Below are 72,089 nucleotides of genomic sequence, written 5' to 3' on the forward strand. Positions count from 1 at the left end.
AAAATATTTATTTCAGTCTAATTTAAAAACATGTGATAGTGAGAAGAATAGACGGGACGAGAACATGTAACCTTTCAGATTGCTCTGGTTTTCCTCTTTCTTTGATGATCGTTTCCCATTATGTAATTATTTTTGTAACAACGTACATAAATATATATATAGAATTTTCATAATTATCGGATTAAATTTAGAAGAAATATTTATTTGAAGACATAATAAAGGAACCAGTATATATATATATATGACATAATAAAGGAACCAGTATATATATATGACATAATAAAGGAATCAGTATATATATGACATAATAAAGGAACCAGTATATATATGACATAATAAACGAACCAGTATATATATATATGACATAATAAAGGAACCAGTATATATATGACATAATAAAGGAACCAGTATATATATGTCATAATAAAGGAACCAGTATATATATATATGACATAATAAAGGAACCAGTATATATACATATGACATAATAAAGGAACCAGTATATATATGACATAATAAAGGAACCAGTATATATATATATGTGAGACAGCTCTCCAATCATTTCTCAGATGTCCACTTAATGAGAGTTTGGTCTCATTAAAGTCAGAGATAACTCTGAAGGCTTATAATTATAAAAACCGGGTTTCGATACACATGGTGGGCAGAGCAAGCATACTGTGCTTAAAAACAAACAAAGAAATTGATCTTATAACTTAATATTTAATACTTTACAGCCACGCACGTTTGTAATTGGAGTTAACAAAGTCAGCAACTGGATTTTGTTGATAAAAATGATTTTTTTTTTTTTTAATTTTGATCTAAAGGAGGAAAGCAAATTCCAGTGCTTATTTTTTGACGAGTTCTTCAAGAGTGAAGAGATAAAGAGAGTCTGCCGAACATGAAACCAATCTGACTAAACAGATGTCTGAGCCGTGCCTCATTCTTTGACTGGTTACCTCTGGAATCACAACGATCGTAGTTTGTAAAAATAAAGCCAGTTTCAGAAATAGGATTTTCCTTTTTTCATAGTTGATAAAAGCGAATCGATAAAATCCGCTTCAAGGATAGTAATACATCGTTGTCAGGAAGCGAAAGTTACTGAAAGGGTCTGCGAATAAAATTATTTTGTTTTTTGAAACACAGATAAAACTTTGAAAATCTTAATCTAATATCCTTTAATAAATTATTTAAGCTGGAAAAACAAAACTTTAGTTTCTCATTACTTGTTTGTCCATACTTAAGTAATGAGAAACTGAACAATTCTGAGGATTCAAGGAATGTCTCTGTTGGTTAGATAAATAAAACGTACCATTAATACTAACAACATAAATAAAATCATCGTATTAATAGTAACAATACCAATAAAGACATATTACTAATCGTAACAATATAAATAAAGACATATTACTAATCGTAACAGTATAAATAGAAGCATACCTCTATTAGTTTGTTTTAGATTTAAGCATTTGTATTTGGATTTATGGTGAATGTACACTCAGCTGATTCACTGATGAGTGTACATCTAGTTGGTTCATTGGTGAATTTACATCCAGTTGGTTCTGCTGTGAGTGTATATCTGGTTCGTTGATTGGTGGATGTAGATCCAGTTAGTTCATTGGTGAATTTACATCCAGTTGGTTCATAGGTGATTGTACATCCAGTTGGTTCATAGGTGATTGTACATCCAGTTGGTTCATAGGTGATTGTACATCCAGTTGGTTCATAGGTGATTGTACATCTAGTTGGTTCAGTGGTAAATGTACATTCAGTTGGTTCTGTGGTGATAAGTTTTTAATCTTTGAGAATCAACTATTCCATATTGTTTTTAAGTTTCTCAGTTGATACCACTTTATTATCTTATTATTATTATTTATTACTTTATTCAAATACATATACATCTGATATAACATCACGACTGTTGAATCTTATTTGTTTTTAATTGTGCATTTGCTGAACTGTATGAGCGATAATTCTACATGTTCACAAAGCTAAAATCGGGTTTCGATACCCGTGGTGGGCACAGCACAGAGAGCCCATTGTGGAGTTTTGGGCTTAATAACAACCAAACAAAACTTCCTCAATACACAGGACCAAAATATCACTTTTTTCAACCTTTTATCTATTTCACTTATCAACCACTAGAAGTCACTTCAGTTCAACTGAAGAAAGTTAATCAGCTAGATACTAACTGAAAACATATTTAATGTGAGTTAAAAACACAGAGATATGCAATCATGCGTTTCCGATAAAATTAACAGAATAACATTTTTGAAATTCTTACAACAAATAAGATATTACAACAGTTGTGCTAAAATACTCGTTGTAGCAGAAAAGAATACATTCATTAGCCACGACTTTAAATATAACATAAAGTTCGCCATCTATTGCATTTTAGGGAAACATCCCATACGTATGATTGGCCTGCGCATGAAACTTGGTTCGATTTCGTTTAAACTTTTAATAGTTAGTTTTTCAAGCGTGATTTTGGTAACCACAAGGGTGGGGGTGAGGGACTTTATTGTCTCCAAACACGTTTCGATTCGTTCTGGATGAATATTATTTGTAATTTTATTCAATTAGTTTACACAATATGGGGTGCACACTTGTGTTACTAAGATAACATGTACCCCCAAAAAAAACAGCACAACAACAATAACAACAGTAACTCATTAAGAGTTTCGATGTTTGTAAATAAAATGAGTAGAATACATCTCCCATATTCAACGGTAGATTGTTTAAAATGGTTTCCAAGAAACAACGACGTTTTGTATTATATTATGGTACAAACAACAGTGTAGTTGTATTATCTTATAGTAGAAACAACAGTGTAGTTGTATTATGTTATGGTACAAACAACAGTGTAGTTGTATTATGTTATGGTACAAACAATAGTGTAGTCGTATTATGTTATGGTACAAACAATAGTGTAGTCGTATTATCTTATGGTAGAAACAACAGTGTAGTTGTATTATCTTATAGTAGAAACAACAGTGTAGTTGTATTATGTTATGGTACAAACAACAGTGTAGTCGTATTATCTCATGGTAAAAACTACAGTATAATTGTATTATCTTATGGTAAAAACTACAGTATAATTGTATTATCTTATGGTAAAAACTACAGTATAATTGTATTATCTTATGGTAAAAACTACAGTATAATTGTATTATCTTAAGGTAGAAACAACAGTGTAGTTGTATTATCTTAAGGTAGAAACAACAGTGTAGTTGTATTATCTCATGGTAAAAACTACAGTATAATTGCATTATCTTATGGTAAAAACTACAGTATAATTGTATTATCTTATGGTAAAAACTACAGTATAATTGTATTATCTTAAGGTAGAAACAACAGTGTAGTTGTATTATCTCATGGTAAAAACTACAGTATAATTGTATTATCTTATGATAAAAACTACAGTATAATTGTATTATCTTATGGTAAAAACTACAGTATAGTTGTATAATCTTATGGTAGACATAACAGTGTAGTTATATTATCTGATGGTAAATACAACTGTGTAGTTGAATTATTTTATCTTATGGAAAAAATAACAGTGTAGTTGTATTATATTATGATAAAAACAACAGTGTAGTTGTATTATCTTATGATAAAAACAGTGTAGTTGTATTATCTTATGATAAAAATAACAGTGTAGTTGTATTATCTTATGATAAAAACAGTGTAGTTGTATTATCTTATGATAAAAACAACAGTGTACTTATACTATTATTAACACCTTGTTAATTTAGTTGAAAAATATCTTTTATTTTTTTAAAATTGAAAATGAAAAAAGACACTTACTTGGAATTATTTCTTAAAGTATAAAATATAACTGATTATTCATTCAATAAATTTAGTAAAACAACTTTATCCTGTAGATAATAAAAATATAATTTTATTAACGTTTAGTCATTGTGGTTTTTATTAGCGTTTTGTTCTTAATGTCGAAACTGGATTTTTAACGTTACGAGTTCTCACGTGATTTCTAATGAGTTTCATTTATGGACCATCATTACTTATGTTAAACCAGACATGTCTATCAACTGTCAGTCAGTTTTCTTTGTAATAATAATGCGAGGGCTGTTAAAAAAAATACGCGGACTGACGTCATAAAACAAAATGTACTTTATTTAGAAGTTACAGGTCTGGGTCCCCTTCAAAGTACTCTCCTCCCCAACGCACACACTTATCCCAACGGTGTTTCCACTTGTTGAAACGGTCCTGGTACGCTTCTTTTGTAATGTCCTCCAGCTCCTTCGTCGCATTTGCCTTAATCTCGGGAATCGTCTCAAATCTTCTTCCTTTCAAGGGTCTTTTGAGTTTGGGGAACAAGAAAAAATCGCAAGGAGCAAGGTCAGGTGAGTAGGGGGGTGGGGAAGAACAGTGATCGAGTGTTTGGCCAAAAACTCACGAGTTCTGAGGCACAAATTTCGCAGCAACGTGGTGCATCTTCAATTTTTCGGTCAAAATCTCGTAACAAGATCCAACTGATATCCCACACTCTTCAGCAAGCTCCCTGACAGTCAGACGTCGATTTGCCCGCACCAGGGTGTTGATTTTGTCGACGTGTGGGTCGTCAGTTGACGTGGAAGGACGTCCAGGACGCTCATCATCTTCAATGGACTGTCGACCATCCTTAAAACGTTCATACCACTTGAAACATGCCGTACGCTTCATAGCAACATCACCGTAAGCCGTGTTAAGCATAGCAAAAGTTTTAGTCGCAGAGTTTCCAAGTTTAACACAAAATTTTACGGCAAGTCGTTGCTCCTTCAGGTCATTCATTCTGAAATCCGCCAAACGAAAAAAATCGCACTTCACTTAAAACCGCGTAGCTATTACACAAATGAAGATATCTGCAATCGGGAAATGGCGTCGTAATCAGCTGATCTGTGCGAACCTAGCGACACCAAGCGGATTCCCCTGGAACCAACTGGAGCCGCGCAATTCAAACAATCCGTGTATTTTTTTAACAGACCTCGTAAGTTTACTTACAAAGTGGCTGAGGTTTTAGTTGCTGAATCAGGTGTTTTAATAACTCACTGTCTTTGACTGGAAAACTGAATGTAACCCTCTTTCTATGGAGAACTGCTTCGTCATGTAATTAGAAACTTGATTTAATATTTTCAGTGTGTTTATAACTTATTCAGAAATTCCACAACTAGTAAAATGATTACAAGTCAAAGCGTTAGCTTCTATATTTTTTGTACTATATTTCATTATAAATTTCGAGATAATTCTATTCACAGATGTTCATGGGCAAGAAAACTTAGAAAATATATCGATAATTTCCTAATTTTTATTTTTATACTTTCTTACAAATACTCCATTAATTCAATACAATACAATACAATTCAATTCAATACAATACAATACAATTCAATACAATACAATACAATACAATATAATTCAATACAATACAATACAATTCAATTCAATACAATACAATACAATGCGATACAATACAATACAATACAATAGTTTTATGTACAAATACACCGTTCTCAGCGATCGAAATAAATCATTCAAATTACAAGATTTGATGGAATTTGCAAGAAACCTTTGGTTGTTTGTTTGTTTTGAAATTAAGCACAGAGCTACACAATGTGTTATCTGTGTTCCACTAACCGCGGATATTGAAAGCCAGCTTCTCTCGGTGTGAGTCCGCAGACATATCACTGTGCTTCGGGGAAGTAAGGAGATACGACAGTTTCAGAAAGACTCGCGCGCGTATTAGTTCGGTTTATTTTGAATTTCGTGTAAAGCTACACGAACGCTATCTGCCCTAGCCGTTCTTACTTTACGAGTGAGATCTAAGGAAAAGGCAGCCAGTCATCACCACCCACCGCCAACATTTGGGTTACTTGTTTATCAGGGAGTAGTAGGATTGTCTGTAACTTTATAACGGCTCTACAGCCGAAAGGACGAGCATATCTGGGTGAATGGGGATTCGAGCCTGCGGCTCTCAGAGTGAGGAGTTAAGAGACGTAGCCACAGCAATTAGATATATTAAATAGTTCATCAGTTACAGTATCAGTTAGGTGATATATTAAATAGTTGATCAGTTACAGTATCAGTTAGGTGATATATACAGTTGATCATTTACAGTATCAGTCAGGTGATACATTAAACAGTTGATCAGTTACAGTATCAATTAGGTGATATATTAAATAGTTGATCAGTTACAGTATCAATTAGGTGATATATTAAATAGTTGATCAGTTACAGTATCATTCAGGTGATATATTAAACAGTTGATCAGTTACAGTATCAGTCAGGTGATATATTAAACAGTTGATCAGTTACAGTATCATTAAGGTGATATATTAAACAGTTGATCAGTTACAGTATCATTCAGGTGATATATTAAATAGTTGATCAGTTACAGTATCAGTCAGGTGATATATTAAACAGTTGATCAGTTACAGTATCAGTCAGGTGATATATTAAACAGTTGATCAGTTACAGTATCAGTCAGGTGATATATTAAACAGTTGATCAGTTACAGTATCAGTCAGGTGATATATTAAACAGTTGATCAGTTACAGTATCAGTCAGGTGATATATTAAACAGATGATCAGTGACAGTATCAGTCAGGTGATATATTAAATAGTTGATCAGTTACACTATCAGTCAGGTGATATATTAAACAGATGATCAGTTACAGTATTAGTCAGGTGATATATTAAATAGTTGATCAGTTACAGTATCAGTCAGGTGATATATTAAACAGTTGATCCCTTACAGTATCAGTCAGGTGATATATTAAATAGTTGATCAGTTACAGTATCAGTCAGGTGATATATTAAACAGTTGATCACTTACAGTATCAGTCAGGTGATATATTAAGTTTGACCAATGTTCTTCATTTACACAGAAGACTAAACGACCAGATCATATATTCTTAAGGTTCGGACATAGTCATTCAAAATTTTAAACACTAGGCGAGAATAAAAGTAATTTGAAAAGTATGGATTGACTGTCACAGTTATAACTAACCCACGGCAGAAGATGTTCGTTAACATGACATCCCGAACACGGAACGTTCGGATCTCCAAATAAAGTTTATTTTACGTTTTATTCACAACCAAGTTGTTCTTGATTTATATGTATCATATCCTTTTTATTTGAGATACACACACACCCCTCACACAGCAAATAATACTGGAATAGAATCAGTTTCTATGGCTATATAGCTAGCAAGTGAGCACGTGTATATAGGTTTACGTGTGTGGAAAATGAAGTTAAGAGTCACACTTTGGTTATCAAACATAAAGTTCACAAGTCTCTCCTGTTTACACCGGAAGTTATTATAAATTCACTCACTGATTCAGAAGACCCAAAATTTACAAGGAAAATGCTCTTCCTAACTTCACGAAATGTTTGCTAATTGTATTGTTTGTCTCTGTTAAGTTTAAAGGAAATCTGAGTTATAGATTATTGTTTAAGATAAAACCAGCTCTGTAGGCCACAAAACTTATTGTTTCGAGTCACTATTGGTAATAGGAAGGAAGTAGACATTTTAATAGCAAACCAGTCTGACAAAGATCGGGGGTGGCTGAAGTTTGAAAATTAAGAAAACATCTGGCGTGAGAATCACGAATAATATGGTCCGATTCGATTAGGGTCTCGACATGGGTTTAAGAATTCCTTTTATTTTGTACGTGCCAACTACCAATGTCTTGACGGCTGACAGTCTCTGTTATCTAAAGTGTATCTTTGGCAATGCAGGAGTTTGAGAGGGGCCAATTTTGTGTATGATCAAGTTGTGTAAAAATACTCCGTACTGGACGCGGGTTTGGTGTGCGCGTGCTTCTTGTTTGACCCGCAACTCACTAACCTGATTCTTGACATTTAACCTCTTGAAAATTAACTTAACCCTTCAGTTTCAAAAGTCTTACTAAAAAGAGGTAAAATGATACATATTGTAAGAAAATATTTGTGAAATGAATCACAGTTTCATGTGGAGTATATATGTGTTATCAGAGCGAAGGGCAAACCACTTAATTATCCAAACCAGAAAAATGATGAAAAAGAACAAAACCCGTAAGAGTGTCGACGAGAATTTCCTTAAGTCACATGTGGGTGAACCTTAGGGAATGTCGACGTGTGTTTCCTTAAGTCACATGTGGGTGAACCTCAGGGAATGTCGACGAGAGTTTCCTTAAGTCACATGTGGGTGTACCTAAGGGAATGTCGACGTGTGTTTCCTTAAGTCACATGTGGGTGAACCTCAGGGAATGTCGACGAGAGTTTCATTAAGTCACATGTGGGTGAACCTCAGGGAAAGTCGACGTGTGTTTCCTAAAGTCACATGTGGGTGTACCTTAGGGAATGTCGACGTGTGTTTCCTTAAGTCACATGTGGGTCAACCTTAGGGAATGTCGACGTGTGTTTCCTTAAGTCACATGTGGGTGAACCTCAGGGAATGTCGACGAGAGTTTCCTTAAGTCACATGTGGGTGAACCTCAGGGAAAGTCGACGTGTGTTTCCTTAAGTCACATGTGGGTCAACCTTAGGGAATGTCGACGTGTGTTTCCTTAAGTCACATGTGGGTCAACCTTAGGGAATGTCGACGTGTGTTTCCTTAAGTCACAGGTGGGGGAACCTTAGAGAGTGTCGACGTGTGTTTCCTTAAGTCACATGTGGGTGAACCTTAGGGAATGTCGACGTGTGTTTCCTTAAGTCACATGTGGGTGAACCTTAGGGAATGTCGACGTGTGTTTCCTTAAGTCACATGTGGGTGAACCTTAGGGAATGTCGACGTGTGTTTCCTTAAGTCACATGTGGGTGAACCTTAGAGAGTGTCGACGTGTGTTTCCTTAAGTCACATGTGGGTGAACCTTAGAGAGTGTCGACGTGTGTTTCCTTAAATCACAAGTGGGTGAACCTTAGGGAATGTCGACGTGTTTTTCAATAAGGCACATGTGGGTGAACCTTAGAGAGTGTCGACGTGTGTTTCCTTAAGTCACATGTGGGTGTACCTAAGAGTATGTCGACGTGTGTTTCCTTAAGTCACATGTGGGTGAACCTTAGAAAGCGTAGACGTGTGTTTCCTTAAGTCACATGTGGGTGTACCTTAGGGAATGTCGACGTGTGTTTCCTTAAGTCACATGTGGGTGAACCTTAGGGAATGTCGACGTGTGTTTCCTTATGTCACAAGTGGGTGAACCTTAGGGAATGTCGACGTGTGTTTCCTTAAGTCACATGTGGGTGAACCTTAGGGAATGTCGACGTGTGTTTCCTTAAGGCACATGTGGGTGTACCTTAGAGTATGTCGACGTGTGTTTCCTTAAGTCACACGTGGGTTTACCTTAGGATATATCGACGTGTGTTTCCTTAAGTCACATGTGGGTGAACCTTAGAGAGTGTCGACGTGTGTTTCCTTAAGTCACATGTGGGTGAACCTCAGGGAATGTCGACGAGAGTTTCCTTAAGTCACATGTGGGTGAACCTCAGGGAAAGTCGACGTGTTTCCTTAAGTCACATGTGGGTGAACCTTAGGGAATGTCGACGTGTGTTTCCTTAAGTCACATGTGGGTGAACCTTAGGGAATGTCGACGTGTGTTTCCTTAAGTCACATGTGGGTGAACCTCAGGGAATGTCGACGAGAGTTTCCTTAAGTCACATGTGGGTGAACCTCAGGGAAAGTCGACGTGTGTTTCCTTAAGTCACATGTGGGTCAACCTTAGGGAATGTCGACGTGTGTTTCCTTAAGTCACATGTGGGTGAACCTTAGGGAATGTCGACGTGTGTTTCCTTAAGTCACAGGTGGGGGAACCTTAGAGAGTGTCGACGTGTGTTTCCTTAAGTCACATGTGGGTGAACCTTAGGGAATGTCGACGTGTGTTTCCTTAAGTCACATGTGGGTGTACCTTAGGGAATGTCGACGTGTGTTTCCTTAAGTCACATGTGGGTGAACCTTAGGGAATGTCGACGTGTGTTTCCTTAAGTCACATGTGGGTGAACCTTAGAGAGTGTCGACGTGTGTTTCCTTAAGTCACATGTGGGTGAACCTTAGAGAGTGTCGACGTGTTTCCTTAAATCACAAGTGGGTGAACCTTAGGGAATGTCGACGTGTTTTTCAATAAGGCACATGTGGGTGAACCTTAGAGAGTGTCGACGTGTGTTTCCTTAAGTCACATGTGGGTGTACCTAAGAGTATGTCGACGTGTGTTTCCTTAAGTCACATGTGGGTGAACCTTAGAAATGTCGACGTGTTTCCTTAAGTCACATGTGGGTGTACCTTAGGGAATGTCGACGTGTGTTTCCTTAAGTCACATGTGGGTGAACCTTAGGGAATGTCGACGTGTGTTTCCTTATGTCACAAGTGGGTGAACCTTAGGGAATGTCGACGTGTATTTCCTTAAGTCACATGTGGGTGAACCTTAGGGAATGTCGACGTGTGTTTCCTTAAGGCACATGTGGGTGTACCTTAGAGTATGTCGACGTGTGTTTCCTTAAGTCACACGTGGGTTTACCTTAGGATATATCGACGTGTGTTTCCTTAAGTCACATGTGGGTGAACCTTAGAGAGTGTCGACGTGTGTTTCCTTAAGTCACATGTGGGTGAACCTTAGAGAGTGTCGACGTGTGTTTCCTTAAGTCACATGTGGGTGTACCTTAGGGAATGTCGACGTGTGTTTCCTTAAGTCACATGTGGGTGAACCTTATGGAATGTCGACGTGTGTTTTCTTAAGTCACATGTGGGTGAACCTTAGGGAATGTCGACGTGTGTTTCCTTAAGTCACATGTGGGTGAACCTTAGGGAATGTCGACGTGTGTTTCCTTAAGTCACATGTGGGTGAACCTTAGGGAATGTCGACGTGTTTCCTTAAGTCACATGTGGGTGAACCTTAGAGAGTGTCGACGTGTGTTTCCTTAAGTCACATGTGGGTGAACCTTAGGGAATGTCGACGTGTGTTTCCTTAAGTCACATGTGGGTGAACCTTAGGGAATGTCGACGTGTGTTTCCTTAAGTCACATGTGGGTCAACCTTAGGGAATGTCGACGTGTGTTTCCTTAAGTCACATGAGGGTGAACCTTAGAGTGTCGACGTGTATTTCTTTAAGTCACATGTGGGTGAACTTAGAGAGTGTCGACGTGTGTTTCCTTAAGTCACATGTGGGTGAACCTTAGAGAGTGTCGACGTGTGTTTCCTTAAGTCACATGTGGGTGTACCTTAGGGAATGTCGACGTGTGTTTCCTTAAGTCACATGTGGGTGAACCTTATGGAATGTCGACGTGTGTTTCCTCAAGTCACATGTGGGTGAACCTACTTGTCAGGGCACCTGTTAAGTTGTAGTACTAAGTAACAAACAGTAATTCACACTTCTATTAAATCATTAACAACCAATTAACAGTAAAACGTGATTTGATCTTATGAATATCTTTTGTTTCTGGGAGTCAGTCGAATTCTTGGCAAATTACAATTGCGGAAACGATATATAAAAGTTGTACATAAACGTTGCTCCGAATTGGCTTAAGATGCAGTTGCGAAGTACGTTTGCCTATTCTTATGAGGGTATAGATTCAATATGGTTTAGTAATCTCTGTCTTGAAACATTTATTTTCGTTTTTACATGTCTTCGCTATACTTTTATTTTATACTATCGTTCTCTCTGCTTTGCCAATCGCGAGTATCTAGTTTGTTTGTTTGTTTTGAATTTCGCGCAAAGCTACACGAGGGCTATTTGCGCTAGTCGTCCCTAATTTAGCAGTGTAAGACTAGAGGGAAGCCAGCTTTGACTACTCTTTTACCAACGAATAGTGGGATTTGCAGTAGCATAATGACGCCACCATGGCTGAAAGGGCGAGCTTGTTTGGAGTTAGTGGGATTCGAACCCGCGAGTATCTAAAAACTATTATTAACGTTTTAAACCTTCAGTCTTACGTCTACCCAGAAACAGTATAGAAATGATGACTGGCCGATAATTCGCCGAGAACAAAACGTGATAACCAGTTATCTGTAAGACAAATTACTGTAAGACTTAGAATACCGGTAAATTTCTATTATATTTATGATTAACACGTTTACGTTTAAATTATGCTTTATTAACTGTTTGCACAGATGGCTAGCTGTTTAATTAACCCAACACACACACCTTTATTTACGTTTACACAAAGTTTATATTGTTACGTATTATGATTTATTTTGGGCGGGTCTTTGTTTGTTTGTTTTTGAATTTCGTGTAAAGGTACACAAGGGCTGTCTGCGCTAGTCGCCCTTAATTTAGCAATGTAAGACTAGAGTGAAGGTAGCTGATCATCACCACCCACCACCAACTCTTAAGTTACTCTATTACAAACAAATAGCGGGATTGTCCGATACTTATAACACCCCCTATGGCTCAAAGGGCAAGCATATTTGGTGTGACGGAAATTCAAACCCGCGACCTTCAGATTCGAACGCCTCAAGCCACCTGTCCCTGTCAGGCCCTATTTTATGGGTATGATTCTATTTCCAAACTGTATACCAACTTCTTGTGATGTACTTAATTTAATGACCTATTCGTGTCGATATATATTTGATAGAATGTCAGATATCTAATAGAATAAATTCTGTTAAAAAACAAATGTATTTTAAATAATCTTTCTTATACGTGAAACAAAGTTTATTCTGAGAAAAATCAAGATATTTCTTCAAAATGTTATGTTCAATAACCTTTCCAAACGTGATTACATCAAAGCAAAATAGAAACTTGCGTGTTTTAAGGAAAAAAAACTTTAGTTTTTGTAGGGGAACTTCAGAAAGTGTCTTACGTGAGAAAACTGTCAGTAAGGGTGAATCTTTTCCAAACAAATAGATTTATTGTTGTTGTTTATTTTAGCAGATAATGTATTGTTTGTTGAAGGTAAGAAATGGTTTTAAATTAGGAGTTTATTATAAGAAGTCAGCTACATTAACGAGGTAAGGCATGAGAGAACACAATAAATATCCCATTAATTTATCAAGATCGAATTATTAACACCTGTTCATTCCCACCATGTGATTCATTTCTACGGTCCGAAGCATATGTTAGTTTAGCTAAACTATTAAGAAAACCCTTCAAGATTATGCGTTTTCCGTGGTGAGAAATCGATTCTATTTCACGACAAAAACTGAATGACCGAATTCAGTGGAAATCAAATCTTAGAGGTTTTCATGATTTCTATGGTTACGGAGACAATTGATATCAAGTTGTATTTGTATTTGTCCTTAAGTAATTATATGAAGGAAAACTCTTGCGTGGATGTTACTACCAAATTATAGCTAAAAATCTTATTAAAAACATGACAAGTTTAATAATGTAACTTATTACAAATCATACAGGTTTCAAGAGCATAGAAACCATGAGAAGTTTCATAATGTAACTAACTACTCATCATACAGGTTTCAAGAGTACAGAAACCATTAAAAGTTTCATAATGTAACTTATTACTCATCATACACGTTTAAAGAATACAGAAACCATGAGAAGTTTAATAATTTATCTTATTACTCATCATACAGGTTTAAAGAATACAGAAACCATGAGAAGTTTCATAATGTAACTTATTACTCATCATACAGTTTTAAAGAGTACAAAAACCATGAGAAGTTTAATAATTTATCTTATTAGTCATCATACAGGTTTAAGGAATACAGAAACAATGAGAAGTTTAATAATGTAACTTATTACGCATCATACAGGTTTCAAGAATACAGAAACCATGAGAAGTTTCATAATGTAACCTATTACTCATCATTCAGGTTTAAAGAATACAAAAACCATGAGAAGTTTCATAATGTAACTTATTACTCATCATACAGGTTTCAAGAGCATAGAAACCATGAGAAGTTTCATAATGTAACTTACTACTCATCATACAGGTTTCAAGAGCATAGAAACCATTAGAAGTTCATAATGTAACTTACTACTCATCATACGGGTTTCAAGAGTATAGAAACCATGAGAAGTTTCATAAAGTAACTTATTACTCATCATACAGGTTTCAAGAGTATAGAAACCATGAGAAGTTTCATAATGTAACTTATTACTCATCATACAGGTTTCAAGAGTACAGAAACCATGAGAAGTTTCATAATGTAACTTATTACTCATCATACAGGTTTAAGGAATACAGAAACCATGAGAATTTTCATAATGTAACTTACTACTCATCATACAGGTTTCAAGAATACAGAAACCATGAGAAGTTTCATAATGTAACTTATTACTCATCATACAGGTTTAAATAGTACAGAAACCATAAGAAGTTTCATAATGTAACTTATTACTCATCATACAAGTTTAAAGAATACAGAAACCATGAGAAGTTTCATAATGTAACTTATTACTCATCATACAGGTTTAAATAGTACAGAAACCATGAGAAGTTTCATAATGTAACTTATTACTCATCATACAGTTTTAAAGAGTACAAAAACCATGAGAAGTTTAATAATTTATCTTATTAGTCATCATACAGGTTTAAGGAATACAGAAACCATGAGAATTTTCATAATGTAACTTATTACTCATCATACAGGTTTAGAGAGTACAGAAACCACGAGAAGTTTCATAATGTAACTTATTACTCATCATACAGGTTTCAAGAGCATAGAAACCATGAGAAGTTTCATAATGTAACTTACTACTCATCATACAGGTTTCAAGAGCATAGAAACCATTAGAAGTTTCATAATGTAACTTACTACTCATCATACGGGTTTCAAGAGTATAGAAACCATGAGAAGTTTCATAAAGTAACTTATTACTCATCATACAGGTTTCAAGAGTATAGAAACCATGAGAAGTTTCATAATGTAACTTATTACTCATCATACAGGTTTCAAGAGTACAGAAACCATGAGAAGTTTCATAATGTAACTTATTACTCATCATACAGGTTTAAAGAATACAGAAACCATGAGAAGTTTCATAATGTAACTTATTACTCATCATACAGGTTTAGAGAGTACAGAAACCACGAGAAGTTTCATAATGTAACTTATTACTCATCATACAGGTTTCAAGAGTATAGAAACCATGAGAAGTTTCATAATGTAACTTATTACTCATCATACAGGTTTAGAGAGTACAGAAACCATGAGAAGTTTCATAATGTAACTTATTACTCATCATACAGGTTTAAATAGTACAGAAACCATGAGAAGTTTCATAATGTAACTTATTACTCATCATACAGGTTTAAATAGTACAGAAACCATGAGAAGTTTCATAATGTAACTTATTACTCATCATACAGGTTTCAAGAGTACAGAAACCATGAGAAGTTTCATAATGTAACTTATTACTCATCATACAGGTTTAAGGAATACAGAAACCCTTGAATTTTCATAATGTAACTTACTACTCATCATACAGGTTTCAAGAATACAGAAACCATGAGAAGTTTCATAATGTAACTTATTACTCATCATACAGGTTTAAAGAATACAGAAACCATGAGAAGTTTCATAATGTAACTTATTACTCATCATACAGGTTTAAATAGTACAGAAACCATAAGAAGTTTCATAATGTAACTTATTACTCATCATACAGGTTTAAAGAATACAGAAACCATGAGAAGTTTCATAATGTAACTTATTACTCATCATACAGGTTTAAATAGTACAAAAACCATGAGAAGTTTCATAATGTAACTTATTACTCATCATACAGGTTTCAAGAGCATAGAAACCATGAGAAGTTTCATAATGTAACTTACTACTCATCATACAGGTTTCAAGAGTATAGAAATCATGAGAAGTTTCATAATGTAACTTACTACTCATTATACAGGTTTAAAGAATACAGAAACAATGAGAAGTTTCATAATGTAACTTATTACTCATCATACAGGTTTAAGGAATACAGAAACCATGAGAAGTTTCATAATGTAACTTATTACTCATCATACAGGTTTAAAGAATACAGAAACCATGAGAAGTTTCATAATGTAACTTACTACTCATCATACAGGTTTCAAGAGTACAGAAACCATGAGAAGTTTCATAATGTAACTTATTACTCATCATACAGGTTTAAAGATACAGAAGAATTACAAGGTTTTTTTTTTTTTACTCTAACTGCACATTTGTTAAAGATTATCCATTCACACATGTGTGTCATTATTAATATATTTTATTTAGGGGATAATGAATGTATTTAACCTAATCTAGTTTCATCCAGAACTTCCCCTTGTGTCACTGCTGGAAGTAGGGGGACTTATTATTCTAAAATTAAATTTAGATACCTGTTGTAGGCAGAGAGCATGTAGCCCATTTTGTAGATTTCTTCTGAGTTACAATATAGTGGTTGATTATTGTTGCTGAAAGTGCAGTCCATTATTTGAAAGTTTTGACTGGAATATTATTGTAGAATGGAGTAGCATTAATGATGTTACTATGATCCAATATACAATCTGTATATTGTGTTCTAATACAATCTGTATATTGTGTTCTAATACAATCTTTCTCCTTCGTAATAGTGTTTCTCCTATGCCTCGTTATCACGAATTTTGAGCCAGAAAGTGAACATGCCTTCTATCCTAGTTTTAACATACATTTTTCATTGTTCATTATGTATATACGTTGTTTCACTTACGTTTAAACCTTATGAGCTTACAAAATTAATCTAGAGTTATCTGTCATCTAAGTTATTAAAATGAATCAGGATATGCTGTTTATATCCCACGAAGGTTAATTGGAGAAGTAATCAATATCTTTGTTTACGGTTTATGACGCCCGAAACCCAAAGTTAAGATGCTGTTATTTAAGGTTTTGTTTAAGACAAAAGCGAAACGTTGTGAGGCGTTAATAGTACTTGTGTACACACTGTATAGATAATATGTTCATTAGGGACATGGTTTGTTAAACATATTACCATGAAGATTATCGCATGTGTTTATGTTAGCACACATCACCTAGATGAAGGCTGCATCAGTTTGTGAACAATCTCATATGAAAACTGTCCCGAAAGTCTATATGGAATATTTTGTTTCAGGATTTTTATCCGAAACGTTGGATAAAGAAACACGTTTGATTTCAACTCGTGTTTATAGTTTTCAAAGGTGTGTTTAAAGACAACAAATTGTTTAAGGTTAAACTATTTTATTAAATGTAACACCACAGAAAGTGTTTAGAAAGATTCATATTGAAAACGTTAAGACTAAAGGAAAGGACAAACGTCTTTCGGTTATTAATAGTTTCACTACTGTACTATTGTTAGTAATGACGTTAGTATGTTAAAGTTGAAATTAGAATTATAAAGTATCAAGTAGAACTAAGTTATTTTATTGAGGACAAAGCGTAAGTTAAAACTTACTTCGGATAGTTTTATAAAGCTTTCTGACGTTTAGATTAAATCTTTTACACAACAATGCAAAAAAACTCAATACAATAAATGAATTGAAACCTCAATAAATTAGAAAGATAAATCAAATCAGATGAATTATCAACGTGCGCTGTATTTTCGTCAGAGAAACGTTTCGTACTTTTCTTAATAATAACAATAATACATGTATAACATTCTCTTCATGTTTCTTTGTTCTTAAGTACATTAATAGGGTTTATCTGTGTTGTCTAGTAATTAATAATCAAAAACCTCTATTCAGGTTTTCACAAGAAATAAAACAAATCATCTTACTTTGAAAAAAAGAAACGATAGAAACCAATCCAATAACCTCAATGATAAGAAAGAACTGTAGACTTAGATTTATACATGATTTGAAATCGATATAACAGAACGAAAGAAAAATTAAATGGAGTAAACCATGAGCGTAGCAGTAAAGAACAGAATGGAGTAAACCATGAGCGTAGCAGTAAGGAACATAATGTAGTAAACCATGAGCGTAGCAGTAAGGAACAGAATGGATTAAACCATGAGCTTAGCAGGAAGGAACAGAATGGAGTAAACCATGAGCGTAGCAGTAAGGAACAGAATGGAGTAAACCATGAGCGTAGCAGTAAGGAACAGAATGTAGTAAACCATGAGCGTAGCAGTAAGGAACAAAATGGAGTAAACCATGAGCGTAGCAGTAAAGAACAGAATGGAATAAACTATGAGCGTAGCAGTAAGGAACAGAACAGAGTAAACCATGAGCGTAGCAGTAAAGAACAGAATGGAGTAAACCATGAGCGTAGCAGTAAGGAACAGAATGGAGTAAACCATGAGCGTAGCAGTAAGGAACAGAATGGAGTAAACCATGAGCGTAGCAGTAAGGAACAAAATGGAGTAAACCATGAGCGTAGCAGTAAGGAACAAAATGGAGTAAACCATGAGCGTAGCAGTAAAGAACAGAATGGAGTAAACCATGAGCGTAGCAGTAACGAACAGAATGGAGTAAACCATGAGCGTAGCAGTAAAAAACAGAATGGAGTAAACCATGAGCGTAGCAGTAAAGAACAGAATGGAGTAAACCATGAGCGTAGCAGTAAGGAACAAAATGGAGTAAACTATGAGCGTAGCAGTAAGGAACAGAATGGAGTAAACCATGAGCGTAGCAGTAAAAAACAGAATGGAGTAAACCATCAGCGTAGCAGTAAAAAACAGAATGGAGTAAACCATGAGCGTAGCAGTGAGGAACAGAATGGAGTAAACCATGAGCGTAGCAGTAAAAAACAAAATGGAGTAAAACATGAGCGTAGCTGTAAAGTACAGAATGGAGTAAACCAAGACGTAGCAGTAAGGAACAAAATGGAGTAAACCATGAGCGTAGCAGTAAGGAACAGAATGTAGTAAACCATGAGCGTAGCAGTAAAGAACAGAATGGAGTAAACTATGAGCGTAGCAGTAAGGAACATAATGTAGTAAACCATGAGCGTAGCAGTAAGGAACAGAATGGATTAAACCATGAGCTTAGCAGGAAGGAACAGAATGGAGTAAACCATGAGCGTAGCAGTAAGGAACAAAATGGAGTAAACCATGAGCGCAGCATAAGGAACAGAATGGAGTAAACCATGAGCGCAGCAGTAAGGAACAAAATGGAGTAAACCATGAGCGTAGCAGTAAAGAACAGAATGGAGTAAACCATGAGCGTAGCAGTAAGGAACAGAATGGAGTAAACCATGAGCGTAGCAGTAAGGAACAGAATGTAGTAAACCATGAGCGTAGCAGTAAAGAACAGAATGGAGTAAACCATGAGCGTAGCAGTAAGGAACAGAATGGAGTAAACCATGAGCGTAGCAGTAAGGAACAGAATGGAGTAAACCATGAGCGTAGCAGTAAAGAACAGAATGGAGTAAACCATGAGCGTAGCAGTAAGGAACAAAATGGAGTAAACCATGAGCGTAGCAGTAAGGAACAAAATGGAGTAAACCATGAGCGTAGCAGTAAAGAACAGAATGGAGTAAACCATGAGCGTAGCAGTAAGGAACAGAATGGAGTAAACCATGAGCGCAGCAGTAAGGAACAGAATGGAGTAAACCATGAGCGCAGCAGTAAAACAGAATGGAGTGAACCATGAGCGTAGCAGTAAAGAACAGAATGGAGTAAACCATGAGCGTAGCAGTAAGGAACAGAATGGAGTAAACCATGAGCGTAGCAGTAAGGAACAAAATGGAGTAAACCATGAGCGTAGCAGTAAGAAACAGAACGGAGTAAACCATGAGCGTAGCAGCAAAAAAAAACAGAATGGAGTTAACCATGAGCGTAGCAGTGAAAACAGAATGGAGTAAACCATGAGCGTAGCAGTGAGGAACAGAATGGAGTAAACCATGAGCGTAGCAGTAAAACAAAATGGAGTAAAACATGAGCGCAGCAGTAAGGAACAGAATGGAGTAAACCATGAGCGTAGCAGTAAGGAACAAAATGGAGTAAACCATGAGCGTAGCAGTAAAGAACAGAATAGAGTAAACCATGAGCGTAGCAGTATGGAACAGAATGGAGTAAAACATGAGCGTAGCTGTAAAGTACAGAATGGAGTAAACCAAGACGTAGCAGTAAGGAACAAAATGGAGTAAACCATGAGCGTAGCAGTAAAGAACAGAATAGAGTAAACCATGAGCGTAGCAGTATGGAACAGAATGGAGTAAACCATGAGCGTAGCAGTAAGGAACAGAATGTAGTAAACCATGAGCGTAGCAGTAAAGAACAGAATGGAGTAAACTATGAGCGTAGCAGTAAGGAACATAATGTAGTAAACCATGAGCGTAGCAGTAAGGAACAGAATGGATTAAACCATGAGCTTAGCAGGAAGGAACAGAATGGAGTAAACCATGAGCATAGCAGTAAGGAACAAAATGGAGTAAAACATGAGCGTAGCAGTAAGGAACAAAATGGAGTAAACCATGAGCGTAGCAGTAAGGAACAGAATGGAGTAAACCATGAGCGTAGCAGTAAAGAACAGAATGGAGTAAACCATGAGCGTAGCAGTAAGGAACAAAATGGAGTAAACCATGAGCGTAGCAGTAAGGAACAAAATGGAGTATACCATGAGCGTAGCAGTAAAGAACAGAATGGAGTAAACCATGAGCGTAGCAGTAAGGAACAGAATGGAGTAAACCATGAGCGTAGCAGTAAGGAACAGAATGGAGTAAACCATGAGCGTAGCAGTAAAAAACAGAATGGAGTGAACCATGAGCGTAGCAGTAAAGAACAGAATGGAGTAAACCTTGAGCGTAGCAGTAAGGAACAGAATGGAGTAAACCATGAGCGTAGCAGTAAGGAACAAAATGGAGTAAACCATGAGCGTAGCAGTAAGAAACAGAATGGAGTAAACCATGAGCGTAGCAGTAAAAAACAGAATGGAGTAAACCATGAGCGTAGCAGTGAAAAACAGAATGGAGTAAACCATGAGCGTAGCAGTGAGGAACAGAACGGAGTAAACCATGAGCGCAGCAGTAAAAAAAACAAAATGGTGTAAAACATGAGCGCAGCAGTAGGAACAGAATGGAGCAAACCATGAGCGTAGCAGTAAGGAACAAAATGGAGTAAACCATGAGCGTAGCAGTAAGGAACAGAATGGAGTAAACCATGAGCGTAGCAGTAAAGAACAGAATGGAGTAAACCATGAGCGTAGCAGTAAGGAACAAAATGGAGTAAACCATGAGCGTAGCAGTAAGGAACAAAATGGAGTAAACCATGAGCGTAGCAGTAAAGAACAGAATGGAGTAAACCATGAGCGTAGCAGTAAGGAACAGAATGGAGTAAACCATGAGCGTAGCAGTAAGGAACAGAATGGAGTAAACCATGAGCGTAGCAGTAAAAAACAGAATGGAGTGAACCATGAGCGTAGCAGTAAAGAACAGAATGGAGTAAACCATGAGCGTAGCAGTAAGGAACAGAATGGAGTAAACCATGAGCGTAGCAGTAAGGAACAAAATGGAGTAAACTATGAGCGTAGCAGTAAGAAACAGAATGGAGTAAACCATGAGCGTAGCAGTAAAAAACAGAATGGAGTTAACCATGAGCGTAGCAGTGAAAAACAGAATGGAGTAAACCATGAGCGTAGCAGTGAGGAACAGAATGGAGTAAACCATGAGCGTAGCAGTAAAAAACAAAATGGAGTAAAACATGAGCGTAGCAGTAAGGAACAGAATGGAGTAAACCATGAGCGTAGCAGTAAGGAACAAAATGGAGTAAACCATGAGCGTAGCAGTAAAGAACAGAATAGAGTAAACCATGAGCGTAGCAGTATGGAACAGAATGGAGTAAAACATGAGCGTAGCTGTAAAGTACAGAATGGAGTAAACCAAGACGTAGCAGTAAGGAACAAAATGGAGTAAACCATGAGCGTAGCAGTAAAGAACAGAATAGAGTAAACCATGAGCGTAGCAGTATGGAACAGAATGGAGTAAACCATGAGCGTAGCAGTAAGGAACAGAATGTAGTAAACCATGAGCGTAGCAGTAAAGAACAGAATGGAGTAAACTATGAGCGTAGCAGTAAGGAACATAATGTAGTAAACCATGAGCGTAGCAGTAAGGAACAGAATGGATTAAACCATGAGCTTAGCAGGAAGGAACAGAATGGAGTAAACCATGAGCATAGCAGTAAGGAACAAAATGGAGTAAACCATGAGCGTAGCAGTAAGGAACAAAATGGAGTATACCATGAGCGTAGCAGTAAAGAACAGAATGGAGTAAACCATGAGCGTAGCAGTAAGGAACAGAATGGAGTAAACCATGAGCGTAGCAGTAAGGAACAGAATGGAGTAAACCATGAGCGTAGCAGTAAAAAACAGAATGGAGTGAACCATGAGCGTAGCAGTAAAGAACAGAATGGAGTAAACCATGAGCGTAGCAGTAAGGAACAGAATGGAGTAAACCATGAGCGTAGCAGTAAGGAACAAAATGGAGTAAACCATGAGCGTAGCAGTAAGAAACAGAATGGAGTAAACCATGAGCGTAGCAGTAAAAAACAGAATGGAGTAAACCATGAGCGTAGCAGTGAAAAACAGAATGGAGTAAACCATGAGCGTAGCAGTGAGGAACAGAATGGAGTAAACCATGAGCGTAGCAGTAAAAAACAAAATGGAGTAAAACATGAGCGTAGCAGTAAGGAACAGAATGGAGTAAACCATGAGCGTAGCAGTAAGGAACAAAATGGAGTAAACCATGAGCGTAGCAGTAAAGAACAGAATAGAGTAAACCATGAGCGTAGCAGTATGGAACAGAATGGAGTAAAACATGAGCGTAGCTGTAAAGTACAGAATGGAGTAAACCAAGACGTAGCAGTAAGGAACAAAATGGAGTAAACCATGAGCGTAGCAGTAAAGAACAGAATAGAGTAAACCATGAGCGTAGCAGTATGGAACAGAATGGAGTAAACCATGAGCGTAGCAGGAAGGAACAGAATACAGCGATTGGTAACAAATCAACAATCGTGAATGTGCTATCGATATGCACTGTGCTTAACATATAATTAATAAACCTGATATTTCATTGAATAATCATTGTGCTTTCAATACGTTTTGTAATAAGAACTTTTCATCATTGTTTAATACAAATATACACATCATTCATAGTCACATAAGTATAGAGCTTTAATGTAACTTGGTAACAGTAACTTAGAAGGAACAGACTAGAACATCAGGTGTCTTGTTGTCTGTGAACAGTTTTACTGTCTTTAAAATTGGATTAAGAAACAGTAAAAGAACCAGAATGTATGTTCAGTGTTTGTTAGATACATGTATGATCGAACTCCGGACCTAATTTATCTTTCCAATCACATTACACATGAATAATTTAGACAGCAGAATGGCTGGAAAAGTTGGCTTAAAAATCTACAAGGAAATCTATCGAATCGTACAATACGAAGAACAAACTTTATAAATAATCAGATGAGTGAACTAAAAACAAACACAGTGTTCTCTAATTAGTAAAATACATTCAACAGAACGAAAGGGAAAAAGTAAAATTGATTTATTCTTACTAGTGAAGGATTATTGAACTTGGCATGTTTCAAACCGATATAAATACTTGGATTCTTTAACCGGCCACAGTTAAGTCAGTAGTAAAATTAGTTGGAACCGACTATCTCACGAGCAGTTACCACGAATGCTTTTTTTAAGATAACGAAAGGAAACTGAAGTCGTGTTTTTATTGTTTGATTAATATCTTATAAAATGTGAATATCTTATTTTTAGGACCTGAAACCTGTTTACGAAAACTATAGTTTTCACTTTGTCTTTTCAAAACCATTAAATATTTCATTATTGGGAAGAGTGGAGAGCTATTTGCATTGAAACAGACAATAGTGAAACCATCGGAAAACCAAACTCCCCTCAAATCATCTAAACATAGGCCAACAATATATTATTCTTTATAACAATACCAAGCAGGTGAAGAACAGTTACATACAATCACTGTTTCAAATCCATGTATTGGACAAGTACGTTTAAACAGATGAAAACCGACCTTCTTTGAAGGACTTAATAAATGTGGGTTTCGATAGATTTATTGTGATTTTAATCTATATTTTCTATAAAAACAACTATTAACTTTGTGGCGAGACTCGGAGATTATGGAAATTTATTGGTTTCAATTTTGTATTCATTATATTGTTCCCCACATCAACAAATATATTATTCCACAATGAAATGGTTCTTTTGGGTTGGAATATTCCCTATCACAATTATAATTTAAAGAGGGCATTGCTCTGAACTGGTTTGGAGTATGGTGATATATCAATGAATTTTTTTGTGAACCTTTATTTGTTCTGGATTTTGGAGCCATTCTTACACAATTAAATTCAGGATAAAATACAAGTTATCTGAAACGTTTGAAACTCCAGGTGATAGTACCATAGTACCTCAATATCTGAATGTTAGACTCCATTATAAAGAAATAAATTCTTATTCGCCCTCCAGAGGCTCAACCGCAATTCTGTTGACTCGTAACAGTAAAAACAGGGTTTTTATATCTTGAGTGGGCACAGCACAAATAGCCCACGATGTGGCTTTGCGCTTAAAAACAAAGCAACAAATCCCTATTCAACTCTTCTGTGGTAATGTTTCTGAAACACATTTTGAAAATTAAAGATTATCTTAAAGACGTTAATTTAATTGTACCACAACAAATCATACATTTTAAACAAGCATTCACGTGGTCTAAAACTGAAACAAGAAATATTCAAGTGATATTGAAGAACTAAGCCACGCCTAGATATAAAATATAAAATGTAAACGTTTCTGATATTTTGAACCTAAATTATTCTTTCCTTTAACCTTGGTTTTATATATTAACTATTGGCGGGAGTCCATGTATTCAGTAACTTTGCTAGTGTGAAGAAGGGGCTAAGTTTTCATGTTCTACATTAGGGCTCATCAGGAGTTTCTATAACAACAGGATATATTCCTTAACTTTTCTTTTTATCATCAGGATCTCCAGTAACAAACCTGGATCAGTAAGGAAACATTGGGGTAGAAATACTGGGGGGATCATTAATAGTTGTAGTCTAGAACATATTTTAAATACAACATTCAGTGGATAATAAATAATGTAAATGTGTAACAATGAATTTTAACGGAAATGAAAGTATTGATGTTAAAAGTCACTGTCAGAAAATACGATAAGTACATATTAATTGACCTCTAGTAAGAATTAACAAAAAACTGTACATGTTTAAAAAACACCAAACTTCGTTATTTTGTCTTAAAACACAAACAATCCGTTATTAATTTGAGTACCATATATATGTATTTATATATAAAAATGGCCTGGCATGGCCAGGTTTTTAAGGCAATCGACTTGCCCTTTCATCCGTGGAGGCGTTATAATGTGACAGTCAATCATACTATTCGTTGGTAAAAGAGTAGCCTAAGAGTTGGCGGTGGGTGGTGATGACTAGATGTCTCCCTTCTAGTCTTACACTGTTAAATTAGGGACGGCTAGCGCAGATAGCCCTAGTGTAGCTTTGCGCGAAATTAAAAACAAACCAAGTATATAAAATGTTTATTTATTTTATTGTTGTTTAGCGCATAGCTACACGAAGGCTATCTTTACTCTGACCTCTACGGGTATCGATACCTGAGATTTAGTGTTATAAGACTATTAACTTACCGATGAGTCTTTTGGGACAGGGGACATATTATTTCAATCTTTATAGAATGTAAGCTGGTATTTTAAGATGGGATGTTGCTATTGGGATGCTCCTCGCTAGTACAGCGGTAAGTCTACGGATTTACATTATTAAAATCGGGGGTTCGATTCCCCTTGGTGGGCTCAACAGATAGCCCAATGTGGCTTTGCTATAAGAAAACACACACGCGCTATTGGGATATGTTTACTGTCTTCTAATGTGAATTTTAAAACTCACTGAACTGAAATGTAGATCGTTATTCTATGAAAGCCATTCCTTTGATGATACTTTCAACTATGTAGGTTTATAAGAGTGGAATAATAGAATGTGTAATGTAATGTGAGTTTTCAGAATCGGTATTTCTGACCGACTATGTTTTAATTATTATTCGAAAATAAATCGTAAGAGTACGTTTTAATTTCATCTTAAAATCTGAATATCTAGTTATTAATCTAACTATTTCATATTTGAAAGCTTAGTAAAAATATATTTTCGAAAGAAATCAAACGATGTTCGTACATCAACTGATTCTAAGTTGTCATAATGTACATGTATTGTTATGTCATTGTACTGACTGTTCCGTTATGCATCAAGTAAACAAGTATGAAATTACGTATGTTATTATGAAAATAACCTTTCTATAATACACATTCCACACATCTCGTCATGACAAGAAACCCACTTGATTTTGTTTGTTTGTTTGTTTGGAAATTTCGCACAAAGCTACTCGAGGGTTATCTGTGCTAGCCGTCCCTAATTTAGCAGTGTAAGACTAGAGGGAAGGCAGCTAGTCATCACCACCCACCGCCAACTCTTGGGCTACTCTTTACCAACGAATAGTGGGATTGACCGTCACATTATACACCCCCACGGCTGGGAGGGCGAGCATGTTTAGCGCGACGCGGGCGCGAACCCGCGGATTACGAGTCGCACGCCTTACGCGCTAGGCCATGACAAGAAACCCACTTGAAGTAAAAATGTATCTCAGGACGGCTGATGTGGTGGAGAACAACGTTTCGACGTTATAAGTGATAATACCCACCCAGCCGTCCTGATATACATGCTTACTATATACATCTACAGGGAGCCTAATCATATCATGTGGACTTACCCGTGTCCACCGTTAATGATGGCGCTTCACATTCATTTTTAGTTGCGGCATAATGGCTTATAGAACGGTTCTGAATTGTTGTTGTTTTTTTCAGGTACAAACGTTTAGCTCATAGCTTCGCCAACTCTTGACCGATTTAATATATAATTACATTTTTAGACTCAGGAGGTCAAAACCCTTCATGTACTCAAAATTAGCTAACTCTAACGTTGTATAAAGTAAGTTCAATATGAGGGTAGGCTGTTAGAGATAATAATGAGTAATGAAATTCTATTGGGTATACCCGCGCCTCACACTTGGTATTGATGACGCAGAAAACAACAGCTAATAAAAAAAGGAAAGAGGTTCCACAGATTAATTTAATCTTGCTAAATAGTTTCAAGTTCTGCGGCTATTGAGGATTCCCTCTTGTTTAATTATAAACAGCTCTTTCTTATAACGTCTCACTGCAGCTGTTTCAATATGCAGTGATTCAATTTCCTTCAAGTGGTACTTTGAAATGGTTTAAAAGGATTTTTAATACAATAATAAGAAGTTACACTATTTGAGAGCCATAGTAGTGTAATCGATAAGTTCATATGAAGTACTTTGTGAACTGGATTTTATTATACAGTATATATACATATATAGTGAATTAATAAAGAACTAGCATACTGTAGTCTTATGAGTGAAATTCAGAATCTTACATTTCTGCACCAAACACACAGTGTGTATATAATTATCAACTTGCGATAAGAAATACATCGTAGAGATCGAGTTCTTCGATAAACCATTGATTTTCTTAATTAGAAACGAACATTTCACACGAGACATTGACTTCTTTGTAAAATCGATATTTTTTTATTTTTTTAAAATGAATCACCACCATGAAGATAATGTTTCTTTGCCTGTAGTACGAACCACATTGTGAATTTTGTCATATTTGGATGTATGGACGACTCTATTTTTTAAAACTTTCATGCTAGTTAAACAGATATAATTTAATTCACGATGTGATATAAAGTATAACAACACATCTTTACTTATTTAGCAACTAGATAAACATTCATAACCCATTTCTCTTAAACTAAAACAAGGTGGATTCAAAGAATTTTTTCTTCGTTTAAATGCCAAAAATACAGATATTATGAAACTTTGTAGAATGGACCTGAAGACGAAAAGCGGAAGACTTTCGAAACGTCATCCTCTACACTTGTGTCTCCACAACAGGCAGTTGTCGTCCATTCTACAAAGTTTCATCATGAATAATCTGCCTAAACAATCTATCGAAGAATACAGATATATTTATGTGTAGCTACCGAAGTATTTCTTACTTTGTTTGAATGCCAACAATACAGATATATTCATGTGGAGTTACCGAAGTAGTTCTTACTTTGTTTGAATGCCAACAATACAGATATATTTATGTGTAGCTACCGAAGTATTTCTTACTTTGTTTGAATGCCAACAATACAGATATGTTTATGTGTAGCTACCGAAGTATTTCTTACTTTGTTTGAATGCCAACAATACAGATATATTTATGTGTAGCTACCGAAGTATTTCTTACTTTGTTTGAATGCCAACAATACAGATATATTTATGTGTAGCTACCGAAGTATTTCTTACTTTGTTTGAATGCCAACAATACAGATATATTTATGTGTAGCTACCGAAATATTTCTTACTTTGTTTGAATGCCAACAATACAGATATATTCATGTCTAGCTACCGAAGTATTTCTTACTTTGTTTGAATGCCAACAATACAGATATATTCATGTGTAGCTACCGAAGTATTTCTTACTTTGTTTGAATGCCAACAATACAGATATATTTATGTGTAGCTACCGAAGTATTTCTTACTTTGTTTGAATGCCAACAATACAGATATATTCATGTGTAGTTACTGAAGTATTTCTTACTTTGTTTGAATGCCAACAATACAGATATATTCATGTCTAGCTACAGAAGTATTTCTTACTTTGTTTGAATGCCAACAATACAGATATATTTATGTGTAGCTACCGAAGTATTTCTTACTTTGTTTGAATGCCAACAATACAGATATATTAATGTGTAGCTACCGAAGTATTTCTTACTTTGTTTGAATGCCAACAATACAGATATATTTATGTGTAGCTACCGAAGTATTTCTTACTTTGTTTGAATGCCAACAATACAGATATATTTATGTGTAGCTACCGAAGTATTTCTTACTTTGTTTGAATGCCAACAATACAGATATATTTATGTGTAGCTACCGAAGTATTTCTTACTTTGTTTGAATGCCAACAATACAGATATATTTATGTGTAGCTACCGAAGTATTTCTTACTTTGTTTGAATGCCAACAATACAGATATATTTATGTGTAGCTACCGAAGTATTTCTTACTTTGTTTGAATGCCAACAATACAGATATATTTATGTGTAGCTACCGAAGTATTTCTTACTTTGTTTGAATGCCAACAATACAGATATATTTATGTGTAGCTACCGAAGTATTTCTTACTTTGTTTGAATGCCAACAATACAGATATATTTATGTGTAGCTACCGAAATATTTTTTACTTTGTTTGAATGCCAACAATACAGATATATTCATGTGTAGTTACTGAAGTATTTCTTACTTTGTTTGAATGCCAACAATACAGATATATTCATGTGTAGTTACCGAAGTATTTCTTACTTTGTTTGAATGCCAACAATACAGATATATTTATGTGTAGCTACCGAAGTATTTCTTACTTTGTTTGAATGCCAACAATACAGATATATTTATGTGTAGCTACCGAAGTATTTCTTACTTTGTTTGAATGCCAACAATACAGATATATTCATGTGTAGTTACTGAAGTATTTCTTACTTTGTTTGAATGCCAACAATACAGATATATTCATGTGTAGTTACCGAAGGATTTCTTACTTTGTTTGAATGCCAACAATACAGATATATTTATGTGTAGCTACCGAAGTATTTCTTACTTTGTTTGAATGCCAACAATACAGATATATTTATGTGTAGCTACCGAAATATTTTTTACTTTGTTTGAATGCCAACAATACAGATATATTTATGTGTAGCTACCGAAGTATTTCTTACTTTGTTTGAATGCCAACAATACAGATATATTCATGTGTAGTTACTGAAGTATTTCTTACTTTGTTTGAATGCCAACAATACAGATATATTCATGTGTAGTTACGGAAGTATTTCTTACTTTGTTTGAATGCCAACAATACAGATATATTTATGTGTAGCTACCGAAGTATTTCTTACTTTGTTTGAATGCCAACAATACAGATATATTAATGTGTAGCTACCGAAGTATTTCTTACTTTGTTTGAATGCCAACAATACAGATATATTTATGTCTAGCTACAGAAGTATTTCTTACTTTGTTTGAATGCCAACAATACAGATATATTTATGTGTAGCTACCGAAGTATTTCTTACTTTGTTTGAATGCCAACAATACAGATATATTTATGTGTAGCTACCGAAGTATTTCTTACTTTGTTTGAATGCCAACAATACAGATATATTTATGTGTAGCTACCGAAGTATTTCTTACTTTGTTTGAATGCCAACAATACAGATATATTTATGTGTAGCTACCGAAGTATTTCTTACTTTGTTTGAATGCCAACAATACAGATATATTTATGTGTAGCTACCGAAGTATTTCTTACTTTGTTTGAATGCCAACAATACAGATATATTCATGTGTAGTTACTGAAGTATTTCTTACTTTGTTTGAATGCCAACAATACAGATATATTCATGTGTAGTTACCGAAGGATTTCTTACTTTGTTTGAATGCCAACAATACAGATATATTTATGTGTAGCTACCGAAGTATTTCTTACTTTGTTTGAATGCCAACAATACAGATATATTTATGTGTAGCTACCGAAGTATTTCTTACTTTGTTTGAATGCCAACAATACAGATATATTCATGTGTAGTTACTGAAGTATTTCTTACTTTGTTTGAATGCCAACAATACAGATATATTCATGTGTAGTTACCGAAGTATTTCTTACTTTGTTTGAATGCCAACAATACAGATATATTTATGTGTAGCTACCGAAGTATTTCTTACTTTGTTTGAATGCCAACAATACAGATATATTTATGTGTAGCTACCGAAGTATTTCTTACTTTGTTTGAATGCCAACAATACAGATATATTCATGTGTAGTTACTGAAGTATTTCTTACTTTGTTTGAATGCCAACAATACAGATATATTTATGTCTAGCTACAGAAGTATTTCTTACTTTGTTTGAATGCCAACAATACAGATATATTTATGTGTAGCTACCGAAGTATTTCTTACTTTGTTTGAATGCCAACAATACAGATATATTCATGTGTAGTTACCGAAGTATTTCTTACTTTGTTTGAATGCCAACAATACAGGTATATTCATGTGTAGTTACGGAAGTATTTCTTACTTTGTTTGATGCGTGTGGACATATACAAATCATATACGCGATATGATTTTGTTACTCTTCAGGAACTTTACCAGCCAACCCTCAAAATGAAACACACTTCAATAGGATCAGAGTTAACCAATCTATGAGACTTCTTACAAGATCAAACACATTAATCGAAAGTGTTTGATCTTGTAAGATCGAACTGTAAAAGCAGTCAAGATATGAAGGAGCTATGAGCGAAAATTTCGTACTTGAAAGATCAAAAATGAAAAATAGTAACCGTTCTACGAACCGTTATGGGCCTGGCATGGCCAGGTGGTTAAGGCACTTGAGTCGTAATCCGAGGGTCGCGGGTTCGAATCCCCCTTACACCAAAACATTCTCGCCCTTTCAGCCGTAAAGGTGTTATAATGTAATGATCAATCCCATCTTTCGTTGGTAAAAGAGTAGTCCAAGAGTTGGCGATGGGTGGTGATGACTAACTACTTTTCCTCTAGTCTTACACTGCTAAATTAGAGAAGGCTAACACAGACAAAACGAACCATTATACCGCGGCTAAAAGTAATTGTTTAAATAAAACTGAAATCATAACTGAACAAAAGAAGTTAAACATATTCAATTTAATTAAATATTTTAGGCCTAAGGAGTCAGATAAATTCCAGATCAGTAAATAATTAAAAATGTCAATATCAAGTTAGGTGTTACTTAAACTGTTATAAAGTTATTAAGTTTTGTTTGTTTGTTCTTGGAATTTCGCACACGTTACACGAGGGCTATCTGTGCTAGCTGTCCCTAATTTAGCAGTGTAAGACTAGAGAGAAGGCGCCTAGTCATCACCACCCATCGGCAACTCTTGGACTACTCTTTTACCAATGAATAGCGGGATTGACTGCACATTATAACGCCCCCACGGCTGAAAGGGCGAGCATGGTATTAAGGCCAACACTCCCTTTCTCCAATAGCACCTTATTAAAAAAATAGCAATTGTAACCTTTTTTGTCATTCCTTATTCTACTAATAAGCGAAGGTCAATTAAACAAGTTTTATTAGTTACATGGAACTGATTTTAAATTGACACAAATAAAATTATATACTTTTTTTATTGTCACTTTTCTTTAACCTAAATCGTATTTTATGTGATAAACTCAATCTAGGTCACGTGATTTACTGGAACATTTGACACTTCTACATTTTCTGTAGTATGTTTTAATACATTAGACATTTCACTATTGTAAACTACAAAATAGAAGTAATTGATGAATGCGTGGTTGTTATTCACATGGTGTTAAATTAAAATCTGGGTGTTGTCCTCTCCGAACAGAAAGATGTGAAAGAAATGTGAATGAAGTCACATTTATCTTTGAAGTGTTATTTTGTTAACAGTAGAAGAATGGAACATTAAGCCTAAATATTACCCTGCTTTCTGTGTTGAATACATAATACCATAATATGTTTCTTTATTATGCGACAAGCATTTTTGTCAGAAAAGTTTATATTTGTAAATTTGTTACGGCCGTATTTTGAAACTAAAAGATGAAATACATTCCGAGTAATGGATAATGTTTTATTCCATTTTGTAAAGTAAGAAAAATAATTTCTGTATTTTTTACTTTCATTAGCATTCCTACCTGCACAGCCCCCTCTCCTGATTTTTGAAAGGTTTTATGGCTTTGTAAATGCAGAAGATATAATTCAGTTTTTTTATAGAATGTTAATAAAACATCACATAAAGAAGTTTAACACAGTTCCAAAAATGATTACAAAACAGACGAAATATAAACCCTAAGTCACAATGTCTTCATATTAGTTAAATGTTACAACAAATTACTGGCTAGTAAGAATAACAAAGACAGATGGTTTAATGATTTACTGGATGCTAATTTTACCAAATCATATTTCGACTAATTACTCCAGAGACATGTCTTTAATATCGAGTTTCATTAACGGCATCTAACCCACTGCAAACAGTGCAATCATTGAATAGTGTAACAGAAGTGAGAAACTGTAATATGAAACATCAAAAGCTATTCCAAATATTATTATAAATCATCTCTGTATGTGACGATTGTTTTTGTTCTACTCAACTCATTATAAGAGTGATTACTGAAGTTAATTTGTTATATATATGAACATTCCTTCACTAATTAGGCCTTTGTGAAACTAATAAGCTTTGTCTGATTAATCGTTGTACAAATAAGCCTTAAGTTGAATTTACAGTTTATCACTGATCTTGTAGGGTTTACTTGGATACGGAATTCACCTTTTGAAAGAGTTGTTTTGTGAAGTTCAAAACACATTCGACCCTTAACCCTACGACAGAGCGACTTGTTATTTCACATATACCGGGTCAGATCGTGACCTGGTGGTTGACGCTCTGAATGTTGAGTTTGAGAACCACTGGTTAAGTTTTAACAATTTCTTTTGATAACATATTTAGGACACATTTTCAACACCACTGGTAATTTCCAATTTAAAAAAAAAAAGCCCGTTCAGGTAAATGTCCTACTCATCTGTATATAAATAACACACGTATAATATATAACTGTAAACATCACACTCATATATAACTGCAAATAAAGCACGTATATAACTGAAAATAACACACATATATATCTGTAAACAACACACATATATAACTGCAAACAACACACACACATGTAGCTGTAAATAACACACTTATGTATCTGTAACTAACACACATATATAACTAAACAACACACATATATAACTATGAAAATAAGAGAAAGATATCTTTTAACTCTAAACAATCAGTGATGTCGAGAAAACCCACTTATAGAGAAATATTTATGTAAAAACGGCTCGTTTGGGTTGAGAAAATATTTTACATAGAGGAGTGAACAACGTTTCGATCTTCTTCGGTCATCGCCAGGTTCACAAAGAAGAAAGAGGTAACTGACTGGAAGCTGACCATATGTTTGGTAGGGGTTGTGTAACTAAGTGTCGGAATGTAGAGGACGTGCTTAGATGTTTGAATATATAATTTTATTTATTTTATATTAATATAGGTATAAAGGTATTCCTTTATATTGGTTTATTTTGGGTTTAAGTTGTTGTATAAGTAAGGCTTCTTTAATTTTGCGTTTGTTTATTTATTTAGTATTTGGATGTTTTCTATGGTTATGTTGTGTTTATTTGACTTGCAGTGTTCGAAAACGTGTGAAGGTGACTTTTTATGTTCTTTGAATCTGGTTTCCATTTTTCTACTTGTTTCTCCAATATAGAAGTCGTGGCAGTTATCACATTGTATTTTATAAATAATGTTGGTGTGGTGTTTGTCAGTGTAGTGTTTACATAGTATAGACCTCAGTTTTGTATCTGGTTTTTGAATAAATTTGGTATTAACTGGAATGTCATATTTTGTTGTTAGTTTTTGCCAAATGTTAGTTATTTGTCTGCTGATATCAGGAATATATGGTATGTAGCAGTATATGGTTTCGTGATTTTTTGATTCGTGAGATATATTTACTTTTGTTGGTTGATTTTGGTTTCCGTCTAGGTGTGTGCGTATAATGTTTTCTACGGTTTGTGGAGGAAACTTATTGATGTTGATGAAGTATTGTTTTATTTTGTATAATTCATCGTTAATTTTATCTGGTGAGCATAGTTTTATGGCTGTATTTATTTGGTTTCTTAGTATGTTGAGTTTTTGTTTTGTTTCATGTGCTGAGTCCCAAGGAATGTATAGTCCAGTATGGGTGATTTTTCGGTGGATTTCTGTTTTGAATTGTGTGTCAGTTCTTGTAATTTTGAGGTTAAGAAATGATATTTGATTGCTTTCTTCCTGTTCACATGTGAAGTTAATGTTGGGATGTATAGAGTTAATGTGATTGAAAAAATTAAGTATGTGTTCTGTAGATCTGAATATCGCAACCGTGTCATCTACATATCTGTACCAGTATAGTGGTGGATGTAATGCTGTGTTAATTGCTTGTGTTTCAACTTGTGTCATAAAAATATTGGCTAGAACTGGTGATACTGGGTTGCCCATGCTTAGGCCATTTGTTTGTATATAGTTGTGGTTGTTCAACATGAAGTTTGTCTTCATCGTGGTGAATTTATGAGGGTTGCTAATTGGTTGCTGGGAATGTCTATAGTTGAGTTAGGGTCTCGGATATAGAGTTCTAAGGCTATCTTGCAGGCTTCAGTGGTTGGAACTTCTTTAAAGAGGGATATAACATTGAAACTGGCCATTAAGGCTTTATGATTAAGTTGATCTAGATTAGACTTGAAATTAAAAGTCTTTGATGAATGTGCTGGCTGATGTTACATATTTGGAGCTGAAAATCTGTAGATATAATGCCTTGCATAGTAGACTAAAAGTGGGATACATACTAAAAATACTACCAGATAAATAAATATATTTCATTCAAAAGAGTTTAGAAAGTTTTGACGTAGTTTATGACACGTTAATCCTATTGAAGAACTGAGAGAAGAATGTGTCACAGGAAGAACTACGAAAAGAATGTGTCACAGGAAGAACTACGAAATGAATGTGTCACAGGAAGAACTACGAAAAGAATGTGTCACAGGTTCTCCTAAATATGTTTATATTGTTTAAATGTTTCTTCCCCACTTAGTAATAAATTTAAATATTTCTTATACCCGAACCATCGAGGAATTGTTTACCTTTGTCTTTCTGTAGCAAAATTTGTTATTTTAAACAATGGATTTTATAGTAAAAATATTATAAAGATATATGTTTTCACACTTACTCTGTACTGAATAGAGTAACAGTAACCTGGACGGAAGTTATGTAAATTAATGAATAATAAGAGCTATCAAAAGACATCAAAAGGTGCTTCCTTTATATACAATTGTAAGAAACATCCGTAAAAATTGCAAAACTGAAAATGTGAAACCGCAAATTTGTATGTATCTCCATATGTTTCCAACAAACCTTCATGTCAGATTTGGTGACGATCAATTCACACCTTGCGAAGTAAATACATGGTCATAAAATGGACAGTACTGTTATATTTATATAGATAAGTAGTTACATGGTTATAAAATGGACAGTACTGCTATATTTATATAGATAAGTAGTTACATGGTCATAAAATGGACAGTACTGCTATATTTATATAGATAAGTAGTTACATGGTCATAAAACAGACAGTACTGCTATATTTATATAGATAAATAGTTACATGGTCATAAAATGGACAGTACTTCTATATGTATATAGATAGTTACATGGTCATAAAACAGACAGTACTGCTATATGTATATGATAGTTACATGGTCATAAAACAGACAGTACTGTTATATGTATATTGATTAACAAATATAACATTGAACACATTGTTAATTTCCCAAAGGGTCGTTTTATAAAATGTGCCACCATTAGTACCGTTAGATGTGTCTTTAGTGGAGACCCACTAATTAAAGGTTTGATACAATTCACTGTCTTCGGGAATCGATGATTGGTTAGATAAATAAGCTCGTGAAATATCTATTGCACAACACTCTCGTCATCGTTAGCACGTTTAAAATAAACATTATTCTACTCTCGTGCATGTGTTGGTTTTGTGGCAAATACAGTGAAAAGATAGATCGATTGTTGTTGCAAATAAATACAAGAATGGGTCAGTTGGCGTGACAGATATAATACAATGACGGGTCAATTGATGTGACAGATATAATGTAGGATCTGTCAATTGGTGTGACAGATATTATACAAGAATGGGTTAAGTGGTGTGACGGATATAATGTAAGGATCTGTCAGTTGGTGTGACAGATATTATACAAGGATGGGTCAATAGTTCATCCTTACATTATATATATCACACCACTTAGTTCATCCTTACATTATATCTGTCACACCACTTAGTTCATCCTTACATTATATATATCACACCACTTAGTTCATCCTTACATTATATATATCACACCACTTAGTTCATCCTTACATTATATATATCACACCACTTAGTTCATTCTTACATTATATCTGTCACACCACTTAGTTCATCCTTACATTATATCTGTCACACCACTTAGTTCATTCTTACATTATATCTGTCACACCACTTAGTTCATCCTTACATTATATCTGTCACACCACTTAGTTCATTCTTACATTATATCTGTCACACCACTTAGTTCATCCTTACATTATATATATCACACCACTTAGTTCATCCTTACATTATATATATCACACCACTTAGTTCATTCTTACATTATATCTGTCACACCACTTAGTTCATCCTTACATTATATATATCACACCACTTAGTTCATCCTTACATTATATCTGTCACACCACTTAGTTCATTCTTACATTATATCTGTCACACCACTTAGTTCATCCTTACATTATATCTGTCACACCACTTAGTTCATTCTTACATTATATCTGTCACACCACTTAGTTCATCCTTACATTATATCTGTCACACCACTTAGTTCATTCTTACATTATATCTGTCACACCACTTAGTTCATCCTTACATTATATATATCACGCACCACTTAGTTCATCCTTACATTATATATATCACACCACTTAGTTCATTCTTACATTATATCTGTCACACCACTTAGTTCATCCTTACATTATATATATCACACCACTTAGTTCATTCTTACATTATATCTGTCACACCACTTAGTTCATTCTTACATTATATCTGTCACACCACTTAGTTCATCCTTACATTATATATATCACACCACTTAGTTCATCCTTACATTATATATATCACACCACTTAGTTCATCCTTACATTATATCTGTCACACCACTTAGTTCATCCTTACATTATATCTGTCACACCACTTAGTTCATCCTTACATTATATCTGTCACACCACTTAGTTAATCCTTACATTATATCTGTCACACCACTTAGTTCATCCTTACATTATATCTGTCACACCACTAAGTTCATCCTTACATTATATCTGTCACACCACTTAGTTCATCCTTACATTATATATATCACACCACTTAGTTCATTCTTACATTATATCTGTCACACCACTTAGTTCATCCTTACATTATATATATCACACCACTTAGTTCATCCTTACATTATATATATCACACCACTTAGTTCATCCTTACATTATATCTGTCACACCACTTAGTTCATCCTTACATTATATATATCACACCACTTAGTTCATTCTTACATTATATCTGTCACACCACTTAGTTCATCCTTACATTATATCTGTCACACCAATTTACTCATCCTTACATTATATATATCACACCATTTAGTTCATCCTTACATTATATCTGTCACACCACTTAGTTCATCCTTACATTATATCTGTCACACCACTTAGTTCATCCTTACATTATATCTGTCACACCACTTAGTTCATTCTTACATTATATCTGTCACACCACTTAGTTCATCCTTACATTATATATATCACACCACTTAGTTCATCCTTACATTATATCTGTCACACCACTTAGTTCATCCTTACATTATATCTGTCACACCACTTAGTTCATCCTTACATTATATCTGTCACACCACTTAGTTCATTCTTACATTATATCTGTCACACCACTTAGTTCATCCTTACATTATATATATCACACCACTTAGTTCATCCTTACATTATATCTGTCACACCACTTAGTTCATTCTTACATTATATCTGTCACACCACTTAGTTCATTCTTACATTATATCTGTCACACCACTTAGTTCATTCTTACATTATATCTGTCACACCACTTAGTTCATCCTTACATTATATCTGTCACACCACTTAGTTCATCCTTACATTATATATATCACACCACTTAGTTCATCCTTACATTATATCTGTCACACCACTTAGTTCATCCTTACATTATATCTGTCACACCACTTAGTTCATCCTTACATTATATCTGTCACACCACTTAGTTCATCCTTACATTATATATATCACACCACTTAGTTCATCCTTACATTATATCTGTCACACCACTTGGTTCATCCTTACATTATATCTGTCACACCACTTGGTTCATCCTTACATTATATCTGTCACACCACTTAGTTCATCCTTACATTATATCTGTCACACCACTTAGTTCATCCTTACATTATATATATCACACCACTTAGTTCATCCTTACATTATATCTGTCACACCACTTAGTTCATCCTTACATTATATCTGTCACACCACTTAGTTCATCCTTACATTATATCTGTCACACCACTTAGTTCATCCTTACATTATATCTGTCACACCACTTAGTTCATCCTTACATTATATCTGTCACACCACTTAGTTCGTCCTTACATTATATATATCACACCATTTAGTTCATCCTTACATTATATATATCACACCACTTAGTTCATCCTTACATTATATCTGTCACACCACTTAGTTCATTCTTACATTATATCTGTCACACCACTTAGTTCATCCTTACATTATATATATCACACCATTTGGTTCATCCTTACATTATATCTGTCACACCACTTAGTTCATCCTTACATTATATCTGTCACACCACTTAGTTCATTCTTACATTATATCTGTCACACTACTTAGTTTATCCTTACATTATATATATCACACCATTTAGTTCATCCTTACATTATATCTGTCACACCACTTAGTTCATCCTTACATTATATCTGTCACACCACTTAGTTCATCCTTACATTATATCTGTCACACCACTTAGTTCATCCTTACATTATATCTGTCACACCACTTAGTTCATCCTTACATTATATCTGTCACACCACTTAGTTCATCCTTACATTATATCTGTCACACCACTTAGTTCATCCTTACATTATATATATCACACCACTTAGTTCATCCTTACATTATATCTGTCACACCACTTAGTTCATCCTTACATTATATCTGTCACACCACTTAGTTCATCCTTACATTATATCTGTCACACCACTTAGTTCATCCTTACATTATATCTGTCACACCACTTAGTTCATCCTTACATTATATATATCACACCATTTAGTTCATCCTTACATTATATATATCACACCACTTAGTTCATCCTTACATTATATCTGTCACACCACTTAGTTCATTCTTACATTATATCTGTCACACCACTTAGTTCATCCTTACATTATATATATCACACCATTTAGTTCATCCTTACATTATATCTGTCACACCACTTAGTTCATCCTTACATTATATCTGTCACACCACTTAGTTCATTCTTACATTATATCTGTCACACCACTTAGTTCATCCTTACATTATATATATCACACCATTTAGTTCATCCTTACATTATATCTGTCACACCACTTAGTTCATCCTTACATTATATCTGTCACACCACTTAGTTCATCCTTACATTATATATATCACACTACTTAGTTCATCCTTACATTATATCTGTCACACCACTTAGTTCATCCTTACATTATATATATCACTAAGTGGTGTGACAGATATAATGTAAGGATGAATTATTTGATAAATATTAAACTTTTCTTTGGATCAACATTCGAACGATATTTAGATAAACGAAACGTTGCAGCTAACAAGTTTTCTTCCTTTTGATCACGCTGATAACTAAGTCCAGAAACGTTACAACACTTAACACGTTCAATTTATTTTAGATTTGAATATTACGTACATGTTAATTTGTGGGACTACTTTTAACCTTTTATCACCAGAACTTTCTATAAATGTACTTGTCTACGGATCTCTGTCAAATACATATTTACGCGATTATCAAATGGCAAGAAATATCAAAGAAATTCTCGTAACACTATATTAATTATTACCTGCCAAAGATTTTTAAATACATGGATAGTTAGCATATTGTTCTGCAAATTTTGAAAACTAATTAATAATGTTTTGAACCATGAGTTTCTTTTCTCTTAAGTACCTCACATATTAAATTAATTTTACGTTAATAAATTGTTGCTATATTTAATTATAATAAATTATAGTGAGTAGCCAAAGTTATATTAGCATAAAGCAACTTCACCGTATCTTCGTGAGAAAACCGCACGGTACTGTACATATTTAGTACAGCTTCGACTTAAAAGATATCTAAACACCACCGGATTCAATTAATTGTTTATATATTAAGTAATGTATTATTTAATTCACAGTGAGATTGAAGGTTCGATCTGCGATATGCTGTTGGACTCGTTATAAACGTTCTAGTCAGTCTTTATAGGGTTAAGAGTGGACACGTAGTCGTTGGGTGCTACTGACGGATCAACTCTCGGACCACCAGTTATGACTTAGAGTAGACTATGGTTGAACTCAGGACTCTCTGACTTGACCGTTTTATACGTGTGTGGTTTTGGTTGAAATGACCAAATACCAGCAGTTTAAAATATAATGGTTTTATTTTAATGTTACACATAATATTCTGTAATTAGATTAACTTCAGTTGGATAAAAATATTGGTAAATATGTGTTTCATTTGAATAAACAGATTGATAAGTATTTAGAAGATGGCTGGTATTAAAATTTTAATTACAATAAATTACAGAACACGATTTCGACCTTCTTAGATCAGGTTAACAAAAAGTTTCAAACTGCCCGTTGCTGGGCAGGCACCAATGTAATTTTCATAGAACATGTGGTGACATCTGGTGTTATTACGGTTTTTTTACTTGTTAAACACAGTAACGTTAACTTTATAGTCTAAATAAAGAAGCTACTCAGCAGTATATCTCTAACTTACGAAGCTAAAAATTGGGGTTTCGATTCACGTAGTGCGCATAGCGTAAATAGCCCATTGTATAGCTTTGTGTTTAACAGTAAACATTTATAAATAAAGTAGGTGTGATATTGAAAAATATGAGCTAGGTTTCAGATGGAGACGAAACGTGTTGAGAGACACATTACCTTTAGGATCAGGATATTGGAATAAACACATTGTCATGCTATATAGAGAGGTATGACACCACAAAACTAGCTTGTTCAGCCTTCTGAGACTCACGGTAATCTCAAGACTCCGAATCCAAATGTTGTCTGTTTAATGTTTATATATGTTTTAGTTTGAGTCTATAGACTTCTATTTACGGTTTCCACGGAAGAGTGAGAGGACGGTAAGCGTAGAAAGTTACAATGTAAAAAGGAGACACGTGTCTTTGTTCTAAACAAACAAACAAAACTTGTACTTACCAGAAACGAACGAGATATTAGTATGTAACAAGGAGTTGTTATAGGTTTTTAACTGATGGTTTCTTGTAGCAGTTCATGTGGTAGACGAATTTCAAGGAACAGAAGTTAAAGACAATCAGTCATTAGGTGGTTTAGGTGACCAAAACAAACTGAAACTCAACGTTATTATTTCGGTATCTTCTATCCTCAAGTGGTTCTTCCGCAAATACAAATGTTACAGTCATGGAGTATTGATTCTTACTCCACTGTGGTTGGCTAAGCTACGAAAGCTACAATCAAGAATAGTTGATAAGATACAAGACACAACGCCGCATCCTTATCGGATATATTGAATCAGAGTTCTTTTTTTTTTTCTGTAGTAATTTTACACCGAAAAACACCGAGTGATTTATTATGCGTAATTTATTCTTTGTTTTGTTTCTTCAATATGCGGTTTTCCCGCGCTTTCTGTTCTATTTAGTAATACTGAAAGGAACGAAGAATATTTTTTCATGAAGCCTAAAGCTTGAGACTAACGAAAACTAACAGAACAATAAAATAGGTTACTTCTGAGCACAGAAAGAATTAGTTGGGTGCTGGCCCAGCATAGGCAAGTCGTTAAGGCACTCGACTGGTAATCAGAATGTCGAGGGTTCGAAACCCGTCATACTAAACATGCTTGCCCTTTCAGCCGTGGGGTTGTTATAATGTGACGGTCAATCCCACTATTCATTGGTAAAAGAGTAGCCTAAGAGTTGGCGGTGGGTGATGATGACTAGCTGCCTTCCCTCTAGGTTTACACTGCTAAATTAGGGACGGCTAACGCAGATAGCCCTCGTGTAACTTTGCAAGAAAAAATAAAAAAAAACAGAAATCACTTAAGTGCTCAAGGGTTCAGACACAACACAGTAAACGGATAAATTTCTCATATTAGGAAAAATATTGGTTACTTCAGGGCGTGAATGAATATCAGTGTTTAAATTTGCATATTACGTCCAGTCTAGGTCAAATGTTTCAAATAATTCGTTCTCGGCAAAATTAAACAAAAAATCGAACAATGATGTGTTCTGGATATGTTAGCTTTAAGAGGAATCTCCTTGCAAAGGATTCTACGTTGCAGAGCTATTGCTAATATGCACGGTTGTCAGGTTGAGCATGTCAGGACATGATAACATGAACTGCGACGATATGGTAAGGAACAAAATTCGTATTAATATTATATGCTTGTTTTCTCCGTGTCTTTAACCTCCAGTTTATTATTTTTGAAACCCTAGTATTCTATTTTCCAGTGATATATTAAAAAAATATATTAGTTTTTTTTTAAGAGCGTAAGACACAGTAGAGAAATGGTTAATAATACATCTCTGTATATATTCCACACAAACTGAAAATATTTCTTGCGTCATTCTCCAATTCAACCTGCTGTCCAGGATTCATGGTAAACGATTTTTATAAATCACAACTGAAACACCGTTTAACACAAATACATAATTTCTCGCAAGGGCAAAAAACAAAACAAAACAAAAACAACAAAGCATTTATATATATATATAGCAAAATAAATGTTGTTATCCTACCACAACGGTGACTGTACAGACTAGAACCTGATGTTATCCTTCCATAACGGTGACTGTACAGACTAGAACCTTGTTGTTATCATTCCATAACGGTGACTGTACAGACTAGAACCTTGTTGTTATCCTTCCATAACGGTGACTGTACAGACTAGAATCTTGTTGTTATCATACCATAACGGTGACTGTACAGACTAGAACCTTGTTGTTATCATACCATAACGGTGACTGTACAGACGAGAACCTTGTTGTTATCCTACCATAACAGTGACTGTACAGACTAGAACCTGATGTTATCATTCCATAACGGTGACTGTACAGACTAGAACCTGATGTTATCATACCATAACGGTGACTGTACAGACGAGAACCTTGTTGTTATCCTACCATAACAGTGACTGTACAGACTAGAACCTGATGTTATCATTCCATAATGGTGACTGTACAGACTAGAACCTTGTTGTCATCATACCATAACGGTGACTGTACAGACTAGAACCTTGTTGTTATCATACCATAACGGTGACTGTACAGACTAGAACCTTGTTGTTATCATTCCATAACGGTAACTGTTCAGACTGGAACCTTGTTGTTATCATACCATAACGGTGACTGTACAGACGAGAACCTTGATGTTATCCTTCCATAACGGTAACTGTAGAGACTAGAACCTGATGTTATTCTGCAATAACAGTGACTTTACAAACTAGAACCTTGAAGTTATTCTACCATAATGTTGTTTCTACAGACTAGAACCTTGTTATTCTACCATATCAGTGTCTGTACAGACTACTGTATTGTTGTTATCCTACCATAACAGTGTCTCTACTCACTGGAACCTTGTTGTCCTGCCATATCAGTGTCTCTATAAACTAGAACTTGTTGATATCCTATCAGATTTGCTCCTGTATAGAAACATTTCCTCGCCAGTCTGTAGAGTGGCCCCATCAGCTGGCCCCCATGTCTTCTGTACATTACTACTATCGATTATTTTGTGCGGATCTAAAAAAGGGGTTTACTTTACTGCAGTTGTGGGTAAAGATGTGTATCATCATGTCGTGAACCCTTCCTGTAATATCCTAGCAGGATAATAGGAAGAGACTGGAAAATTTGCATGTAATTCACGGTGTTCATTTACTTCGTCATGATAAGTGTGTCGTGACAGAAAAAATAACCATTATTCATGTGCATGCAAGAAGTCGCATGTCTCTGTGTTAAACGGTTTTGTCACTATGATTTTTAAAGTATGTTACCTTTCTTGTATACTGTGTATAACATATTTTTTGTTCATACACGATACGAGAAATCAAGGAGTTTGATTGAAAATATCTTTAACGAACGGAAGATGTTTTACTTTATAATACAGCTGTTGTTAGCTTCTATAGTCACTATGATTTCTTTCACTTCTCATATTTTAAATTATCTTTCTTAAACTGTAATCTATATTTTATGTTTCTTCCTCCCTGTAGTTTTGCCTTTCGCCAACAGGATCACAATTCTAAAATTCTGGTTTCGATATCCGTGTTGCGCAGAGCACAGTTAGCTTCACACTTAACAACAGCCAAATTCCTCTATGTTGGCACTTGAAGACAAATAATTATTATTGTAGTTATTCATCGGAAAAAAATATTTTTCCAATTCCGAACGATGTATTTACATTGTTTGTAATCTGAAAATAATCGCTTTATGTTACATTCTCTGTAAATATAAAATTATATTTATTATTTCCTTTTTAGTTATTTAATATCTTTTTTTTTTAGATTTCTCTTCTATAACTTTCGTGTTCCTCGTCTTTCTAGCTATTTAGGCTTAGAGTGGTCTGGTGCTTAGCATACGTAGACTCTGGAGGTCATAAAAGAATAGTTTAAGAGCTATACTCCCTCTTGTTTATCAGTTAAATATAGGCCTCAATATAACTCTGTATGTTTAAGACCAGTTAACATCAGTCACTTTATTCATCAGTCACCTTATTTTTTGGGCCCGGCAAGGCCAAGTGTGTTAAGGCGTTCGACTCATAATCCGAGGTTCGCGGTTTCGAATCCCGGTCGCACCAAAATATGCTCGCCCATTCAGCCGTGGGGGCGTTATAATGTGTGACTGTCAATCCCACTATTCGTTGGTAAAAGAGTAGCACAAGTGTTGGCGGGGGGTGGTGATGACTAGCTGCCTTCCCTCTAGTCTTACACTGCCAAATTAGCGAGGCTAGCGCAGATAGCCCTCGCGTAGCTTTGCGCGAAATTCAAACAAACACTTTATTTTTATAGGTGAATCCTTACGACCACCAGGTTCGTGTTTTGTACAAGTTATAACACAGTAATTATAGAACTAAAAACTCTGAAATTCCAATCATATTGCTGTTTATAATACCTAAACAAACTTTGTATTCCTCATACAAATATGATGTACAGTCAGCTTTGGTTCCTCTTACACCTGAAATTAATATTTAATATTTATTTTATTTTTTATGTTCTCGAGTTTAACTTCATCCATTTTCTTTTCCATGAACACGAAATCATTTATAGCTTGAAACAAGCATGTTTAAATATTTAATCTGCTAACTTAACTTGAATTCATGTTTCATAACATACGTTTTAATTTCTTATCGTCAGATTATTCTCTTATATTCAGGTTATTCATACTTTAAGAAAACTACTTACAGTTTCTAGTCAAGAAAACTTACTTTGAGACGAAAACGTTTTATCATCTGATGATTTAGAACCTCGTCGAAACGTGTACATTAGTTATTCTATTAAACTTGTAATAGTAGTTTCTTCATTTATCCATTCAATAGTTGAACGTCATTTAGTATTGAACTGAACAAATCTCAGGGTTTTATTTATCCCTTTATTTGCTTTGGAATCTACAGTTATTTCTTTCAAGTAACTTTATCATAAACCTTTGTCTTCGACACTCACCACTGTAAGAGATAACAAAACTACGAGAATAGAAACCTGACGAAGTGATGCAATTTTTAATTAGATTCCAAACAGTTTAACATTTAGTATATCTCAGCCTGTTGGACATTAACTTGGTCTACACAACGTATATCTCAGCCCGTTGGATATCAACTAGGTCTACACAACGTATATCTCAGCCCGTTAGACATGAACTAGGCCTAACCAACATATATCTCAGCCCGTTGGACATGAACTAGGCCTAACCAACATATATCTCAGCCCGTTAGACATGAACTATGCCTAACCAATATATGTCGTAGGTCGTTCGACAACGCGTACCTCAAACCGTTAGACGTAACAGTGATGACATAATTTAATGGTATGGAAATAATTAACCACAAGTTTCAGTGTCATCTATCCCTTTCATAAATATTCTCTGGTAACATCGACTTACCTGACTTGTTTAATCAAACATTACTTTGTATAATGCGGTTAATATATATACGTTATTCGAGCTTATATATAGTTATATACAGCACTTATGTATAGTTGTCCAATAATATCACAGCATTTATATACAGTTGGCCAATCACATTAAAAAAAATCTTTTAAAATAAACTGTCCTTCTGACGAGTTTCCTGACCAATCGAGCTTCTTATGTTCCATTTGTGGAATTTCATTAACAGTATATAATAAGCCAAATATTAACAAGGATAATTTGATATATTTATTTGTGGTGTTTGGCACTTCGCAAATAACCCTTAAAACATATTTGTTTGGTTTAAAATACTAAACAATAAACACTTTAGTTGCTAATCATTAATACAAAACATTTATCATGTTTTTTAATAGATTGTTTAGGCAGATTATTCATGATGAAACTTTGTAGAATGGACGACAACTGCCTGTTGTGGAGACACATGTGTAGAGGATGACGTTTCGAAAGTCTTTCGCCTTTCGTCTTCACACATTTATCATGTAACTCATGTGTTACACATGTTTTCCTGCAAAGCTACTTCTTTGAAATGCAGTTAGCAAATTGAAAACAAATTCACAATTTTTGTTAAGTGAAATTCTAAAACATTTATATATTTTATATAAGTCCGGTGAGTGGACCGGGTGAACTGGTTGGGTTAAAACCACTGCACTGAGTCGAACATCGCATTCAAACTTATTTGAGAAACTGATAAATGTAAACGATTACTTCTTCCTACAAAAAGTAGGAAAGTGTATTATTTCGTTAAGACTGAATCCCTTATCCTCCGTTATACAAAGCCATCAATCATTAGTTTTTTCCTTATGCTGAATTAACTTTCACAAGTAATGGTGGCTCAAAGTGCTGGGAAAGATAACAGTAGTTTCATCTTCTCTCAAGAGATCGAACTGTTAGATTGTATTTTGGCTCAATGTGCTGGGAAACATAACAGTAGTTTGTTCTTCTCTCAAGAGATCGAACTGTTAGATTGTATTTTGGTTCAATGTGCTGGAAAACATAACTGTAGTTTGTTCTTCTCTCAAGAGATCACACTGTTATGCTGTATTTTGGCTCAATGTGCTGGGAAACATAACAGTAGTTTGTTTTTCTCTCAAGAGATCGAACTGTTATGCTGTATTTTGGTTCAATGAGCTGGGAAACATAACAGTAGTTTGTTTTTCTCTCAAGAGATCGAACTGTTAGACTGTATTTTGGTTCAATGTGCTGGAAAACATAACAGTAGTTTGTTTTTCTCTCAAGAGATCGAACTGTTAGACTGTATTTTGGTTCAATGTGCTGGAAAACATAACAGTAGTTTGTTTTTCTCTCAAGAGATCGAACTGTTAGACTGTATTTTGGTTCAATGTGCTGGGAAACATAACAGTAGTTTGTTTTTCTCTCAACAGATCGAACTGTTAGACTGTATTTTGGTTCAATGTGCTGGAAAACATAACAGTAGTTTGTTTTTCTCTCAAGAGATCGAACTGTTAGACTGTATTTTGGTTCAATGTACTGGGAAACATAACAGTAGTTTGTTTTTCTCTCAAGAGATCGAACTGTTAGACTGTATTTTGGTTCAATGTGCTGGAAACATAACAGTAGTTTGTTTTTCTCTCAAGAGATCGAACTGTTAGGCTGTATTTTGGTTCAATGTACTGGGAAACATAACAGTAGTTTGTTTTTCTCTCAAGAGATCGAACTGTTAGACTGTATTTTGGTTAAATGTGCGGGGAAACATAACAGTAGTTTGTTTTTCTCTCAAGAGATCGAACTGTTAGACAGTATTTTGGTTCAATGTACTGGGAAACATAACAGTAGTTTGTTTTTCTCTCAAGAGATCGAACTGTTAGACTGTATTTTGGTTAAATGTGCGGGGAAACATGAGTAGTTTGTTCTTCTCTCAAGAGATTGAACTGTTAAACAATATTTTGGTTCAATGTACTGGGAAACATAACAGTAGTTTGTTTTTCTCTCAAGAGATCGAACTGTTTGACTGTATTTTGGTTCAATGTGCTGGGAAACATAACAGTAGTTTGTTTTTCTCTCAAGAGATCGAACTGTTAGACTGTATTTTGGTTCAATGTGCTGGAAAACATAACAGTAGTTTGTTTTTCTCTCAAGAGATCGAACTGTTAGACTGTATTTTGGTTCAATGAGCTGGAAAACATAACAGTAGTTTGTTTTTCTCTCAAGAGATCGAACTGTTAGGCTGTATTTTGGTTCAATGTACTGGGAAACATAACAGTAGTTTGTTTTTCTCTCAAGAGATCGAACTGTTAGACTGTATTTTGGTTAAATGTGCGGGTAAACATAACAGTAGTTTGTTTTTCTCTCAAGAGATCGAACTGTTAGACAGTATTTTGGTTCAATGTACTGGGAAACATAACAGTAGTTTGTTTTTCTCTCAAGAGATCGAACTGTTAGACTGCATTTTGGTTAAATGTGCGGGGAAACATGAGTATTTTGTTCTTCTCTCAAGAGATCGAACTGTTAGACAGTATTTTGGTTCAATGTACTGGGAAACATAACAGTAGTTTGTTTTTCTCTCAAGAGATCGAACTGTTAGGGTGTATTTTGGTTAAATGTGCGGGGAAACATGAGTAGTTTGTTCTTCTCTCAAGAGATCGAACTGTTAGACAGTATTTTGGTTCAATGTACTGGGAAACATAACAGTAGTTTGTTCTTCTCTCAAGAGATCGAACTGTTAGACTGTATTTTGGTTAAATGTGCGGGAAAACATGAGTAGTTTGTTCTTCTCTCAAGAGATCGAACTGTTAGACAGTATTTTGGTTCAATGTACTGGGAAACATAACAGTAGTTTGTTTTTCTCTCCAGAGATCGAACTGTTATGCTGTATTTTGGTTCAATGAGCTAGGAAACATAACAGTAGTTTGTTTTTCTCTCAAGAGATCGAACTGTTTGACTGTATTTTGGTTCAATGTGCTGGGAAACATAACAGTAGTTTGTTTTTCTCTCAAGAGATCGAACTGTTAGACTGTATTTTGGTTCAATGTGCTGGAAAACATAACAGTAGTTTGTTTTTCTCTCAAGAGATCGAACTGTTAGACTGTATTTTGGTTCAATGAGCTGGAAAACATAACAGTAGTTTGTTTTTCTCTCAAGAGATCGAACTGTTAGGCTGTATTTTGGTTCAATGTACTGGGAAACATAACAGTAGTTTGTTTTTCTCTCAAGAGATCGAACTGTTAGACTGTATTTTGGTTAAATGTGCGGGTAAACATAACAGTAGTTTGTTTTTCTTTCAAGAGATCGAACTGTTAGACAGTATTTTGGTTCAATGTACTGGGAAACATAACAGTAGTTTGTTTTTCTCTCAAGAGATCGAACTGTTAGACTGCATTTTGGTTAAATGTGCGGGGAAACATGAGTATTTTGTTCTTCTCTCAAGAGATCGAACTGTTAGACAGTATTTTGGTTCAATGTACTGGGAAACATAACAGTAGTTTGTTTTTCTCTCAAGAGATCGAACTGTTAGGCTGTATTTTGGTTAAATGTGCGGGGAAACATGAGTAGTTTGTTCTTCTCTCAAGAGATCGAACTGTTAGACAGTATTTTGGTTCAATGTACTGGGAAACATAACAGTAGTTTGTTCTTCTCTCAAGAGATCGAACTGTTAGACTGTATTTTGGTTAAATGTGCGGGGAAACATAACTGTAGTTTGTTCTTCTCTCAAGAGATCACACTGTTATGCTGTATTTTGGCTCAATGTGCTGGGAAACATAACAGTAGTTTGTTTTTCTCTCCAGAGATCGAACTGTTATGCTGTATTTTGGTTCAATGAGCTGGGAAACATAACAGTAGTTTGTTTTTCTCTCAAGAGATCGAACTGTTAGACTGTATTTTGGTTCAATGTGCTGGAAAACATAACAGTAGTTTGTTTTTCTCTCAAGAGATCGAACTGTTAGACTGTATTTTGGTTCAATGTGCTGGGAAACATAACAGTAGTTTGTTTTTCTCTCAAGAGATCGAACTGTTAGACTGTATTTTGGTTCAATGTGCTGGAAAACATAACAGTAGTTTGTTTTTCTCTCAAGAGATCGAACTGTTAGACTGTATTTTGGTTCAATGTGCTGGAAAACATAACAGTAGTTTGTTTTTCTCTCAAGAGATCGAACTGTTAGACTGTATTTTGGTTCAATGTGCTGGAAAACATAACAGTAGTTTGTTTTTCTCTCAAGAGATCGAACTGTTAGGCTGTATTTTGGTTCAATGTACTGGGAAACATAACAGTAGTTTGTTTTTCTCTCAAGAGATCGAACTGTTAGACTGTATTTTGGTTCAATGTGCTGGGAAACATAACAGTAGTTTGTTTTTCTCTCAAGAGATCGAACTGTTAGACAGTATTTTGGTTCAATGTACTGGGAAACATAACAGTAGTTTGTTTTTCTCTCAAGAGATCGAACTGTTAGACTGTATTTTGGTTAAATGTGCGGGGAAACATGAGTAGTTTGTTCTTCTCTCAAGAGATCGAACTGTTAGACAGTATTTTGGTTCAATGTACTGGGAAACATAACAGTAGTTTGTTTTTCTCTCAAGAGATCGAACTGTTAGACTGTATTTTGGTTAAATGTGCGGGGAAACATGAGTATTTTGTTCTTCTCTCAAGAGATCGAACTGTTAGACTGTATTTTGGTTCAATGTGCTGGAAAACATAACAGTAGTTTGTTTTTCTCTCAAGAGATCGAACTGTTAGACTGTATTTTGGTTCAATGTGCTGGAAAACATAACAGTAGTTTGTTTTTCTCTCAAGAGATCGAACTGTTAGACTGTATTTTGGTTCAATGTGCTGGAAAACATAACAGTAGTTTGTTTTTCTCTCAAGAGATCGAACTGTTAGGCTGTATTTTGGTTCAATGTACTGGGAAACATAACAGTAGTTTGTTTTTCTCTCAAGAGATCGAACTGTTAGACTGTATTTTGGTTCAATGTGCTGGGAAACATAACAGTAGTTTGTTTTCTCTCAAGAGATCGAACTGTTAGACAGTATTTTGGTTCAATGTACTGGGAAACATAACAGTAGTTTGTTTTCTCTCAAGAGATCGAACTGTTAGACTGTATTTTGGTTAAATGTGCGGGAAACATGAGTAGTTTGTTCTTCTCTCAAGAGATCGAACTGTTAGACAGTATTTTGGTTCAATGTACTGGGAAACATAACAGTAGTTTGTTTTCTCTCAAGAGATCGAACTGTTAGACTGTATTTTGGTTAAATGTGCGGGGAAACATGAGTATTTTGTTCTTCTCTCAAGAGATCGAACTGTTAGACAGTATTTTGGTTCAATGTACTGGAAAACATAACAGTAGTTTTTTTTTCTCTCAAGAGATCGAACTGTTAGGCTGTATTTTGGTTAAATGTGCGGGAAACATGAGTAGTTTGTTCTTCTCTCAAGAGATCGAACTGTTAGACAGTATTTTGGTTCAATGTACTGGGAAACATAACAGTAGTTTGTTTTTCTCCAGAGATCGAACTGTTATGCTGTATTTTGGTTCAATGAGCTAGGAAACATAACAGTAGTTTGTTTTTCTCTCAAGAGATCGAACTGTTTGACTGTATTTTGGTTCAATGTGCTGGGAAACATAACAGTAGTTTGTTTTTCTCTCAAGAGATCGAACTGTTAGACTGTATTTTGGTTAAATGTGCGGGTAAACATAACAGTAGTTTGTTTTCTCTCAAGAGATCGAACTGTTAGACAGTATTTTGGTTCAATGTACTGGGAAACATAACAGTAGTTTGTTTTTCTCTCAAGAGATCGAACTGTTAGACTGTATTTTGGTTAAATGTGCGGGGAAACATGAGTAGTTTGTTCTTCTCTCAAGAGATCGAACTGTTAGACAGTATTTTGGTTCAATGTACTGGGAAACATAACAGTAGTTTGTTTTTCTCTTAAGAGATCGAACTGTTAGACTGCATTTTGGTTAAATGTGCGGGGAAACATGAGTATTTTGTTCTTCTCTCAAGAGATCGAACTGTTAGACAGTATTTTGGTTCAATGTACTGGGAAACATAACAGTAGTTTGTTTTCTCTCAAGAGATCGAACTGTTAGGCTGTATTTTGGTTAAATGTGCGGGAAACATGAGTAGTTTGTTCTTCTCTCAAGAGATCGAACTGTTAGACAGTATTTTGGTTCAATGTACTGGGAAACATAACAGTAGTTTGTTCTTCTCTCAAGAGATCGAACTGTTAGACTGTATTTTGGTTAAATGTGCGGGGAAACATGAGTAGTTTGTTCTTCTCTCAAGAGATCGAACTGTTAGACAGTATTTTGGTTCAATGTACTGGGAAACATAACAGTAGTTTGTTTTTCTCTCAAGAGATCGAACTGTTAGACTGTATTTTGGTTAAATGTGCGGGGAAACATAACTGTAGTTTGTTCTTCTCTCAAGAGATCACACTGTTATGCTGTATTTTGGCTCAATGTGCTGGGAAACATAACAGTAGTTTGTTTTTCTCTCCAGAGATCGAACTGTTATGCTGTATTTTGGTTCAATGAGCTGGGAAACATAACAGTAGTTTGTTTTTCTCTCAAGAGATCGAACTGTTAGACTGTATTTTGGTTCAATGTGCTGGAAAACATAACAGTAGTTTGTTTTTCTCTCAAGAGATCGAACTGTTAGACTGTATTTTGGTTCAATGTGCTGGGAAACATAACAGTAGTTTGTTTTCTCTCAAGAGATCGAACTGTTAGACTGTATTTTGGTTCAATGTGCTGGGAAACATAACAGTAGTTTGTTTTCTCTCAAGAGATCGAACTGTTAGACTGTATTTTGGTTCAATGTGCTGGAAAACATAACAGTAGTTTGTTTTTCTCTCAAGAGATCGAACTGTTAGACTGTATTTTGGTTCAATGTGCTGGAAAACATAACAGTAGTTTGTTTTTCTCTCAAGAGATCGAACTGTTAGACTGTATTTTGGTTCAATGTGCTGGAAAACATAACAGTAGTTTGTTTTCTCTCAAGAGATCGAACTGTTAGGCTGTATTTTGGTTCAATGTACTGGGAAACATAACAGTAGTTTGTTTTTCTCTCAAGAGATCGAACTGTTAGACTGTATTTTGGTTCAATGTACTGGGAAACATAACAGTAGTTTGTTTTTCTCTCAAGAGATCGAACTGTTAGACTGTATTTTGGTTCAATGTGCTGGGAAACATAACAGTAGTTTGTTTTTCTCTCAAGAGATCGAACTGTTAGACTGTATTTTGGTTAAATGTGCGGGGAAACATGAGTAGTTTGTTCTTCTCTCAAGAGATCGAACTGTTAGACAGTATTTTGGTTCAATGTACTGGGAAACATAACAGTAGTTTGTTTTTCTTTCAAGAGATCGAACTGTTAGACTGTATTTTGGTTAAATGTGCGGGGAAACATGAGTATTTTGTTCTTCTCTCAAGAGATCGAACTGTTAGACAGTATTTTGGTTCAATGTACTGGAAAACATAACAGTAGTTTTTTTTTCTCTCAAGAGATCGAACTGTTAGGCTGTATTTTGGTTAAATGTGCGGGGAAACATGAGTAGTTTGTTCTTCTCTCAAGAGATCGAACTGTTAGACAGTATTTTGGTTCAATGTACTGTGAAACATAACAGTAGTTTGTTTTTCTCTCCAGAGATCGAACTGTTATGCTGTATTTTGGTTCAATGAGCTAGGAAACATAACAGTAGTTTGTTTTTCTCTCAAGAGATCGAACTGTTTGACTGTATTTTGGTTCAATGTGCTGGGAAACATAACAGTAGTTTGTTTTTCTCTCAAGAGATCGAACTGTTAGACTGTATTTTGGTTAAATGTGCGGGTAAACATAACAGTAGTTTGTTTTTCTCTCAAGAGATCGAACTGTTAGACAGTATTTTGGTTCAATGTACTGGGAAACATAACAGTAGTTTGTTTTTCTCTCAAGAGATCGAACTGTTAGACTGTATTTTGGTTAAATGTGCGGGGAAACATGAGTAGTTTGTTCTTCTCTCAAGAGATCGAACTGTTAGACAGTATTTTGGTTCAATGTACTGGGAAACATAACAGTAGTTTGTTTTTCTCTTAAGAGATCGAACTGTTAGACTGCATTTTGGTTAAATGTGCGGGGAAACATGAGTATTTTGTTCTTCTCTCAAGAGATCGAACTGTTAGACAGTATTTTGGTTCAATGTACTGGGAAACATAACAGTAGTTTGTTTTTCTCTCAAGAGATCGAACTGTTAGGCTGTATTTTGGTTAAATGTGCGGGGAAACATGAGTAGTTTGTTCTTCTCTCAAGAGATCGAACTGTTAGACAGTATTTTGGTTCAATGTACTGGGAAACATAACAGTAGTTTGTTCTTCTCTCAAGAGATCGAACTGTTAGACTGTATTTTGGTTAAATGTGCGGGGAAACATGAGTAGTTTGTTCTTCTCTCAAGAGATCGAACTGTTAGGCTGTATTTTGGTTCAATGTACTGGGAAACATAACAGTAGTTTGTTTTTCTCTCAAGAGATCGAACTGTTAGACTGTATTTTGGTTCAATGTGCTGGGAAACATAACAGTAGTTTGTTTTTCTCTCAAGAGATCGAACTGTTAGACAGTATTTTGGTTCAATGTACTGGGAAACATAACAGTAGTTTGTTTTTCTCTCAAGAGATCGAACTGTTAGACTGTATTTTGGTTAAATGTGCGGGGAAACATGAGTAGTTTGTTCTTCTCTCAAGAGATCGAACTGTTAGACAGTATTTTGGTTCAATGTACTGGGAAACATAACAGTAGTTTGTTTTTCTCTCAAGAGATCGAACTGTTAGACTGTATTTTGGTTAAATGTGCGGGGAAACATGAGTATTTTGTTCTTCTCTCAAGAGATCGAACTGTTAGACAGTATTTTGGTTCAATGTACTGGAAAACATAACAGTAGTTTTTTTTTCTCTCAAGAGATCGAACTGTTAGGCTGTATTTTGGTTAAATGTGCGGGGAAACATGAGTAGTTTGTTCTTCTCTCAAGAGATCGAACTGTTAGACAGTATTTTGGTTCAATGTACTGGGAAACATAACAGTAGTTTGTTCTTCTCTCAAGAGATCGAACTGTTAGACTGTATTTTGGTTAAATGTGCGGGGAAACATGAGTAGTTTGTTCTTCTCTCAAGAGATCGAACTGTTAGACAGTATTTTGGTTCAATGTACTGGGAAACATAACAGTAGTTTGTTTTTCTCTCAAGAGATCAAACTGTTAGACTGTATTTTGCTCAGAACGTATGACATTATCCACACTAGTATTCTACACATTCGGGTATAATTTTGTTGATGTATGCCTCTCTCACTCTGAACCATAAATACGTCTGTGAAAAAAACTAGTTAGTTCTGAAAGTGTCTCATTTGACTCATCACTCAAGTTTTTTTCTTTCTTGAAGCTCTTCCGTTTCAATTATTTTAGTAAATTTTAACTGAGATTACACTGCGTCAACAGAACAAAAACGTTTGATAAACCCACCTAATTATGACCACGGGTTATTTTTCCGCTTGGGCACAGGAGAGATGGTCTGTCCGGCGTCTGTCCCGTGAAAGTCGGTTTTCTTGAAGATCTCCTGTTTCCACCCCTACGACAGATACTAAAGCACTTTGTTCTACTTATCCCAGTTACCAGGCGGAGTTTGTTTATCTACCACTCCACACTGGTCTTGGTCTTCTCTCACTTTCACAGATTTTTTGAAATTTATCACATCCTTAAAATTGATAGATGTCACCTGTCTTCGAAACCACATTTATTCCACGAACTCGTCAAATGTTTCGTAGCGAGCGAGGAAAAAGGAGAGATTTCAATATCTCTAAACACCCCAGTTTGTGAAGGTTTTTTACCTTTAAAAACTAGATCTCTGTTACAGTTTGTTTTACCTCCTAATCGGATTTTATGTCTTAAGTAGTTTAAGCTGATGAAAACACACACACACTCACATAAACAAAGACGCTTTTTTAAAAAAAAACATACTTTTGTTTTCACAGTTAAGGTTTTGTACATAGGCCTTTATAGTAACATTCCATACTAACTGGTTGAAATCCTCTCTACAACCAAAATTACTTTCACTCTCAGGTTTTCACTTATGCCTTTTTTATTTCAGTTTCTGTTGCTAGAGTCGAGATCGTAACGTGGACGTGAGACGGAACATAACTGACCATAGTGTTGTAACGAAAGTTTCTATCGATATTATATTTGTTAATGTTAAGCTTTCTTTACGCTCGCTTCTCTGTATCAAAACAGTTCTTTGTACTTAATCAAAGTTTCTACCTGAAGTGCCTTTTTTTGCACATATATCTAATTCTAATTAACAGAAAACAAACATGTGTAAATGTTTTAATACTGCGAAAATGCCAGACTTAAAGTTAAGTGTAATCGAACGATGAATATCTGTTAGTACTGCTCTATTGTTCCAATCAGTTTATTTGTTTCACTCATTCATGAATCTGTTCCATGGGGTAGGGTTTAGATCCACATGAACAAGGTAATATACACCATAACTGTTTGTTATGCAGTTTCTCAAGTTTTCTTTATTCCGTCAGACTAAACCTAAGAATACAAATACAATACTACACAGATATTCATTCTAATGTTTAACGTTTTCCGCCACATGTTTTATGATTAATTCACTAACTATGTTATTAGATCTTTGTTGGGTTTTATATACACAGCATCTAATGTGTTCACATAATTAACCTCGTGCATGTGTTTCAGGTCACGCGATTCACAGTACTAGTTCACTGTGCACGTTAGGCTTACGTGGAATGGGAAATTTTACACAACCTGAAGGTTTGTCTGTTTAAAAATTCACGCCAGGCAACACAAGGGCTATCTACATGCGGTTTAGTCAAATTTTACTCTGTAATATTGGAGAACATATCGCCAAGTCTTGTTTAATCGAATGTGAGATTTAATCGTAAGTATTTTCAATAACCACACTCCACATTACCGATCACGTTTTTGTTATAACGTCAAATAGCATCGTACCTCAAAGGTCTTCGATTATTTTCCTTGAAAATACATAACATACTTCACTAGGTACATTAAACAGCACAAAAAATGTAATTACCAAAACGATGGCTGTAGTGAAAAAGCGCTCTACGGATTACATGATGATACACTTAATGAATTGTATCAACTAAGCAGGAGTATGGGTCGGAACAAATTGATTGTGGAAAATAATTCAGTATTCGATTTATACACATAAATATACAAACACATACCAATATAATATAGAATAAAAATGGGAAGAGATGAACCGTGGACAGCACGTTATCAGCATTAGTGAAACAGTGAAAACAGGTAATAAAAAGAACTCTACATTAGTGAAAACAGGGTATAAAAGGAACTCTACATTAGTGAAAACAGGTTACAAAAGGAACTCTACATTAGTAAAAACAGGTTACAAAAGGAACTTTACATTAGTGAAAACAGGTTACGAAAGAAACTCTACATTAGTAAAAACAGGTCACAAAAGGAACTTTACATTAGTGATAACAGGTTACAAAAGGAACTCTACATTAGTAAAAACAGGTTACAAAAGGAACTCTACATTAGTGAAAACAGGTTACAAAAGGAACTCTACATTAGTGAAAACAGGTTACAAAAGGAACTCTACATTAGTGAAAATAGGTTACAAAAGGAACTCTACATTAGTAAAAACAGGTTACAAAAGGAACTTTACATTAGTGAAAACAGGTTACAAAAGAAACTCTACATTAGTAAAAACAGGTTACAAAAGGAACTTTACATTAGTGAAATCAGGTTACAAAAGAAACTCTACATTAGTGAAAACAGGTTACAAAAGGAACTCTACATTAGTGAAAACAGGTTACAAAAGGAACTCTACATTAGTGAAAACAGGTTACAAAAGAAACTCTACATTAGTGAAAACAGGTTACAAAAGGAACTTTACATTAGTGAAAACAGGTTACAAAAGAAACTCTACATTAGTGAAAACAGGTTACAAAAGAAACTCTACATTAGTGAAAACAGGTTACAAAAGGAACTTTACATTAGTGAAAACAGGTTACAAAAGGAACTCTACATTAGTGAAAACAGGTTACAAAAGAAACTCTACATTAGTAAAAACAGGTTACAAAAGAAACTCTACATTAGTAAAAACAGGTTACAAAAGAAACTCTACATTAGTAAAAACAGGTTACAAAGGGAACTCTACATTAGTAAAAACATGTTACAAAAGGAACTTTACATTAGTGAAAACAGATTACAAAAGGAACTCTACATTAGTGAAAACAGGTTACAAAACGAACTCTACATTAATGGAAACAGGGAAAAAGAATTCTACATTAATGGAAACAGGAAAAAAATTTAGTGAACAGGGAAAAGGAACTTAACGTTAGTGAAAACAGGGAAAAAAGAAACCTACATTAGTGAAAACAAGTGAGAAAAGGAACTCTACATTAGTGAAAACAGGGAAATAAGGAATTCTAAACTAGTTGAATAGAGGGGGGAAAGGAACTCTACCTTAGTGAAAACAGGGAAATAACGAATTCTAAACTAGTTGAATAGAGGGGGGAAAGTAACTCTACCTTAGTGAAAACAGGGAAATAAGGAATTCTAAACTAGTTGAATAGAGGGGGGAAAGGAACTTTACCTTAGTGAAAACAGGGAGAAAAGGAATTTTGCGTTAGTGAAAACAGGGGAAAAATGGAGCTCTACATTAGTGAAAACAGGGAAAAAGTGACCGTGTGTATGCCTCTACATGTTGACCAGTGACCGCGCGTGTGTGTGTCTCTACGTGTTGACCAGTGATCGTGTGTGTGTCTCTACCTGTTGATCAGTCACTGTGTGTGTGTCTCTACGTGTTGACCAGTGATCGTGTGTGTGTCTCTACCTGTTGACCAGTCACCGTGTGTGTGTCTCTACCTGTTGATCAGTCACTGTGTGAGATTGTCTTGGTGTTCATAAGGTATTGTTAACACTTATAGCCTGTGGTAAATATTAGGAAACTTTCTTTATATTTCTGCTTTAACAAGAAACCTGTCTGAACTGTAACTATAACTGTAAGTGTAACTATAACTGTAAGTGTAAATATAACTATAACTGTAACTATAATTGATACTGTAACTATAATTATTACTGTAACTGTAACTATGACTGTAACTCTGACTCTTACTGTAACTATTACTATAAATGTAACAATAACTATATCTATAACTAGAACTGAAACTGTTACTATAACTGTAACTGTAACTGTAACAGTAATTGCAATTATAACTGTAACTGTAACTTTAACTATAACTGTATTTATAACTATAATTGTGACTATAAATATAACTTTAACTGTAAACATAACTATAACTGTAACTATAATTGATACTGTAACTATAACTATAACTGCACAAACCAGATTGTTCTGCAGGATAGCTGTGTTGACAATATCACGAACCTGATTCTTCTGTAGGATATCTGTGTTGATAGTAACACAAACCTGATTGTTCTGTAGGATATCTGTGTTGACAGTGACGTGTGTTTAATCCGTTAGAGATGTGTTAATACTTTAAATGTATAAACGTTTTGAGACTTCTTGACTGTCTAATGATAAAATATTATAAATGTTCGACGTTACTACAAATATTGTCAGAAAGGCAGTAACGTATCTTATTCCTCAGTCAAATCGTCTATAAACATTTTATTTTTTGAAAGTGGGTTTTTTTGTTATTAATTTGTAACTTAGATATTTTTAGTCCGTCAGTTAAATATATTTTTAGTCAGTTAGTGATATATTTTGAATATAACGTAACACGAGCTTGAAACAATCGTATTTTGAGAAATTCTAATCTTTTTCCCACACTCATGGAACCTGTATCTCACTGACCACACAATGTATAAAATATTTTCCAGGTAAACATGTTTTCTATATAAGTAAGACATCCATATTCTTAATCAAAGTTATTCTTGATGGCAAGAACTCCACTTTAAATCAAAATGTATCTCAGAACGCCTGGCATAAGTATTAACACTTTTATTGATAAAAAGAGAACAACGTTTCGAACTTCCTAGGTCATCTTCGGGTTAACAAAGAGAGATTGCAACTGACCGTTGCTGAACATCTATCTTAGAGACGAGAGTATAATTTATAAAATACAATGTAACAACTGTCACGACTTCTATATTGGAGAAACAAGCCGTAAAATGGAAACTAAATTCAAAGAACAACAAAAACAAAACACCTTCACACATTTTTGAACACTACAAATAAAATAAACACAACATAACCACAGAAAACACCAAGATTTTTAAGTAGGGAAACAAATATAAGCAAACGCAAAATCAAAGACGTCCGGCTTATACAGCAACTAAAACCAAAATTAAACCAATATAAAGGAACACCTTTATACCTATACTAATTAATAACATAACATCCAACTGCAACGCCCCCTAAAATCACGTACCCATTTATACTCTCGTCCCTAAGACATGTGTCCGACAACGATCATCTTCAAACTCTCTCTTTCTTAACTTGAAGATGACCTAAGAAGGTTGAAACGTTGTTCTCTGCTTGTCAGTAAAAGTGTTAATACCCATATCAGCTCTTCTGAGATACATTTTTCATCAAAGTTAAAAACTTAGCATTTCTGACAGCACGATTCATTAAAATTCTCACCTACTTTGTTTGTTTGTGTCTGAGGTTCGTGGGAAATTTCTAATCCCCATTTACTGATTTTACCTTATTTTTTGAAGTTATTGTGCCAATTAAACTTGCTTTTGACAGAGCTTTAATATTTTTTGACAGCACCTTAATGTTCTTCTTGACAGCACCTTAATGTGTCTTCTCGACAGCACCTTAATGTTTCTTCTTGACAGCACCTTAATGTGTCTTCTCGACAGCACCTTAATGTTTCTTCTTGACAGCACCTCAATGTTTCTTCTTGACAGCACCTTAATGTTTCTTCTTGATAGCACCTTAATGTTTCTTCTTGACAGCACCTTAATGTTTCTTTTTGACAGCACCTTAATGTTTCTTCTTCACAGCACCTCAATGTGTCTTCTTGACAGCACTTTAATGTGTCTTCTTGACAGCACCCTAATGTTTCTTCTTCACAGCACCTTAATGTGTCTTCTCGACAGCACCTTAATGTTTCTTCTTGACAGCACCTCAATGTGTCTTCTTCACAGCACCTTAATGTGTCTTCTCGACAGCACCTTAATGTTTCTTCTTGACAGCACCTTAATGTTTCTTCTTGACAGCACCTTAATGTTTCTTCTTGATAGCACCTTAATGTTTCTTCTTGACAGCACCTTAATGTTTCTTTTTGACAGCACCTTAATGTTTCTTCTTCACAGCACCTCAATGTGTCTTCTTGACAGCACTTTAATGTGTCTTCTTGACAGCACCTCAATGTGTCTTCTTGACAGCACCCTAATGTTTCTTCTTCACAGCACCTTAATGTGTCTTCTCGACAGCACCTTAATGTTTCTTCTTGACAGCACCTTAATGTTTCTTCTTCACAGCACCTTAATGTTTCTTCTTGACAGCACCTTAATGTTTCTTCTTGACAGCACCTTAATGTTTCTTCTTCACAGCACCTTAATGTTTCTTTTTGACAGTACCTTAATATATCTTCTCGACAGCACCTTAATGTTTCTTCTTCACAGAACCTCAATGTTTCTTCTCAACAGCACCTTAATGTTTCTTCTTCACAGCACCTTAATGTTTCTTCTTGACAGCACCTTAATGTGTCTTCTCGACAGCACCTCAATGTTTCTTCTCAACAGCACCTTAATGTTTCTTCTTCACAGCACCTTAATGTTTCTTCTTCACAGAACCTTAATGTGTCTTCTCGACAGCACCTTAATGTTTCTTCTTCACAGCACCTCAATGTGTCTTCTCGACAGCACCTTAATGTTTCTTCTTGACAGCACCTTAATGTTTCTTCTTGACAGCACCTTAATGTTTCTTCTTGACAGCACCTTAATGTTTCTTCTTGACAGCACCTTAATGTGTCTTCTCGACAGCACCTTAATGTGTCTTCTCGACAGCACCTTAATGTTTCTTCTTGACAGCACCTTAATGTTTCTTCTCAAGAGCACCTTAATGTTTCTTCTTCACAGCACCTTAATGTTTCTTCTTCACAGCATCTTAATGTTTCTTCTTGACAGCACCTTAATGTTTCTTCTTGACAGCACCTTAATGTGTCTTCTCGACAGCACCTCAATGTTTCTTCTCAACAGCACCTTAATGTTTCTTCTTCACAGCACCTTAATGTTTATTCTTGACAGCATCTTAATGTTCTTCTTGACAGCACCTTAATGTGTCTTCTCGACAGCACCTTAATGTTTCTTCTTGACAGCACCTCAATGTGTCTTCTTCACAGCACCTTAATGTGTCTTCTCGACAGCACCTTAATGTGTCTTCTTGACAGCACCTTAATGTTTCTTCTTCACAGCACCTTAATGTGTCTTCTTCACAGCACCTTAATGTGTCTTCTCGACAGCACCTTAATGTTTCTTCTTGACAGCACCTTAATGTGTCTTCTCGACAGCACCTCAATGTTTCTTCTTGACAGCACCTTAATGTTTCTTCGCAATAGCACCTTAATGTTTCTTCTTGACAGCACCTTAATGTGTCTTCTTGACAGCACCTCAATGTTTCTTCTTGACGGCACCTCAATGTTTCTTCTTGACACCACCTCAATGTGTCTTATTGACAGCACCTCAATGTGTCTTCTTGACAGCACTTTAATGTGTCTTCTTGACAGCACTTTAATGTTTCTTCTTGACAGCACCTCAATGTTTCTTCTTGACAGCACCTTAATGTTTCTTCTTGACAGCACCTTAATGTTTCTTCTTGACAGCACCTTAATGTTTCTTCTTGACAGCACCTTAATGTTTCTTCTTCACAGCACCTTAATGTGTCTTCTTCACAGCACCTTAATGTGTCTTCTCGACAGCACCTTAATGTTTCTTCTTGACAGCACCTTAATGTGTCTTCTCGACAGCACCTCAATGTTTCTTCTTGACAGCACCTTAATGTTTCTTCGCAACAGCACCTTAATGTTTCTTCTTGACAGCACCTTAATGTGTCTTCTTGACAGCACCTTAATGTTTCTTCTTGACAGCACCTTAATGTGTCTTCTCGACAGCACCTCAATGTTTCTTCTTGACAGCACCTTAATGTGTCTTCTCGACAGCACCTTAATGTTTCTTCTTCACAGCACCTTAATGTGTCTTCTCGACAGCACCTTAATGTCTATTCTTGACAGCACCTTAATGTGTCTTCTCGACAGCACCTCAATGTTTCTTCTTGACAGCACCTTAATGTTTCTTCGCAACAGCACCTTAATGTTTCTTCTTGACAGCACCTTAATGTGTCTTCTTGACAGCACCTTAATGTTTCTTCTTGACAGCACCTTAATGTGTCTTCTCGACAGCACCTCAATGTTTCTTCTTGACAGCACCTTAATGTGTCTTCTCGACAGCACCTTAATGTTTCTTCTTCACAGCACCTTAATGTGTCTTCTCGACAGCACCTTAATGTTTCTTCTTGACAGCACCTTAATGTGTCTTCTCGACAGCACCTCAATGTTTCTTCTTGACAGCACCTTAATGTTTCTTCGCAATAGCACCTTAATGTTTCTTCTTGACAGCACCTCAATGTTTCTTCTTGACAGCACCTCAATGTTTCTTCTTGACACCACCTCAATGTGTCTTATTGACAGCACCTCAATGTGTCTTCTTGACAGCACTTTAATGTGTCTTCTTGACAGCACTTTAATGTTTCTTCTTGACAGCACCTTAATGTTTCTTCTTCACAGCACCTTAATATGTCTTCTTCACAGCACCTTAATGTGTCTTCTCGACAGCACCTTAATGTTTCTTCTTGACAGCACCTTAATGTGTCTTCTCGACAGCACCTTAATGTTTCTTCTTCACAGCACCTTAATGTGTCTTCTCGACAGCACCTCAATGTTTCTTCTTGACAGCACCTTAATGTTTCTTCGCAATAGCACCTTAATGTTTCTTCTTGACAGCACCTTAATGTGTCTTCTTGACAGCACCTCAATGTTTCTTCTTGACAGCACCTCAATGTTTCTTCTTGACACCACCTCAATGTGTCTTATTGACAGCACCTCAATGTGTCTTCTTGACAGCACTTTAATGTGTCTTCTTGACAGCACTTTAATGTTTCTTCTTGACAGCACCTCAATGTTTCTTCTTGACAGCACCTTAATGTTTCTTCTTGACAGCACCTTAATGTTTCTTCTTGACAGCACCTTAATGTGTCTTCTTCACAGCACCTTAATGTGTCTTCTCGACAGCACCTTAATGTTTCTTCTTGACAGCACCTTAATGTGTCTTCTCGACAGCACCTCAATGTTTCTTCTTGACAGCACCTTAATGTTTCTTCGCAACAGCACCTTAATGTTTCTTCTTGACAACACCTTAATGTGTCTTCTTGACAGCACCTTAATGTTTCTTCTTGACAGCACCTTAATGTGTCTTCTCGACAGCACCTCAATGTTTCTTCTTGACAGCACCTTAATGTGTCTTCTCGACAGCACCTTAATGTTTCTTCTTCACAGCACCTTAATGTGTCTTCTCGACAGCACCTTAATGTTTCTTCTTGACAGCACCTTAATGTGTCTTCTCGACAGCACCTTAATGTTTCTTCTTCACAGCACCTTAATGTGTCTTCTCGACAGCACCTTAATGTTTCTTCTTGACAGCACCTTAATGTGTCTTCTCGACAGCACCTTAATGTTTCTTCTTGACAGCACCTTAATGTTTCTTCGCAACAGCACCTTAATGTGTCTTCTTGACAGCACCTCAATGTTTCTTCTTGACACCACCTCAATGTGTCTTATTGACAGCACCTCAATGTGTCTTCTTGACAGCACTTTAATGTGTCTTCTCGACAGCACTTTAATGTTTCTTCTTGACAGCACCTCAATGTTTCTTCTTGACAGCACCTTAATGTTTCTTCTTGACAGCACCTTAATGTTTCTTCTTGACAGCACCTTAATGTTTCTTCTTGACAGCACCTTAATGTTTCTTCTTGACAGCACCTTAATGTGTCTTCTCGACAGCACTTTAATGTGTCTTCTTGACAGCACCTTAATGTTTCTTCTTGACAACACCTTAATGTTTCTTCTTGACAGCACCTTAATGTGTCTTCTCGACAGCACTTTAGTGTGTCTTCTTGACAGCACCTTAATGTTTCTTCTTGACAGCACCTTAATGTTTCTTCTTGACAGCACCTCAATGTTTCTTCTTGACAGCACCTTAATGTTTCTTCTTGACAGCACCTTAATGTGTCTTCTCGACAGCACTTTAGTGTGTCTTCTTGACAGCACCTTAATGTTTCTTCTTAACAGCACCTTAATGTTTCTTCTTGACAGCACCTTAATGTTTATTCTTGACAGCACCTTAATGTGTCTTCTTGACAGCACCTCAATGTTTCTTCTCAACAGCACCTTAATGTTTCTTCTTGACAGCACCTTAATGTTTGTTCTTGACAGCACCTTAATGTTTATTCTTGACTGCACCTTAATGTTTCTTCTTGACAGCACCTTAATGTTTCTTCTTGACAGCACCTTAATGTTTCTTCTTGACAGCACCTTAATGTTTCTTCTTGACAGCACCTTAATGTTTCTTCTTGACAGCACCTTAATCTGTCTTCTCGACAGCACTTTAATGTGTCTTCTTGACAGCACCTTAATGTTTCTTCTTGACAGCACCTTAATGTTTCTTCTTGACAGCACCTTAATGTTTCTTCTTGACAGCACCTCAATGTGTCTTCTTGACAGCACCTCAATGTTTCTTCTCAACAGCACCTTAATGTTTCTTCTTGACAGCACCTTAATGTTTATTCTTGACAGCACCTTAATGTTTATTCTTGACTGCACCTTAATGTTTCTTCTTGACAGCAGTTTCTTCTTGACAGCACTTTAATGTTTCTTCTTGACAGCATTTTAATGTTTCTTCTTGACAGCACCTTAATGTTTCTTCTCGACAGCACTTTAATGTGTCTTCTCCTTTGTTAACAACATTGTATAAGTTCTGCATTTTGACGTGTAATGGGAATTCTACAAATAACGTGAAGCCATAAACAGCCCACGTTACAGACTTTGATTGAAATAATATACAAAGTGCATTTATTGATTTACTCCGTGAAATTCTACTTAAAGTGTGTTTTATCTTCTGACATTGTGCAGTCTAGTTTTTAGATATTATTGAAACAAGGAGCATTCATAAAAAAATTATGAGCGAATTAGGATATTAACAAAAGTTACTCATAAATATCCGTTTAACAAATTTAATTTCAAATAACGACAACAGACACAGACGGAAATCACTTAATTTTACTTTAAAATATTTGGAATTTTTGCGTGTACTCGGTAGGTTAATATTTATGGAATAAACATTTGATGTTGAGGACATAAATGATAACAAATATAATAGATAAACACAATTTGGCGTAACAAAACTGGTTACGTCACCAGACAAGAAATTAAAAAGATAAAATTATCTTGAATGCTATCTGAGCTTCTTAAAATTCCTTTCTGTCTGTAATTGTTGAAGTAAGTACGAAGTAAAATATATTAACGTTATAAGTGTTTATATTTTTACCCTGTAGCCGATAAAATATTTGATCCAGAAACAATATTATAGACAAATAGTTTACAAAGACATGTTTACAAAGGCGGTGGTAATATTCACCCTTAGAGATATTACTGGTGTTATTCAAAATGTGATACTACTGGTGTTATTCAAAATCTGTTACTACTGGTATTATTCAAAATCTGATACTACTGGTGCTATTCAAAATCTGATACCACTGGTGTTAAAACAATGTGATAATACGTGGTTGTTGTAAAAACGATGTGATAATAAACGGGTAATTTTAAAAACAATGTGATAATACACGGGTAATTGTAAAAGCAATGTGATAATAAACGGGTAGTTGTAAAAACAATGTGATAATACACGGGTAATTGTAAAAGAAATGTGATAATAAACGGGTAGTTGTAAAAGCAATGTGATAATATACGGGTAGTTGTAAAAACAATGTGATAATAAACGGGTAGTTGTGAAAACACTGAGTCGTTCCTGATTGAATCACCACTACAGTATTTGAAGTTTAATGGGCCTGTGTATTAGATATATTTTTTAATTAGTGTTGTTTGTTGTAAAGTTTGCAGGAAATGTGCCAACAATAATTATTAACGAAGACATATTTTTAAACTCAAGGTTAAAACTTTAATTTAATTTACAAAAGTCAAAACTTTGTCACTTCCAACCTTACGGCCTCAACACTTTACTGGGAATTATTCTACATATATTATGAGATCAGAGTTCCAAACAACACTCAGAAATAGAAAATAATTTGGCACTTGGGTAGCAAGAACAGTTATATGAAGTAGGCTATATAAAACTAATATACACTATATAATATGTAAATCGAATTGCATTGTTTAACCTTCCCTTTACAAAAAAAAAATCTAAAATGTGTAATCACTAATAGTGTGGCCCGGTATGGCCAAGCGTGTTAAGGCATGCGACTCGTAATCTGAGGGTCGCGAGTTCGTGTCCCCATCGCGACAAACATGCTCGCCCTTTCAGCCGTGTGGGCGTTATGATGTTACGGTCAATCCCACTATTAGTTGGTAAAACAGTAGCCCAAGAGTTTGCAGTGGGTGGTGATGACTAACTGCTTTTCCTCTAGTCTTACACTGCTAGATTTGAGAAGGCTAGCGCAGATAGTCCTCGTGTAGTTTTGTGCGACATTCAAAAACAAACAAACAATAATAATGTAAAGAAACCTTATGACATTAAATAGTAAATCTCTTCTTTGGTGAAGTAGCTGAAAATCCGAGACCTCATAGCGTTAAAATCGGGTTATGAAACCTTGGTGAACATGGGAAAAATAGTCCAGAGTGTATCTTTAAAGTTAACAACAAATAAAAAAGGAAAACTAAAGCAATAGTATATCGACATCAACGATTTTTGTTATTTTGTTATTTTTCATTGTTTAAACGACTGTTAAATTGTTGTTCTTTTATCTGCTTGTTATTTTAACTTTAGTGTTATTGGCAGTAGTTCAGGTCTAGTGTTATTGGCAGTAGTTCAGGTCTAGTGTTATTGGCAGTAGTTCAGGTCTAGTTTTATTGGCAGTAGTTCAGGTCTAGTGTTATTGGCAGTAGTTCAGGTCTAGTGTTATTGGCAGTAGTTCAGGTCTAGTGTTATTGGCAGTAGTTCAGGTCTAGTGTTATTGGCAGTAGTTCAGGTCTTGTTTTATTGGCAGTAGTTCAGGTCTAGTGTTATTGGCAGTAGTTCAGGTCTAGTGTTATTGGCAGTAGTTCAGGTCTAGTGTTATTGGCAGTAGTTCAGGTCTAGTGTTATTGGCAGTAGTTCAGGTCTAGTGTTATTGGCAGTAGTTCAGGTCTAGTGTTATTGGCAGTAGTTCAGGTCTAGTGTTATTGGCAGTAGTTCAGGTCTTGTTTTATTGGCAGTAGTTCAGGTCTAGTGTTATTGGCAGTAGTTCAGGTCTAGTGTTATTGGCAGTAGTTCAGGTCTAGTGTTATTGGCAGTAGTTCAGGTCTAGTGTTATTGGCAGTAGTTCAGGTCTTGTTTTATTGGCAGTAGTTCAGGTCTAGTGTTATTGGCAGTAGTTCAGGTCTAGTGTTATTGGCAGTTGTTCAGGTCTAGTGTTATTGGAAGTAGTTCAGGTCTAGTGTTATTGGCAGTAGTTCAGGTTTAGTTTTATTGAAAGTAGTTCAGGTCTAAACTCGTCTTGACAATTAACTGTAGGTTTTATGATTAGAATTACTTTTCACTGACCATAGCTTTCTTTGTTGTTGGAGTTTTTTTTTAAATTTAATTCTCTAATTTAGCAGTGCTGAACCAGAGGGAAGGCATAGTCATCACCACCCACTGCAAACTCTTAGGCTTCTTTAATTCAGCAGTGCTTAACCAGAGGGAAGGCAGCTAGTCATCACCACCCACCGCCAACTCTTGGACTACTCTAATAATTTAGCAGTGCTAACTAAACCAGAGGGAAGGCAGCTAGTCATCACCACCCACCGCCAACTCTTGGACTACTCTAATTTAGCAGTGCTAACTAAACCAGAGGGAAGGCAACTAGTCATCACCACCCACCGCCAACTCTTGGGCTTCTCTAATTTAGCAGTGCTGAACCAGAGGGAAGGCAACTAGTCATCACCACCCACCGCCAACTCTTAGACTTCTTTAATTCAGCAATGCTTAACCAGAGGGAAGGCAGCTAGTCATCACCACCCACGGCCAACTCTTGGGCTTCTCTAATTTAGCAGTGCTGAAACAGAGGGAAGGCAACTAGTCCTCACCGCTCATCGCCAACTCTTGGGTTACTCTCTTACCAACGAATAGTGGGATTAACTGTAACATTATAAAGCAAAGTTTCAAGGGAATAATGGCTATTTTCTGCACTTTTACAATATAAGCAGTAAAAAATAACACATACTATCCAGGAACAAAATTTGTGTTACATAGTGTTATGAGAGATGGACCAGAGCGAATTCACCACCATTATCGCCAGCTCTTATGATAGGTTTTATCAACGAATAAGAGGATTGAACGGACACGTGATAATGCTCTAAAAACCTGAAAGCCAAACATTTTGGGGGATTGTATTCAAACTAATACCTATTATATTGGGAGTGTAGAATCCTAACTACAAAGCATGGCAGGCCTCAACTCTTCTCACTTCAACATTTATCGATTCAACCGATTTTTCACTTTCAATTTCAATAAGTTAATTTCCATTTTTAAATCTTTCTCAAAAGTGTTTAAACTTGTAAATCTAATTACAATGATATCGTAATGAATGTTTCAACTATTGACTTTCCCTTAAGCCTACTATAAATTGTTTACTAACAACAACATCTCTTATTTTTAATAAAATATCAAAGTAATATCTAAAAACATAAGATACCAGGTATCAACTAAATAGGTGTACTTGGACACAGTAACTGAACATTCTCAGGTTAGAATCCATGTTTCATCCCTCAACTGGCGGGATACTATAATGAATCGATAAATCCCATTGCTTATTGGTAAAAGAGAAGCCCAAATTGTGGCGATAGAAGGTATTGACCAGCTGCCTTTTTTCAGTTTATCATCACTAAGTTAGAGTGCTAGCTGTATTATGGATATCAAGGAACTAAAACACTTGTATACTTCTAGTTGTATTGTAGATATTAAAGAAATTAAAACACTTGTGTACTTCTAGCTGTATTGTGGATATCAAGAAACTAAAACACTTGTATACTTCCAACTGTTTTGTGCAAATCAAGGACCTAAAACACTTGTATACATCTAGCTGTAGTGTGGAGATCAAGGAATTAAAACACTTGTATACTTCTAGATGTATGGAAGATATTAAGGAATTAAAACACTTGTGTACTTCTAGTTATATTGTGGATATCGAGGAACTAAAACACTTGTGTAATTTTGGCTGTATTGCGGATATTAAGGAACTGAAACACTAATGTACTTTTGGCTGTATTGTGAATTTTTAAGAAACTAAAACTCTTTTGTACTTCAGGCTGTATTGTGGATATTAAGTAACTAAAACACTTGTGTTTTTCAGGCTGTATTGTGAATATTAAGGAACTAAAATACATGTGTACTTCTAGCTGTATTGTGGATATTAAGGAACTAAAATACTTGTGCTTTTCAGCTGTATTGTGGATATTATTGAAATAAAACTCTTGTGTACTTCTAGCTGCATTGTGAATATTAAGGAACTAAACTTTTGTGTACTTCTAGCTGTATTGCGGATGTTAAGGAACTAAAACACTTGTTTACTTCTAGCTGTATTGTGGATATTAAGGAACTAAAACAGTTGTGTACTTCTAGCTGTATTGTGGACATTAAGGAACTAAAACACTTGTGTACTTCAGGCTGTATTGTGAATATTAAGGAACTGAAACACTTGTGTTTTTCAGGCTGTATTGTGAATTTTTAAGACACTAAAACTCTTGTGTACTTCAGGCTGTATTGTGGATATTAAGTAACTAAAA

The sequence above is a fragment of the Tachypleus tridentatus genome, chromosome 12, assembly GCF_004210375.1.
Source record: "Tachypleus tridentatus isolate NWPU-2018 chromosome 12, ASM421037v1, whole genome shotgun sequence".
Lineage (NCBI taxonomy): Eukaryota > Metazoa > Arthropoda > Merostomata > Xiphosura > Limulidae > Tachypleus > Tachypleus tridentatus.